At 33.7% G+C, this 72089-nt stretch overlaps 3 protein-coding genes and 1 pseudogene across 5 annotated transcripts; 2 read left to right on the top strand and 2 right to left on the bottom strand.

The window, feature by feature from the left end:
- Nucleotides 1-29148: 29148 nt before the first annotated feature.
- Nucleotides 29149-36196, top strand: LOC142627451 (uncharacterized). Its single transcript, XM_075801316.1, has 3 exons — nucleotides 29149-29606; nucleotides 30005-31950; nucleotides 35377-36196. The coding sequence occupies exons 2-3, from the start codon at nucleotides 30379-30381 to the stop codon at nucleotides 35761-35763; spliced, it is 1959 nt and encodes a 652-aa protein (XP_075657431.1). The 5' UTR covers nucleotides 29149-29606; nucleotides 30005-30378; the 3' UTR covers nucleotides 35764-36196.
- Nucleotides 36197-37014: 818 nt separating this feature from the next.
- LOC142629408 (uncharacterized) lies at nucleotides 37015-43526 on the bottom strand. 3 transcript variants are annotated; one of them, XM_075803385.1, is made up of 9 exons: nucleotides 43354-43526; nucleotides 42163-42683; nucleotides 41149-41543; nucleotides 39354-39603; nucleotides 38513-38678; nucleotides 38315-38417; nucleotides 38028-38156; nucleotides 37558-37773; nucleotides 37015-37463 (listed from the first exon to the last, which is right to left on the bottom strand). In XM_075803385.1, exons 2-9 carry the CDS (start codon nucleotides 42392-42394, stop codon nucleotides 37185-37187), a joined length of 1770 nt encoding a protein of 589 aa, XP_075659500.1. In that variant the 5' UTR covers nucleotides 42395-42683; nucleotides 43354-43526; the 3' UTR covers nucleotides 37015-37184. The 3 variants fall into 3 exon arrangements, with proteins under 3 accessions (XP_075659500.1, XP_075659501.1, XP_075659502.1); XM_075803386.1 differs by lacking the exon at nucleotides 43354-43526 and adding an exon at nucleotides 43064-43333; XM_075803387.1 differs by lacking the exon at nucleotides 43354-43526 and adding an exon at nucleotides 42920-42999.
- A 16081-nt stretch (nucleotides 43527-59607) lies between these two features.
- Nucleotides 59608-61636, top strand: LOC142627660 (uncharacterized). Its single transcript, XM_075801534.1, has 4 exons — nucleotides 59608-59819; nucleotides 59926-60002; nucleotides 60170-61313; nucleotides 61393-61636. The coding sequence occupies exons 1-4, from the start codon at nucleotides 59736-59738 to the stop codon at nucleotides 61459-61461; spliced, it is 1374 nt and encodes a 457-aa protein (XP_075657649.1). The 5' UTR covers nucleotides 59608-59735; the 3' UTR covers nucleotides 61462-61636.
- A 1059-nt stretch (nucleotides 61637-62695) lies between these two features.
- Nucleotides 62696-65130, bottom strand: LOC142627092 (G-type lectin S-receptor-like serine/threonine-protein kinase LECRK1; annotated as a pseudogene).
- Between the last annotated feature and the right edge of the window lie 6959 nt (nucleotides 65131-72089).

Here is a 72089-nt window from a genome sequence, read left to right as displayed (position 1 = left end):
GTACACACATTAAACCATAGATGGCTTAATCTTAAGCTAGATTCAATGATAACGGTTTTCTAAACGAAAATTAGGAAATATGAGACGTGCATAAGCCTAACAAACTTTCTTAATGAAATATTCTTCAATTTCATGCTTCTGATAGAAACAAATGAGACGATGATTTTTGATCTGTTCATGCACTGTGCCTGCAGATAAATTGTTAGAAGTATTTTGGGATATATTAGAAAGTCATTTGAGAAGGTAGAAAACATCTACTCAAAACAACACAAGTTTACACAAAAGCTCTCAAACTCTAAAACTAGAAAACAACTACTCAAAACAAAATTCAAACTTTGACTCCAAGCTGCTGTAGCAGCAACATAATTACAACTCGCTCTTTTCTTTTTCAACAGACTCAGGGAAGCAACCAAACCGACATACTCTCTCTACCCCTAAAACTACCAGTGTTGTGTAGTTAAATAAATGTACTCCACATAGAAAAGAAATGAAAATGAAACAAAATAACAACAACTCTGTACCCGTGCCCTCCTTAGGAGTTAGGACATAGCAGGAAATTTTCTTTCTTTATAAAAAGCCTTTCACCTTAAATACCCAGGTGTGGCCTTCTCCTCTGCTAACCAGTGAAATCCCAAACATAAATAAACAAACAAAATCAAATTTCAGCACCACCCTAACAAGAACACACATGACACACCCCCCTAATCATCATAACACAAAGACACAACCAAATCCCTATGAAGCATTTGCACAAACACTTTCTGTGCCACTAGGAAAAGAGAATAAAATTGGTTCCACACCAGAACAAATGTGTTGCCAACGTTGTAGTGAATGAAGATGAATAACGAAATTCAAAATTGTCTCAAAAAAATCAACAAAAAAAAAAGGAGAACAAAACAATGGCAGAGAATTAGGGATGCCGATCGGAGGAATGGCAGTGAGATTGACAGATACGGCAACCCATTTGAGAAGAAATTTTTTTTTTTTTGTGACTTTTATCTATAATCTGTTCTACCGGTAGCTAGTTTCAACCAAAATTAAACTAACGGTCACGATTAAAATAATACTATTTTAATGGTTGAGATTTGCGAGGGTACCATGCCCAAAAAAAAAAAAGTATAGGATACCGTAGAGTGAAAAGTTTTGAAATGAGATGCCCTTGCAAAGTGTGATAAATAAGTGTGAGAGGATTTTGTTTCCATTTACCATTCAATATCTAACATTTTCGTTAGTTGTCACTGTTCAAAAGAATGTTGGAAACTAGCAACTCGAGTTTCTAAAACTCGAGATCCAGTAAAAACTCGAGTTTTTAAAACTTGATTTGCAATGTTTGTCAATACCATTACGTGGACAAATTTTCCACGTGTAGCCATGTAGAAATCGAGTTTATAAGACTCGAAATCTACACTGCATCCACAACCCAACTTTCAAACGCCTCACTCAAACAATCACACTCTCTCAACCTCACTCAAACACTCACACTCTCTCAATCTCTCAAACGCTCTCTCTGAAACACTCTCACTCAAAATTCAAACACTCTCACTCAAACCAGTCACCCTCAACCCCTCGGCGTGCAACAAAAATCGCCCTCACCCTCAAACGGTCTCCTCTTTCCTCACAATCGACTTCAGGCGATCCTTCAGGCGATCCTTCAAAATCCCTTTTGTCCCTACCAATGGAAGTTTGAAGGTATGTTTTTCTTATAAAAATTTGAGCTTTTTAAATAATTATTCCATCTGGGTTTTGCCAAGTGTTTGTGTTTGATAATTTCTGTTGTTAGTGATTTAGTTTTTCTTGTTAGTGTAAGATTTAAGTTAGACGAATTTGGTTTGTTACTTGTTGTATGATTTGGTTGCTGGCATATTCTGTTTTTGTCTCTGTTTTTGTTGGTTTCTGGGTAATAATGCTTGATATGTGTTTAGTTGTTGGTATTAATGTTAGTAAAATCTTTGTTATGGGGTGGTTGCAAATGTTGCACAACTCTTCCAAAGTGTAATACTTATAAAATGCGTAGGAATGATGCAAATTTCTTCATTGGGCTCAAAATTAGAGAAATTTGTGCTTTTATTTTTGTTCTTGGGTTATAATTACGAATTTTTAAAAAAAAAAAAATTGGGGTTTTTGAGTTTTGATACCTTATTTTGTTCTATGGAAAATTTAAAGAAAAAAAAAATTGTGATTTTTTTACACTTGAAGTTGTTTGCAACAATATCTTGGGTTCAAAGTGACATTACTTTCATGGGTCTATGAAGATACGTTGTTAGGTGTTCCATTTTTTTTTTTTTTGAATATATCAGGGTGATCACTTGTAGTGTCTGCTGACCTTTCAGTCAAAAGCTAAATAATGGTGGCTGGTAAAATGAGTGAAAAGAACATTTGGATTCATACCTTTTATTATTTTTATTGCTAAGAAAATGTATAACATTTAACAGATTAAAAGCTGCAGCTTGGGTGATTGTTAGATATTTAACTTTTTATCATGGAAAAATGACAGATATATGCTTAGGTGAATGTTAGAAATCCTCAAAGATACGTCTAAATATATATGTCTGAATATATTGCAGTGTGTCACTAATAGGGTTTTTGTAATTTTTAGATGCTGAGCTTCCCCCTCTTTATCATCCTCTGGTTTCTCTAAGTAAGGAGAAACTTCAGCATCCCCTATAAGGACATCGCTTTGTTTTGCATCAATATCAGAGTGACTACCCTGCAAGCAAATAAGAGATGCTATAAGCCATGTAGAACATGTTTTAGGAAGCACCAATTTATATGAAACTTATGGGGAAAAAATCATCGAAAATGCACATATGGCAGCTTGATTTTCAAGTCTAGCACTATGCTCTGAAAACATTTCATTTCAGAAATGTGACTGTGATGATCTTAGGCTAATTACATCTTGGGCATCTAGAAACAAATGGTAAGACGACCATTCTTGGTCAACTTATTTCCAAGATATGATAGTGATACTATAAGCATTGTCTATAATTTTATAACACATTTAGCATATAAAAAGGCCAAAATTAATCATAATAGGCCATCTGAAATGGCATAAGGAATATCGCCAAAAACAGAATTATGACCTGGCCACTTCTAAGAAAACCCAAAATTACAGAATTCCATGATATAGCATTTGGTGGCACGCCCTCCAGCTGCATCTAATAAAACAATTTCAAGGCCTTACCACTTTGACCCAACTCTACATAAGCGGCCAACATAGTGTTCCACAATATAATATCTCTCTTAACTGTGGAGTTAAAAACTTGTCTTGCATAATCAATTCTATCACATTTGACATACATATCTACAATGTTACTCACAACAACCACATCAGATTCTAGGTTGTTTCTAATACAATAACAATGCCCCTCCTTACCAGGTTTCATATTGCTTATATTTGCCGACGCAGACAACAAGGATGCAAGAGTCACAGTGTCAAACCTCAAGTTTTCTGATCTCATCAGTTGGCATATATTAAGTGCCTTGTCAACCCGCCCAAATTGACATTAAAAATATTAAAATGACATTAAAACTCAACTTCCCCCTATCCACAAAATCAAATTGGTGTATTTGTATCAATTATATGAAAATTTCTTAGTATACTAGGCAAGATAATTCTAACTACTCTTTAAGTTTAACAGACAACATCTGTTAGACTGTCACACTGCTGTCTTCAGAAGATTAAACAAATCTCTTTGGATTTAAACTTTACCTTAACAGTTTGACAATCACCTTAATCTGTTCAGTTCATCATGTTGAGCTTAGTTTTCCGGTATACAGATGGGTGCATTGGTGTCATAAAACAGAGTTTGAGTTTCAAGGGCATCATAACATCAAAACACATTTCAATTATAAGTATCCAAAAACTCTTTTTTAGCATTCCCATTTAAACTTGCTGCCAAGAATAGTTTCTCACTATGCCAATGCTTATAGATTGCCCACTATTAAATCATTCCTCTTTTTAGAGGTTGAACCAATTAAAAAAATAACCTACAGAACCGTTGCCATTAACTTCTTATGCTTTGATTTAAGAATTGTGTTTCTTAGTAGTGACACAATTCCTACTGCAGTAGGAAGTTGTTGTTGAAGAGTGTGAAATGAATATAGAAGACGTAATAATTGCAGCCACATCTTAAGATTGGTAAAGTTAAGCACTTCTCTACAAACTCATTCTCAATCTAGCATATGACTAACTAAATAGCTTCATACAAATTGTTTAAAATTTATGATGCACTGTTCCTTGTCTCTAGCTTCATACAAAAACTCATTTTCACTGGGAATTTTTTTTTCCCCCCAAACAGAAGCATGCTCTGTTTCAGGCAGAGAGCAATGCTCTGTTCCCCCCCGCCAAACATGCAGCAAACCAAAAACTGAAATGTGTGCACACACCTGCTGGGAAACATAGATAGAGAAGCTAAGAATGTAATCCACAAATACTTATTGAGAGGTAGACAAGTTGAGAATGTAAATGCACTTAAATTACATCAAAAGTCATTAGGCACCAAACTATAGAAATTGTTACGCTCTTTGCATAACCATAGTTTTACAATGTAAATGCACTCAAATCACAACAAAAGTCATTCTCAATATATCAACATTCTAAACATGTCCAACCACGCTTAATTTGCAGTTCTAACCATACTACTCAAATCACAATCTTCATAGAGATACATTGGATAGCGAATTACAAGTACATTCAACAAAAACCAAAAAGTTCACATAGAGCCAATAGAACATAGTCACTTTTCCTAAGATCGGTAGTCCGCATGACAAAAACGTCGTCCATGGAAGCATGCCTGAAAAACGTAGAGTAATTACGTTAGGAGACAAGATAGTAAACATTAGGTAAACATCGAATGAACAACAATTATTTAACTGATGCATAACTTTTTGCCATCTACCTACCTAGTGTGGAATATGGCCACTTGTGGAAGCGCCACGGGACTGCGGACATTTTCTGCGGTTATGCCCGGAAGCATGACACAGTCCACATGTCTGCTTGGGTTGACTCTCTATCAAATCTGCGTCCTCCCTCCGCCATCCCGGTTCTCGATCCTTATTCCTCACTCCATCCATCTCATTCCTTATTCTTGACTTCACCGGTCGACCTTTGGCCCGCAACAATGCCGGATTAGGCAACCACTTTGGCCCCATGGGATCCCTCCACAATGACTGTGACTTAGGAACCACAAATGCATGCTCATAAGTGTTAAGGGCATGGTTCAAACCATAACATGGGTGAATATATGTGGTCGAATCAATATGTAAATAGTCACATACTTTAATTGCATGTGAACACGGGATCCCTATGTTTTGCCATTTCCCACAACTGCATGTTTTTTTCCTGTAACCGAACTTCGTAACTATGGTTTCCCCCTCCTGTGCTACACGTGTTAAGTTGGGTAACTACTTGAAATATCAGCTCTTCATTGCTAAATGGCTTGAGATAGTGTTTTTCAGATTTACGCTTATTTCCATCCCACGTGGATAAAGCATATTCACTCCATTTCTTGCCCTCTGACAACTCATAATGGTATTCTTTGTGCCGGTCGTGGAAATATTGAACAAGTTTGTTCCAAGTGAACTCAACCAACGCGGCAATAGGAAGGCCCCGTGCACCTTTCAGTACACCATTGAAGCACTCTGATATATTGGTTGTCATTGCCCCAAAACGTCTCCCACCATCGTGTGACTGGGTCCACATATCCATAGACTCGCTCATTAGGTATGTGTATGGAAGATAATCTTGATTCTTTTCCTTACCATCCCTCCCCGTCACCTTCTTCTTCTTCCTAATGGCCTCAATTTCCACCTGCTTAATGGACTCCATTATGGTAGCAAATTTAACTACTTGATTAGCATATCTCGCTTTCAACGCCGTTGACTTTAGAGTCGAGTTCTGAAAATGGGTGTTGAAGTTGCTAGCAACATGTCGAAGGCAATATCTATGAAACACCCATGTTTTTCCATCATCCCTTCTAGGCCAGTTTGCAATGGCATTTTTGATACCGAGATGTCGGTTAGAAATTATGCAAATGCCTTTGTCAGGTATCAGGTGACCAATCGTTTCTCTGAGGCATCGTAAAAACCACCTCCAACTGGACCCTGACTCACAATCCACAACAGCAAAGGCGAGAGGGAATACCTTGTTGTTAGCATCGGTTGCCATTGCGACCAACAACTTTCCCTGATATTTACCATACAGATGGGTCACATCAATACTGATAACCGGCTTGCAGTATTTGAATCCTGATATGTATGGACCGAAAGACCAAAACACATAATGCAACAATACGGTGTGATCTTCATCGATGGGTGTGACACAATAGCAAAATTGGGTAGTCGGGTCCTGATCAATATATGCCATTAGCAACTTTTACAGCCTTTGGTAAGACTCTTCCCAATCTCCAAACATAAATGCAATCGCCTTTTGTTTCGCATCCCATACCTTTTAGTAAGAAGGCTTATGGCCATTATATTTCGACTCTATCAGAGATTTGAGATGCTTAATTTGAGTAGTGTGATCCTCACGTAACTTGTTATGGATTTTTACTGCAATAAAATTACAACTCATCATTCTACCATCATTTCGCACCCTACTCGGTATACACGTGTGAGGACCCACATACACGGTGACCATCCATAGTCCGTGGAGCTCGGGCTTCATAACTGCGTAGACATACCACTTGCATGACTCATGCACGCATTTCGCACAAAGATTTTTCGTCATCGACCTAGTGATCTTAAAATGTTTTTTTTCCTTGAAGGCACAAATTGTTAATACACGCTTCACCTCCACTTTATTGGGAAAAGTCAACCCTTTGCACAAATTCATCCCTTCTCTCCAAGTAGACACAAATGGCATCTCAATATGTGAAGGATCAACCATATTTTCCCAAGTATTTGCAGAGAATGACAACGCAGGAGGTGTGTAGGCAGGGATTGTGTTCGTAATGTTTTGGACACTAATAACATTGTCTACATCAAGTTCACTACCCTCCAATGTCTCATCGTCATCAATGTCCCTCTCAAAGTCCTCAAAGTCCCGAAAGTCCCCTCTGTCAATCATGTCTTCATACTCATCTTTATCGGCAAAATCTTCACCGTTAATGGCAAGATTCTCATCAATATAGTCGTCATCATCTCATCAACGTAGTCGTCGTCGTCGTCATCATCATCGTCATCATCATTGTTAACGACAGTAGTCTCATCAACATAGTCATCGTCGTCGTCATCATCATCATCATCACCATTGGCATGAACATCATCATCCTCTACATGTGTAGAATACTCATATTGAGCATCTGGAATCGCAACCTGTAAGCTTGTAGTTGTTTGTTGGATATCCTCTTGCCATACTGCACGCGGCTCCAACTATATGTACAACTCAATGTTACTTACTTCAGCTATACTCTCCATTGTCAAACATGATCTTTACATGTTTGTCTGTTTCTATCACCATATACTTGTAATTAATCCGGTGCTTCAAGATTTCATTTGGCATACGATAAGTAACTTGTATGTTGTGCACATCAGGATTCTCACACAACTCTTCCATGACAAACATCTTCAATTCGTCAACGGTCTTCAACCTACGATCAATTTGGGTATAATAGGTCTTCATACCCGGCCCTTCAAATGGCAATCCCTTGTTCGCATTGGGATTCTTAAGCGGACCACCGTGGTACATGATTATAACAATATCAGGCATTGTGAACCTGTTCAAGTCAAGTACTATGTTAGTTAAATCACACAGTCGTAAAGTGGAGGAAAAAAGTAATGCAATCTCAAGGTTGAACATATTCAAGCCCAATTATAGAGTGTCCCATTGCCCATTAATATCTAAAGGCCAAGACGTAAACCTTCATATCCTAGTGGATGGAGAGACGGAATTATCTATTTCTCCATTGTGTGGTGACCTATAATGCCTAAAAGGGTTCTGAAAGAACTAGGTGGGTAGAGGAGCATGATTACATACTCATTCATTACATTCATTCACTACCCATTTCATACCCAAACCAATGATAAATAAAGTCAAAAAAACTTGTAAGATCATGATAAAAATAAAAGCCTAGAAATGATGAATAAAATTTTGATAACAAAAACTATGCAAATAAATACTCAAAAAATTAACACTAACAAAACAAAGTTCTATAATTCACAACATTGGTAAATTAACTAAGTTATGTTAACTATCTACAAAATAAATGGTCAAACTCTTTAACCCACACCCATAGACAACATACCCAACTACAATGACAATCAAATTATGCAAACTCTTACCTGAGATATGAATTTGCTGAGAGGGAAGAGCAGTGAGAGTGGACAATGTGGTTTTGTGAGAGTGAGAGGGAATGTGGTGTGAGAGTTATGGGTGAGTGAGAGTTATGGGTGAGTGAGAGGTAGTGAGGCTGAGAGGAGGATGCTCTGTTTTTAGGTTTTCTCTGTGAGAGTTAATATGAGTGTGAGTACATACGGGCTGAGTGTTGTGTTGTTAATATATCGTCCAGTGGAACTCGAGTCTATAAGACTCGAGTTCTATGCGTTATTTTTGTCCGGTACAACTCGAGTCTTATAGACTCGAGTTTTATGAGTTTTTTTTGCCCAGTAGAACTCGACTCTATAAGACTCGAGATCCAGGTGGCATTTTTTGTCCACCTCAGCGAGCGTAAAGCGAGCTCAAAGCGAGTCTTTGAGACTCGAGTTTTAATGTGAATCTCGAGTTTCAAAAACTCGAGTTGTTAGTTTCCTTTATACTTTCAAACAATGTCTAACTTACTACATTGATGCCATCCACACTGCTAATCTACACATTCCTCCAAGTGTGAGATAGTCTGTCCTTTGTTTTTCCTTTTTGTACACTATTTCCTATTAACCAAAAAAAAAAGTGTGATAAATAAGAAATATTTGAGTAGAAGGAATGCAAATAAATCATGCAACATTTCTACAATGAAAAGGCAACATATTAATGTAGAAGCTATTATCCTAAACCTCAAGTTAGTAGAGAAAAAATAAATATATAAAAAGGATGCATCAAATTATGATGAAATATTTAAGGGTAAAATGCAAAACTAATCCTCTAAGTTTTTTCGGATTTCATTTCAGTCTTCTAACTTTGTTTTTGTTCATTTCAATCCTTTAATTTTCAAATTTATTCAATTAAGGCTTTTTTATCAAATTTTTTTGTATGGGCTTTTCCATCAACTTTTGTTATATGTTATGTTTAATTTTTCAATTTTATAAATTTTTCTTCAAATTTTTTAAATTAAAAAAATTAAATTAATGATTGAAATATATTTTTCAGATTTTTTTTTTCAAAATTTTTTAATAAAAGTTAACGAAAGGGACTTAATTGAATAAATCTAAAACTTAGAGAACTGAAATGAACGAAAATAAAGTTAAAGGATTGAAATGGAATCTGAATAAAGTTAAAAGGTCAATTTTGTATTTTAGCCAATATTTAATTTTAGACCAATAAAATAAATGACCTTGATGATGTTGCATTATGTCACCTTGTAGGAAAGTAAAGGCAATAAATGCAATGGTTTGGTGCTTGAGGGTCCGTTTGGTTTGAGGAGTAGAAAAGTGGGAGGATAGAAAATGATGGGATGGTAGAAAAATGAGAGAATAAAAAAGATTTTAATTTCCCTCTTTTTTGTTAGGTTGGGGGTGGAAAAGCTATCGATACCTCTATTCCCTAGTTTACTACGCAATTCAGATGAACACATATTGTAGTTACACTGGAGCTCATTTCTGGTGTATTACATGTTCCTAGGGTAACTCATCTTGACTATCCTAGCTCTCCTTGTCTCTGTTCTCTCTCTCTCTCGACACACTTACTTCACACTTCTGTGAGCGTTCCATGTCTCGGGGTGATACTCTTAACTTCACCACTCATGACTTTGCTAAGGGTCCAAGGATCCTTAATATGGTGATGACCTTTATTTTCATGCCACGGTCACAATAACACTATCACTAAGCCTCCTCCTCATTTTCTTTTCTTTTTCTTAAAGGGTCTCTCTATAGGCTTTCCTTCACATATGATAGTATCCATGATAGTTATCTATCGAGACATTGCTACATGTAATAAGCTAATTTTTCCTTCAGCTATCATACACATTCTCACGCATGCATATGTTTCCATTCCTTCTTCACATCTCTTCTAGATTATGGGTGCTATTGGTAACGAATCTTTGGTTAGGAGCGCTGCACATCTTGTGTCCAAGGCCAGGCAACCTCGTCAAGAGTCTACTCCCGCTCAATGAGAAGAGGCTGAGTTTCGTACTGCTAAGGATGTTACCTATGCCTCTCAACCCTCTTCTTCATCTACTCCACCTTCTTCTTCTAGAGTAGAGGCATCTCTTGCTGCCATCTTAGATCAACTTCAGCTCATGTGAGCTGATTTTGGTCGTCATCTTGACCATCTTTTTGATGAGATGTGTCATATGAACACTAGAATTAGCCGGATAGCTCGCTGACAATCTCGCCTTAGTGGCTTCATCTCGTCTCCAGAGTGTGGTCCCTCTGAGGAGTCGTCTGTTAGTAGAGATGATGATGATGATGATGATGATGATGATGCTTATGGCTTTGAGTATGATGATGAAATGACACCCTTTTAGTAATTCACCCTTTGTCACTCGTGACAAAAAGGGGGAGTAGTTTTGGTTATGAGAGAATAGTCTTGTTGTTAGGGGGAGAGTTAGACTAGTGATAAGGGAGAGTGTTTTTCGATATGTAGTGAGGTTTTGATGTATAGTTCTCATTACATGTACCTTGGTTTTACATACATTGTACTTCTTTTCAATATATGATGATGATGTATGTTTTTAACTCTTTATCTCACATGTGTTGTTTCTTTTCTCTCTTTATACACATGTTTCTTGGTTTATATAACTTGTCTATATTTCACACTTGATGCCTTGATGAATCTTGTTTAGTTTTTCAGATAAGACAGGTTGCAAGTCTTTCATACCGTGATCTTTCTTCTTGCAAAGTTTTTCAAGAGGTCATAGTATTAGTTGGACTTATGTATTTTCTGTGTAATAATTAGGGAGATTGTTGTTTTATACTTCTCTCGTAATTATGCATGTGGTTTTGTCACGGATTGCCAAATGGAGAGATTGTTTGGATTATATTTTCTATGTATTGGCTTATTCTTTGACAAAACGCACTTTACTTGTAATTGGGTAAATTTAAGTTGGGCTTAATGTATCAACAAGTGTGTCTATTTTACTTTATAAGTACTATCATTAAAGACATGAAGATTGATCCAAGAAACAAATGAAGAAAAGTTGTTTCATTAAAACTCAACACCAGTCTCGACACTAGCATTTGTCAAGGTTTAATGAGGGAGCTCAACACAAGCTCAATCTATCGAGACTTACGAATTCAGAATTCTCAAATCTGAATTTTATCCCATGAGGTTTTGAATAATTAGGGTTTCTCTCTCTACATCCCTAATTATATAAAAGGCTTATATTAAAAATCATCAAGTATGGAAACAAAGACCTAGAACTCATATACTCTGTAAGAAGCTACTGTGTTTGTGAGCCTTAGGATTTTGTAACCAAGTGCTTCTCAATCTTCAACATCTTTGAAGTGAAGAACTTTGTAGTCAACAACAGTCAATTAAGTTGCTAGAGTTGTCACGTACTGGGATTCGTGAATGCGAAGAAGTCTACTACAAGATCAAGTCCAATTGTGTATTGGAGCGAAGGTTCAACTGTAGGTTGGTATTTTGGGATAAGTCAAGGTAGTGGTAAGATTTATCATAGTTGTAACCGCTTAATTGTTTAGTGGATTCTTGGGAGTGGTGACTTAAAATTCACCCGGTGGGATTTTTTGCCGCGCGAGAGATTTTCCTCATTTATTAATAAATTACCGTGTCAATTTAATTTCCACTGTACTTAGTTTATTTAGTGATTTGTTGGTGCCTCCACGATTTGTATGTAATTTAATCTAACTAATTAACTTGGTTAATTGAATTAATCAACGGGAGTCAATGTATAACTCAACACATAGAATTATGTCCCTTAATTACTATTATAACATACAAACTTTCGATCAGTTGTTTATGTAATCAATGGACATTTCTTTTTAGTAAAAAGTCATTTGAACTCGTAAAGTTTGTCTGCAATATGGCTTTAATTTAAGTAATGTATTTTTGCAACAATCGCAAGTTTTTATTAATTGATAAAATAGATCATTTCTTAAGTAAGGCAATTTCTTATCATAAAATGATAAAATAGATCTTGTTCTTCATGATTGATACGTATTGCAACATTAAGTAGTCTTTCTATTTAATATAAAATTAATAATTAAAAAAAAATTGTTGTTTTACATGTGGCATTGTCTTAATAGTAGTTTGTTATAATAGAACTTTAATTATTTACTTTAGTTGTTGTCGTTAGTATTATTCCTATTATTATACATGAGCAATTCCAATATCATTAACTGTATTTGTATTATACTCCTGTTATTAAGTTATTAAATGAAAGTAACTATAGGATTGGAAGAAAACATTTTTTTGAAAAAGAGATGATTCAATTAGCGGTGACAATATTTGACACAACCCATAAACACGGAATGGAATAACAAGTTAGTGTTTAGCACTAACGAGTTTCGTGTCAAATATATGTCAATCCAAAATTGATCCAATAAATAAACAGGTCCAATTCTGGTTTACACACAAAACACACAATAACTCATCGTCTAACCCGAATTGCTAGTGACCACTTTGCCAATATATCCTTTCTAACCCTACTATATAATCCTCTCTTTCTCCCTCTCTTCTATTTGGGGGAGGAATGATACAAGTCTTAGCAGACTATGCTGATTATTTAGTGGACTGGGCCATCAATATTGTACGGAACAAAAACTTGGGATATACTAAGCCGCAGTTCGGCCCAGTTAGAAAGGGCCCAGCACAAACAATTTTTTCATTGTAATTTCACTTTCTGGTTTTTTTTCTTTTTTTTTTTTTTTTTCTTTTCCCTACTGTCTGTGAACATAGAAAATGACTTGCATGTATTCCTTTGTTAATTTTCTTCACACATATGGCAATGGCATATATGTTTTGCATTGTCACCCTACAACCCTACCAATGTGACCGCTAAATATCTCATCATTCATAATAAATCCTTGACTCAGAAGAGTGATGTTCTTATGAAAATCTTATTAAAGTCACATCCTTTCAATGCCTTTAGGCTTCTAAAGCAGTTAATTGCAGTTATATGTAATTTTCATTGCATCAGTGTCATTGAAAGAGACGACACTGTTTTCCTTGCCGACAACAACTACGTATATAAAGATGAATTTTGAATAACTCTTTTTTTTTTCTTTTTTCTTTTTTAGTTTAGGTTATTTATTTATATATTGTGCGATTGGTTTATCTTTTTGTTAAGAACTTATTTGTTTAATTGTTGAAAATTAATAGAATTACTATAGTTCAATTTAGAAGAAGTAAGGTTTTGAAAACTTTTATATAGCCAAATAACTTAGAAAGCTAATAATCCTATCAGGATGTTTAGCAAACAAAATATGGGATACATCTTAATAAAATTTTGGATAACCAATTATTTATTTTCTTTTATTTTTTTGGCCAAAATAATCCTTCTTTTATTTCCTATATTTTCAAAGAAATTGAATCATTTTTTTTTTAATAAGAAGTAATGAAATCATCTAGTAGCTTAATTCGCTATAGTCCTTTCTAATATTTATTATCTTGTTTTGTTTTGTTTTTTGTTTTTTGTTTTTTTATTTTATGGTCTATGACATGAATTAAGGGATTTCAACTATTTAAAAATATAAAATTGGTAAATGTACAGCTTTTTTTGGTAAACAAAATGTACAGCTTTTTATTGATTTAACAAAATGACATCAAATATTTACCATCATATATGATCCACATTAAAAGCTATTTTGAATTATGTTTTCTTCAATTTTTTTCATAAAAATAATCTCTATGCCCTCAGTAAGAAGAACCTAGATTTGAATCTTCACTAATTGTAAGAAAAAAGAAAGGTTTGGCTTACCTTCAATATTTTTTAACTTAACATGTCATTTTGTTTAAATATACAATAACATGTGATAGTGAGTTTTAATCTTTCACTTTTTATTTAATTAATGGATAATGTTACAATTTCTCATTAAAACAAAAAAATATTTCAATTAAAAAAGTATTGGAAGTAAGCCAATTAAAAAAGTACTGAAAGTAAGCCAAACCTAAAAAAGAATATGAAACAAATGAGTTATTCCAATGACTCCATATCTATATTATTTTGAAGATTTGCAATTACCCATTGTTCCCCACCTACAAAAATTGTCGTCACTTTGTGTGAATCACAATATTATGATAAATGGTGACAGTTTCCATGTACCTAGCTCCATAGATGCAATTGGTTAGAGAAATATTTGATAGTGACTTTGTACTGAAATTATATTACAAGAAAAATGTGAACCACCAGCACCACCAAAGATCTTTGTGGAGGAGATACAGAGCAAAATGCCATTTTATAAGTGTTGGGGTTTTCATTCTGAGAAAAGCAAAAACAAAAGGTTGTGACTTTTGTGAGCCATAGCCACATGGGGCGAGGGGACCATGGAAAGATCAAGAGTTCAATGCGTGCGTTAGCCACGCAAAAAGGGTCAGCCCATATAGGTATAGTAAGCATAAAGGGACAGAATATCAGCATATACTGATCACCTCCAATCAAATCATATGGGCCTCAATACATGGTCCACTGAGTCCTTACAAAATCCAGTAAATGTAAAGAAACAACGAAGAATTTGAAAAATATGGCATTAACCATGTATGTATGTAGCCATGGCCCTACTTTACAATTGCATCAATACCAAAAATAAATTGGTACAAACACATACCTAGTGGATTTCCTTAGTCCTTAAACAACCAAGGGAGAAATTTGGAGATACTATTTTTTTTTTTTTTTTTAGAGATAGTTTTAACTTATAGCGTCCGCTTCTGATAATATCTTTTTTTTTCATCCGATCAAGATACCAATCGGTTTTTAGTGTAAGCGAGGATTAAACTCCAAATCTTTTATTTATTCAACCATCAGAGACAGAGTTACTATTTTAGTTGCAAATGAAATTGAGATAAGGTCTGAGAATTTATATTGGATTAGGACATATGCGATCTCTGTCCCTGCAATTTAAAGTCATCCTGAAGATGTTCCACGTATTAAGCTAACAATATGAAATTTAAAGAAAAAATTAAAGTAATCAAACTCAAAAAAATTTGAAAACAAAAATAATTAAGATAGGGAGAGAGGTAAACCGCAAACTGTAAACCAGTCTTCCCAACAAATTCCTAACCCAAGGCATTTTATAATTAAAACCTCCAATCTAAATTCAGCCTATTTGGTAAGAGTTTTTAAATATAATTTTTTATTTTGCAATTCATAAAATGGTGAGTCTCACACTTAAATTTATTGCTTGGTTAATATTTTCAAAAAATTGTATCATATTTTCCTCGTTTAGAACAAAATTTTGAAAACAGCTAAGATGTGTTTTCTGGATACAAAAAACGTTTTTAATGACATAGTTGTAAATAAATTGAAAATAGTGGACCCCACATATTTATCGAAACTCTTCTTTATCTCTTAAATTAAGAAGCTTATCTTTATCACACAAAAAAATTCACACTTCAAATTTGAAACTTATCATTAAAAAAAAGTACATGATGAGCTTTATTCCCTTCATTATCCAAAAAAAAATCTATAGATTCTACACATCACTTTTTGTAAATATTTTTTATAAAAATCTCAAAAATAGAAATGGTCTCCCAAACAATTATTTTTTTGTTTTTTAGTATTTTGAAAATTATTCTTAAAAGTGAGAGCCAAACACATACTGTATAATATAAAAATTATTATCTAAAAACTATTTTTAAGTTTAATTTTCTGAAAATTGTTTTTATACAGTTTTGAAAATAAAAACAAAAATCCTCTTACCATTCAAGCCCTAAAATTCCAAACAAAAATAAAATTTAAATCCATCCTATATAAAAGGGGGGGGGGGGGGTGGTGTGAATGACACTTTTACAATCCTTGATGCTAAGTTGGTAGTTCTTTCTCTTCCGGTAGAAAAATGGAGAAAAAAAAAAAAAACAGATTTCAAATATTTCTTCCTCACTTGTAAATAATAAATAAATAAATAAAATCCAAGTTTAGAACTTACTAATTAATAGATGATATTCAAGTAATTGTGTGATGAGGAAATTATTGATAGAGAAAAAAAGAATGATATCTATATATATATAGACATAATTTTTACTAACACATTGATAAGGGTATTTTCGACCATAGACATGTCACACATATTCACTGGCTACACCCACGGGCCCGTAAGTCCCCCATTAGCTGAAGAACCCAAAGGCAAAAAGAGACGAGACCGCATAGAACACAAGGAAGCCGACGTTACCCATATATAAGCACCTGACTCCCACTATATAAGCACCTGACTCCCACCTTTTTCAAGGACGCATATATTCTCCAGCTCTAGCACTCTAGAGTTGTAGAGATTCTCTTTCTAACTTAACCTTCGGAGAGTCTTTGGCCGGTACCATACCGGTACTCTCTGTAAAGTCTTCTCTGTGTTTGTGTTTTGCAGGTTTCGTCAATAGCACGTGAGGACCGTTCGACTCACTGATGAATTTCCGCATCATCACACATAATTATTTTTTACAATTTTTGTTGTATGTTGACATGGATTGTAATTGGAGAAATATTACTTTCATTAGATCTTGTACTAACACTAATCTATATATATATATATATATATAAGGAGAGACCTCATTTGAGAGAACATGAGGTTTCGCCTAGTGGCTCTCTCCTTGAGGATTCTTTGCAATAAAAGATAAGGACTTTTTGTTTTCTTTGATTCATCATTTCAAGATTATTCAATAAAAGATAAGTACTATTTATTTACTAAATAAACACCAATTAAAAGATAATGACTCTTTATTTACTTAGGTACATCGTTTCAATACTATTTTTTCCTCTTTAGGTTTTCACCTATTGCACTTCTACTCCTTTATATACCCCTGCCCATAGTCTTTCACATTATCCTAACTCAAATGTACATATGAGATTCTCCAAACTAGGAAGGATGTAAACGACTTGTGGTTTTGATGCAGAAGTCAGAGGTCATGTTGATTTTGTAAGGGTTGTCATTGGATATGAGCCTTTGGTTGTTTGAGATTTTTGGAGTTGGAGCTTTTGTGTTGGGTTTACGATGATGTGTGACTATATTTTTGCCAACAGGCTGAAGCCATAATGAACCTTTTATGGGCTTTGAGACTTTTGATTTGATAAATATATATCACTGTATACTATTTTGTCAACCTTCAACCCTTATTTCACTTTTTTTTTTTTTTTTTTTTACTTATTCTCTACATTAGTCTTTTTGTATTTTTTTACTTATTCTCTACAATAGTCTTTTTGTATTTTTTTTTTACTTTTACTTTGATACTAATGTATTGAATTGCACACGCATAAATGAAATAATTTTTTTCCCTTATTAGTGTGAACTATTAGAATTGTATTCAAAATTATGAATGAGGTTTATAATTTAATTGATTTGAGAAAATTTGTCAATAGTTAACACGAAGTTATTTTATATGAATTTAAAAAATCGTATGAAGACTTTTAGATTTTTTTTTTTTTTTTTTTTTGCGATTTTCCTTATACTATATATATTGCTGAATTTCCTTATACTATATTTGAATGCTTGGGAGCTTGCTTCACAAATATATTAAATACTAAAAATGTTTTGAATATGAATATTGAGGAAAATTGCACGGATACTCTAACAAAGCTAATTAATGAAAAAAGCATACCATCAGTTTGGAAAGCAAGTATTTTCATTATTCCTTATTCTGTATACTATAACTGCAATTTAGTACCAATTTTTCTATATATTATTTTAATATTAAATTTATAATATGATATGGTCTCTTAGGAATGCCTAATAACTATACAATTTCAATCTCATATACCAATATTAGTAAACAAAAGCCAATTAATAGTTTGGAACTACCTTCTCAACAACAACAAAAAAAATAGTTTGGAACTACTTCTAGAATAATAAAAAAATTATAAATATGAATTAAGAAAAGGGAGCTAAAGCATTCGACAATAGTTTGGGAAAACATAAATACTATATACAATAGAAAACATAAAAATTATTTCTAAATAAAATTGCAGAGTGTCTGTGCATCGCACGGGAAATTATCTAGTTTTATCAAATACCAATCATATTAGATAATATTGGTGGTTGTGAAAAAAATGTTATAAAAAAATAATGTATCACTAAATTTATTGATAAAGTATTGAAAAAAGAAATATCCTAAAAATAGATTGACATTTAAGCTTAATTAGCAAACATATTGTGTGATGAGAAAATTATAAATAGAGGAAAAAAGAATGAGATATATATGAAGTTATACTAACACATAATTTTTTTTACAATTTTTGTTATGTTGACATGGCTTGTAATTGGAGAAATATTACTTGAGAGGTGCTACGTCCACAACATTTTTACAACATTTTCACAACAAATCATAGGTGGTTAGTTATTATTGGTTCAAATTTGAACTTAACACTAAGATTACTTTTTTGCCCCAACAATAACAACCAGTAACAACCTGCCACTTAAGATTTGTTGTAAAAATGTTGTAAAAATGTTGTGGACATATCATTTCTCATATTACTTTCATTAGATCATGTACTAACACTACTTTTATCAAATATCAATCATATTAAACAATATCAGCGGTTGTGAAAAAAAAAGTTTAAAAAAAAAAATTATCTCTAGACTTATTGATAAGTATTGAAAAAGAAATATCTTTATTTTTAGAATAAAAAAAATCCTAATAGGTTGACATTTAAGCTTAATTAGCAAACATAATGTTTGCAATGAATTAGAAATAGTCTTACCTACCCCAGTTGTTTTTTTAAGAAGAAGATGAAGAAAACCTAGTACTTACCCCAGTTTTTAAACTTTTAAATGAGTTGTCACCTTTCATTCTCTCTCTCAGAGGGAGAAAAAAAAAAAGAAAAAGGAAAAGAAAGTATGCCACTATTTACTCATTTTGGGAGATACAATTATTTGGTATGTATAATTCCAAACAATTACTATTTGAGAAAACCATTGCACAGGTGATCCCTTTCTTTTTCTGTGTTATGCAAAGTTCTCATATAACATTACAACCCCTTATGTGAACTCAAACTTTCAGCAAATCACATCACACAGCCAGAAAAATTGACTTTCCAGAGCAAACCTCCATGGACATAGGATGGCATCTTCTATAGCTAATTCTGGTCAACCAAATAGAAATTTCTACATGAGAAGAGAGACTAGCTAGCACACATTTTGACTGTTGAAAAACAAAATAAATGAGCAGTGATCTCTCTTTGTCATTGACCCTCAAATTGCAATCAAAGAAATTGGAAAACCATGATTGTTGATTGCTTATTGTCATAAGTAGACTAGACCACCAACTTCCCTTTTCCAATTTGTTTTTTTAAGTAATAAAAAGACATCATCCTAACTACTCAACTGTAGAAAAAGTGCTGGGCATATATTAGAAATTTAGAACCAGTCAACCAGACTAGTACACAGCATTATAACAAGAAAAAAACAAATACAATGATCCTTTCTTAGAATACAGATATCTAACAAACTACACTTTTAGCAGTAGCTTGAAGCAACAGGCTAATGCTTTCATGGGATAATTAAAAACCCAACAAAATCATTGTATAAAGCGCAACCTACTTAATCGTTTAATATTAAACTCTTCTTTCTTCTTTTTTTTTGGGGGGGGGGAAGAGTGAGAACAGGGTAGATGGAAAAATTGACAATTTACTAAACAAGTACGGTGTTACCATGTTTTGAACCCTAACTAGACTACTTAATTTTAGGTTCATCTAACAATTAGGTCCAATTATTAATGTGATTAAATAATTCATTTAAGCATGAATAATAGCATGTAAAACCAACTCACACACAATCAAAGCAAAACCATAATAAACGTGTTAGGAACCTATGGGTAAAACTCACTCTTGAAATCCAATTTGGAAGGAGAGGGTGTCCAAGAGTTTATAAAGTTATGGTTAAGCTTATACGTAATCCATGTGGGACACTAGGATCATAACATATCACCATGCTCTGCAGTTGGCGTCCACAACGGCTCACTCTGGCGTCCACAACGGCTCACTCTCGCGACACTGACTCGATGGTGGCACTTTCTCTTTGGCTGCTCCACTTACTTATCAGTTATTTTAATCTAGCTTCTAAGTCGACCCTTTGGGATCTGACCACAAAATCGCTACTCATTTGATCTCATACTCAATGAGCTACACACGATTACCTAGGGTGGTGGCTGGCTTTGATACCAAATGTTAGGAATCCATGGGTAGAACTCACTCTTAAAAATTAACTTGCAAGAAAAGGGTGCCCAAAACGTTATCAAGCTATGGTTAAGCTCATATTTAATCCATGTAGAACACTAGGATCATAACATAATATTACAAACTCATGGATAGAACTCACCCTTGAAAACCGGCTTGCAAGGGGAGGGTGTCCAAGAGTTTATAAATATATGATTAAGCTCATACTTAATCCATGTGGGACACTAGGATCATAACATACCACCACGTTCCGTAGCTAACATCGACGATGGCTCACTCTAGCGACACTGATCTGATGGTAGCCCTTTTTCTTTTGATAGCTTTACTCACCTATCAATTATTTTAATCTAGCCTTTAAGTCACTCCTTCTAGGATTCGACCACAAATCTACAACTCATTTAATCTCATACTCAATGAGTTACGTTTGATTACTCGACGTGGTGGTTAGTTCTGATACCAAATGTTATAAACCTATGGGTAGAACTCACCCTTAAAAACTGGCTTGCAAAGAGAGGGTGCCCAAAAGCTTATAAACATATGGTTAAATTTACTCTTATCCATATGAGAAATTAGGATCATAACAAAACAAACATGTTATCAAAGAAGAAACCTGAGAATTGAGCAAAAAAAACTTATTTGCAACCTCACCGCTGATAACGATTCACTATAATAAATATTTACAGTACACTTTATCACTTTTGTAAATCTTGATTGAGCCAATGTCCTTAACAACTTTTCAAAATGCTGACTTGTACAATAGCCAATTTAGCTTGACCAAAATACTGACCTGTACAACTTTAATTTTAGCTCTTGAAAGTTGAAACCTCAACCTAATTAAAATTAGACTCATAAAATACAAATTAAAAAAATAATTTAATGTTTTAATTACAAGAAAAAAAAAAGTGAACACACTAAGATCCTAACATATATGTTTATCTTTCCATTAAAAAAAAAAAAAAAAAAAAAAAGCCCTTCTCATTTTGAAGTTGAAAACTGAAGCTACACAGTTATAATAAACAAGGAATTGGTTCTGCAAAACCACTTCTTTTCTTTGGAATATAAGTTAACCCCAATGAGTAAGGATCTACTTGGTTAGCTGAAAAAAGTGGTGCTTTATGTTTTTATTTTTAGTTTTAGTGGGACCCACTACAAAAAAAAAAAAAAACTTGTTTGGTAGAAGAATTTCTACTCAGTTTTCGATTTCAGCATCCTAAAAGTTGGATTTGAATATAAAAGATGGAAACACATTTTTAATATTTTCATTTTCATAGAAAATTAATACAATGACAATTCTGTAAATATTGTGAAATTGCAAAGGGCCCTACCTCATTGATGTAAGTCAGTAAGTGTGTGTAAATGAAAAAAGTAATTTCTTAAAAAAAAAAAAGAAAAAGAAAACGTTACCAAACTGTGATGAATTTTATACCAAATTATGTATTTAAAATAACCTACCAAACGCCCTCAAATATAAAAATAGATCATTTTTTTATATTCAATTTTAGAATTTGAATACAGAAAAGAGAAAATGAAAAGTAAGTATGCGTTTAGATACCACTTATTTAGCTGAAAACTAAAAAAAAATTTAAAAATAATAAAAAGTTACTATAGAGGCGCAAGTTACTGTTTATTGACTTAGATGCACTGTCCCATAAACATGCACTGAGCTAAAAAAAAAACATAAAAACTCAAAGATAGCAGACGTGACACGTATCCAAACGGAGCTTTAAATATACCACTTTTTAAAACTAAACAGGGATTAAACTTTTTTTTTTTTTTTTCTTCGCTGAGATCCAATGACTAACTTACACTTACTAGTGAAAGTCAACTTAATTCTATTCTACCCTTCCATATATATATATATATATATATATATATATATGAGCCAATGAGATTAAGGCTTGAGATAAGGGAATATTTACATGCCCCAAGATACGAGCTTACAAGCCATTCTGGATTTCACGTGGGGCTTCGGTGGCTCCTACTAGATGGGTGTAATTGGGCGATGTAAACTACATATCAACTTAGCAAACGTAACTCGTTCCAAAAATACTGTATTATATAAATAAAAAGATAGCAACTTAGTGAACTGTCGGTGGTGGTTTAGTGCCCCATTTTAGCAAAACATATACGAGCAAACAGAACAAAACTGACCAAAAATAAAAAATAAAAAAATAAAAAAATGATTTGCTATCGAACATAGGAGGAAAAGATGGGGTAAAGCTTCAAAGAATTGGATAAGGCCACTCGCTTAAGCTTTTTCATCTTCTTTCTTTTTATATACTAGCCTCAAAGTGCCTACAATAAAGTTCGTTTTTATTTTTATTTTGAGTTTAGTATTATAATATTTAAAAGTGAGATAGAGATAGTGTCTTAATTTTTAAAATTTTTTTTAAGTGAGTGTTTTTTTTTTTTTGTACTTTCAAATTAGATATTCGTACTTGAGTTAGTGACTGATATAAATGAGATAAACTATTTGAAACTAAAACTCTTTATTCAAATAGGAGAAGTCTTCTATCTAAAATTATTTATAAAATAACTTGGAGTATTTTTTTTATTTAAGAAAGAGGTAAGGTAACCTGGTATAATGTTTAAAAGTGAGATAAAGATAATGTCTTAATTTTTAGGATTTGTCTGAGTTGATAAAAGTTTGAAATTTTGAATTTAAAATAAAAAATGGTAATTCAGATTGGAGAAGAAAAAAGAAAAAGCCTAAAACTTAAAAACTTTTTAAAAATTTGTAAATTACTCTTTTAATTAGTTTGTATTATTAAATTAAAACTTATTTAATTAAAAGATAGAGGTATTTTAGAAAATTTAAGAATTTGTGTGAAGATATTTTAGTACGCAAAACGATGAAACCAAACAGAGAATTATGTTATTAGTAGTAGATGTTTGGGCTTGAAAAAAAACCATTCACCACCAGTTTTAAAAGAAGTGTTATGTCTACAATATTTTCACAACAAATCATAGGTGGTTAGTTGTTATTGGTTCAAATTTGAACCTATCACTAAGATTATTTTTTTGCTCCAACAATAACAACCAATAACAACTTGTCACTTAGGATTTGGTATGAAAATGTTGTAGACATAACATTTTTGCCAATTTTAAAGATTCCGACAAAAAATAATCATTTTGATTATAGAAGGTTAAAATGAGGGGGGGGGGGGAATTAGAATATTCAAATTTACTGTATAATTCTCCAATACCATAAAATTGAATCGGTATTCTATCCTAGAGAGGTTATAGGACTTCAAACAATTCTACAAATTTTTTTTTTTTTTGAGAAGAACAATTCCACAAATTTTGATGTGACAAATTGTGAATAATTGTTGTAAGGACTGGGATTAAAACCTCAACCCACCAAGAGGAGTGAATGATGGTCCAACAAACCCAAAACAATATATTTGTGAGAGAGTGGGCTTTACAAGAAAAAGTCTTAGCAAATTAAGTGGGCCATAGTTGATAGGATTCAAGTTAAAAAGATTGATAGCACAAAAATAACGCTCCTTGGTCAAGTCCGAGGATGTGATGTTCTTATATTAGCTTAAGTTTTTCTAAGTACCGTGTGTTTTTCTTTTTTTCTTTATTCTCAGATTACACGCCCTATTTTTTACGGTGGCCTTTTCCTTGTATAGTCCTTCGCCCCTCCATTCCAGCCTTCCACCTGTTGATTTCGTAGGTGATTTCTTAGATACTTGTCCCATCAGGACCTCTTGGAAGCTTTGTGAATAGCTATGAGCTGAGATGACACTGTTTAGGTGTCATTTCTCCATAAATGCGGCCAGTTCATTTGGTGCAGTGTATTTAATATGGTGGTAATAGCCTTCTTCCCAGATATTTCTTCTTTTGCTGTTGGCTTAGCTTCTGTTACCTTCCTTGAAGCTTATCCTTCCAAAATGGTTACTTCCCTAAAGCTCTCTTGAGGTGGCTCGACTCCTCGAGCACCACGACTAACCCGTCACTCTCTACATTTATCCTTGGCCTTTTGACTCAGGCTTAACAATCCCTTTGACCATCCTTGGGCTTTTGTTCATCCTCGGGTACGGTCCATAGCCCAATATACTTGCTCGGTCCTCCTAACCTCACAATTGCTTATCACTTATACATGGATCGCCACTTATTTTCACCATTCACACACTACCACATCACAGCGGTGGCAAAAAAATTTGTGTAATAATTTATAGTACTAGATTTTTTTTCCTTTTGCATGAATAAAGCCACAAACTCCAAGAACTTTGAAGATACTAATGATACCATCAATTGATCAGGCTCAAAAAAATTTTGAATTTTTTTTCATTTCTAGGAGAAATTACACTTGAGCCCCTAAACTATACTCCATTTTACATTTACCCTCATAAACTATCAAAATACACACTTACACCCCTAAATTATACACCTTTTACACTTACCTCTTAAACTATGAGAATACACACTTTAACCCCTTAAACTATACCATTTTTACACTTACCCCTTAAACGAGGCCAACATAACATAATTTGGGGCCTAAGGCAAAAAATTTATGCAGGGCTTTTTATATATAAATATTAACTAAATAAAATTATTTAATTCTAATCAAATCAAGGTTAATTTGATGCATTAAATACATCATTGAATGAATAATTCTAACTAAAACTAAGGTTAAATTCATATAGATAATTGAATATCATAGTTGAAGCATAAATTTTAACAAAAAGAAAAGAATATAATTACTTTATCTTGGATATATGACGATGCATAGTTAAGTAAATTTGTAATCTAATTTTTAAGAGAAAAAAATAGATATTATTTGGTGTGTGGCTTTGTAGAAGATTAATTTGCAAAAATTAAAGTCTCAAATTATTAGGGGAGATTAATTAATTAATGATCTAACACATTTGCAACTTTTTTTTTGAAGCATTTTAGGGTTTTAATTGGGTTAGTTTTCTATTGGTCTCATATTTTGAAAGCCTTGTTAGAAAGAAAACAAAAATTGCTAAAGATACCACAAAATGTTCAAAATATAATGTGACAATAATTGAGATTAATGAACTTCAATAAAGTAAATAATGAAAAATTGAACTATTTTTCAGTGATTAGTGATATGTCAATTTGTAAGGCTATAGTAATATTTGTGGTATTTCTAGCATCTCTAATAAAAAAATGCACAACCATTTGAAAAAAAAAAATTCACATTTTTTATAAAATTTTGAGTCTTTTACAATGGGGACAGAGCATTTTTCTAGGAGTTTTTTTTTTTTTTTGGGTTGTGGTGGGAGCCTTAGGCCTAAGCCTTGAGCCCGCCCTGCCCCTAAAGTATGATAATACATACGTTAGCCCCTTACACTATACCACTTTTACATTTACCCCCTAAACAATGATAACGATACTTACTTCCCTAAATTTTATTATTATTATGAGACGCAAAGTGTTACATACAATATTAGTTTAGGGGGAATATATGTAAAAGGGGTATAGTTCAGGGATGTAAAATGTAATTTTCCCAAACCGTAATACTAGTGAGGATTGTAAATTTTTAAAATTTTTGTATAATGAATAATCAAATATTAAATGAAAAAAAAAGATGCTTGAAAAGTGATAATTTCCATTTCTAATTCTTATGAAATGAACGTACACTTTAAGGGTCTGTTTGGATACCGCTTATTGCTAAAAACTGGAAGCTGAAAACTAAAAACACTGTAGCAAAATAATTTTTAAATGTGTGAATAGTGCTGTGGGACCCAGTTTTAACTTAAAATTTGTTGAATTATGTATTTGTGGGTCTCGTGAACAGTGCACGAGACCCACAGAAAAAACACCAAATGCACTAACTTTCAGTTTTCAACAACATCCAAACTCACACTAAGAATTTATACAAAAAAAGAGTGTTTCACCTACACTCTCCTTTTTACATAGTTTAATAAGGTTGTTTTTCCTGACAAACTTGCATTGAAGTGCCAAGGTTGGTTTCCCAAAATTTTGTACATTGTTTAAATGGATTAGACAAATCACAGAGTCGGTTATCTTAGGTTTTATGTGATCAATTTTTGGGTTTGAGATAATTAGAGCATCCACATCTGTGGATGCAAACTTTCTATCTATTTTGCACAAAAAAACTACTTTTTCTATTTTACACACTCATTTTTACAAAACACACACATCATTCTATCTATTCTACACATTTATTTAATAAATTATTCATTTTTTTTTATAGTTTTTTATTATTTTCTCACTCACTACCCCTCTCTCTCACAGACCCAACCAACATCATCATCATCACTCGATCACTCCACACCCAGCCACCATTATCACCCACCCAACCAGCATCATCAAGGAAAAACAACTCATTCAATCCGAAACCCATTCAATATGAAACCCACTCAATCCGAAACCCATTGATCAAACAACAAGAAATCAATGGCGATCGGCGATTTGAACAGGCTTCGTGCTAGTCTGATGATTTGATCAGGCGATTGGTGATCGGTAGTGGTTTCATGATTTGATCAGCGGCAATGGTTTGATGATTTGATCAAATAAGAAAAATGGAGAGTGAGGTGAGAGTGAGAGAAACCAGAGACAAGGAGAGAGAAAAAATTACTAAAATATTAAATGCACAAGTGCTACAGTAACTGTGTACTCGTGCATTTATACACAATTTTACACCTACTGATGTGGGTGTTTTTTTGGTCAAAATGTGTAAAATGAAGGGTTTTTTTTTATATATTTTGCAAGACTTTGCAAAATACAAAAAAAAAAAAAAAACCCTTCTTGCAAAATATAAAAAACCCTTCATTTTACACATTCTAACAAAAAAAAAAAACCACATGTGAATCAAGAACAATCTACACAAAGATTAAGCGTCAATTCTAAAATTACAAACTCAAGTTATATGGTTAATGATTTTCGAGGGGTAGAGATCTGAGATAGAAATATAGAATGAGTAATAGAGAAAACGAAGTGAACAATATAAAATAATATAACAATTTGAAGCATTTCAAAATTTTATTCTCTCTCACTTTGTCTAAAACTATTCATTTTTCTCTTTGGAGAAATTGCTAATACTAGGGTTTTAAAAGAATGTAGAAATATTAGAGATAAATTTGAATTGAGTTGTAGAGAAAATGATGCGAACAATATAAGAATGATTTATTGAATTTCAATTTTTCATTCGACCCTCTCTCTCATTACAATTTGCACAACTAACCAGAATGTTCTACATGACCCAAAACAAATAAAAAAAATAACAAATCTAAAACAATTGTATTTTTAATTTATTAATAGCATGACATATGTTTGAAAATTGTCCCCGCCCAAATTAGATAGGGTCCGTTATGGATACTCAATAGATTATATTAGGTTAGTCATATGAATTCTCTCTCCATTCTATCCTATCTAAAATTTTGCTCTTTATTATCCTCCCTAGTTAACATTTATTTATTTATTTTTGACCTTCCTCTTCCTCTTCCTCTTTTTTGTTCCCTCAATTTAGATCAACTCATTTTTTCTTACCGATTCAGTTCTTGCTCTCCTTAGTCTCCTATGAACACGAACAAATTAATAAGATCTACCCAAATAAAGTTTTATTTTTTCAAAAACATATCAACTTGCAACGATAAGAATTTTATAATTTAATCACATTGTCAACCTATCAAGGAATGAAAATATTCCTTTTTCCACACTCATTGTAAGCATTTGCATCAATTTATACAAAAAATGGTCTAAATGCAAAATTTTGAACAATCAACCTCAAAAAATAACCTATATCAATCCATGTAAAGTTATGCATTCTTAAGAATGAAGAAAGAGAGTGAAAAGTGGTTGTGAAATAATATACATATAATAAAATAGATAATATAAAGTGGGTATTTTTGAAAAGTAGTTATATAAAAAAATTTAAATTTTTTTATATTAAAATAGACATCTATTTTTTCACAAATCGGTACAAATGTCAAAATCCTTAAACTTTGGCAAACAAATAATTTCCAAAAAAGAAGAAAAAAGTAGTAGAAAGTAGAAAGTAAAGTTAGTTAACTAGTGGTAATGTTTACTCCTAGTTAAATTTTTTATATTAAAATAGACATCTATTTTTTTCACAAATCGGTACAAATGTCAAAATCCTTAAACTTTGGCAAACAAATAATTTCCAAAAAAGAAGAAAAAAGTAGTAAAAAGTAGAAAGTAAAGTTAGTTTTTTTTTTTTTTTTTGAGAAATAAAAAAGGGGACTCGCGTGTAGTAATCATTGTCTCACGCCCCATGGTACACGTGGGTAAGCCCATGGGTACTACCAGCTCGAACTGAAGCTTGGAGACCCCGAACTCACATACATCCCGAGCTCTATTGGTTTATGAGATTTCCAAAAATTACAATTACAGTCTTCGTGAGAACTCGAACCTGAAATGTAATGAAGCCACAGCAGTCACCTACAAGTTGTAATGTTTACCCAAGTAACTAGTGGTAATGTTTACTCCTAGTCCTAGGCCTCTAAAAATTCTAACACTGCACCAGAAAAGTAATAAACAACCGTCGACTCACTCAACTCATTGAGCAACATTCAACAATGAACAAACAAAAACAAAACCAAAAAAAAAAAACCGCAACAACATTATTTTTTTTTAATCTTTTTCACCGATACAGTAAAAAACATTTTCATTAACTGCAAGCCATGGCATTTTAGGTAATATCCTCCAAAAGCGGAGGGTAAATAATATTTCTCTCTCTATAACAGAAGCAGAGAAAAAGCAAAAGTGACGAGACTCGACCTGGAAGAAAAATTACAGAGACAGAGAGAGAGAAATATCTGAGTTGGCTGAGACCGAGTTAAAAGAGAGACGGAGTTGGAGAGACCGAGTTAGAGAGAGAGAGCTCTGTGTTTTGGTGTCAGAAATTAATGGTTTGCTGTTGAAGAAAGTTCGTACAATACAGCAAACAAAAAGGACGCGAAGAGAAGAGAAGAGAAGAGAAGGGAGAGTTACAGAGCGATAGAGAGAAGATCCTAACCGTTGGATTGGATCCCAATCTCTGATACTCAACACCAACCGTCCGATTTAGCCCCTCTCTCTGTCTCTGTCTCTTTCTCTTTTTCTCTCTCTAGCTTTAGCTCAGATTTTTTTGGAGGTCAAGTGGAGAGAGAAAGAAAGCTTCACTGAAAACCACCGATCGCTCTCAAAATTCAAACTCTCTCTATCTCTCTAGCTCTCTCTAAGGTACTTTCTTGCATTCTTGTTCTACTTTTTCAATTTTAATAAGTGAAATTTTTTGCTTGGTTGCTCGGATAATGGAGGAAAAGGAAATAAAGTGATGCTTTTTTGGGATCCTTTCTTTTTCTTTGCTTTTATTATCAGAAAAATGAAAAATCGGCTATTTTTGGGCGTAGTTTAATGGAAAAGTTTCCGATTTTCTTTAAACAATCTTATTAGGTTCAGAATTTCTATTTCTGTCGTTTTCCGCTACTTTCTTAGTAACCAAACAGGGAGAGATTTGGACTTTTTTTTTGTTGTTGGTGAAAGTAATTTTTGTAATCTTTAGTTTAGCTTCTCAAGGTTGATTTGAGCTGATTTTTTTGTTTGTTTGAATATTGGTTTTTTTTTTTGTTTTGGTATAGGTTCTAGTTCCGTGACAGCTTTACTGTACTGTGATGGAGCTCAAGATCAGGCCGTGTAAATTGGTTTTTGAGTTTGAGTTACAAAATCGGTGGAGATTTTCGCTATGCTAAAGAAATTTTGGGTAAGATTTGAATTTTCTACAGTTTATTTAGCCATTTGAGGAATCTCTGCAAATATGAGATAATTTGAAACTAAAAAGGGGCTAAGATAGTAAAAGAACCCTAGAACTTGTTGGGTGTTCTTAAAACCCTGGAATTTTAGCTCTGTAGCTTGAGTTTTTCAGCAGAAATGGAAAGAACCATATAGTTGAAGAATTATTAAGAGAGGGAGAGAAAGTGTGTCAGAGAGATAGGAAAAAAAAAAAAAAGAATCAATGGAAGACTTTTCGAAATATGCTCATAGTTCAGCTCATTTGGCTGTGGCACGCCGTGACTATGCTGCCTTAAGGAACATTGTTTCTACCCTTCCTCGTGTTGCCAAGGCTGGGGAAGTTAATACTGAGGAGGAGTCTCTGGCTGCTGAGATCCAGGCTGATGCCATTTCGGCTGTTATTGATCGCCGTGATGTTCCGGGTCGTGAGACTCCTTTGCACCTTGCGGTGCGCCTCCGGGACGCTGTATCAGCAGAGATTTTGATGGCAGCTGGTGCGGATTGGAGTCTCCAGAATGAGAATGGTTGGAGTGCTCTTCAAGAGGCGGTGTGCAATAGAGAGGAGTCAATTGCGATGATTATAGCAAGGCATTACCAGCCTCTTGCTTGGGCAAAATGGTGTCGGAGATTGCCACGTATTGTTGCCTCAGCGGCTCGTATTCGTGATTTTTATATGGAGATAACTTTCCATTTTGAGAGCACGGTCATTCCATTTATTGGCCGAATTGCCCCTTCTGATACTTACCGCATTTGGAAGCGTGGTTCTAATCTCCGTGCTGATATGACTCTTGCTGGTTTTGATGGGTTTCGGATTCAAAGATCTGATCAAACATTTTTGTTTCTTGGAGAAGGTTACTCTTCAGAGGATGGTAATGTAAATTTGCAACCAGGTTCTTTGATTGTTCTTGCCCATAAGGAGAAGGAAATCACCAATGCTTTGGAAGGAGCTGGTGCTCAGCCAACAGAAGCCGAAGTTGCCCATGAAGTGGCATTGATGTCTCAGACAAATATGTATAGGCCAGGCATTGATGTTACGCAGGCTGAGCTTATTTCCCATTTGAATTGGAGGCGACAGGAAAGAACTGAGATGGTTGGGAATTGGAAGGCCAAAGTTTATGATATGCTTCATGTGATGGTGAGTGTTAAGTCAAGGCGGGTTCCAGGTGCCATGACTGATGAGGAACTTTTCTCTGTGGATGATGAAGAAAGGATGGCAAATGGTGAAAACAATGAAGAGTACGATGATGTATTGACAGCTGAGGAAAGGATGCAACTGGATTCTGCACTTCGGATGGGGAACTCAGATGGTCTTTGTGAGGATGATGAACATGGGGTCGTTGAATACCAAGAAAATGGTGAAGCCAATGGTGTTAGTAAGGATAAGAAAAGTTGGTTTGGTTGGAACAAGAAAGGTTCAAAGAATGCTGGTGATGACCCTGAGGATTCAAAGATTTTAAAGAAGTTTTCAAAGTTGGCCCCAGAAGGTAGCAATCATAAAGCTGTGGATCATCAAAAATCAACATCTGAATTTCCTAAGGAGGATATAGGGGATAGTAAGAGGGGAAAGGATAAAAGTAGTAAAAAGAAAAAGAAGAAAGGGCCCACTAGTGAAACTAAGCATGAAAGCGAGTACAAAAAGGGTTTGAGACCTGTATTGTGGCTGACACCAGACTTCCCTTTGAAAACAGATGAGCTACTGCCTCTACTTGACATCTTAGCGAACAAGGTCAAGGCTGTTAGGAGACTTAGGGAGCTTCTGACTACTAAGCTTCCTCATGGCACATTTCCTGTCAAGGTAATCCAAGACATCTCCTTTATTCATGTTATTACTGATACACCATCTTTACCAAACAATTTTTTATCAGTAAGGTCGATTTTCCATTATAACCATTGTACATGCTTGAATCACTTTTCTGCTTTTATTATGATTAATCTCCTTAATGCACTTCTTTGCCTTCTTCCATTGGTTTTTTCCTTTTTATTGGGATTGATTAGAAAAGCCATTTTTTTGGTGGGAAAAAGAGGGGGGTGGGGGATATATCTCTTTTGCGGTTTTAAAAAAGGGTCATTGAGTCACAGTAAGTTGCAGTCCTTTTTGTTTCTAATGCAGTGTTTATGGCGAGAGAGAACTGTCCACACTTTTTGAGGGTCATGTATCATTTGTTCTAAATTTGAAGCTATTGTTTTAATGTTCACTTTTGGACTGGATGGCTGCTACTGGTTGCTTCAGTTTTATTCAAGCCCCATTGTTGACATGTTATAGTCAATTATTACCTTATGGAAAAGAAAAAAATGATGGAAAACATATTATGTCTCAAATGAACTTTGAAACTAGGAATTTCTGGCCTGAGAATTTTCTTTCCATTAGCTGAACCACCAAATCATAATTTGCTGAAAACATATTGGAATTTTAGTCCATTTCTCTAGAACTGCAATCCTTACAGGCATCATTAATGATAAATCCTGTTGAATTTGATCGTTTTCTCGTATGCCACTGGAGTGATCTTAAGTTTGTTTGGGCAAAAGTACATGTCAGGGAGAGACTGAAATGAAATAGGAAAAATAGGTTGGTCTTGTTGAAATACTTTTTGACTATGGCGATACAGCTTTCATACAAGTCTCTGTTGTTTTTTTTTTTTTTTTTTGGGGGGGGGGGGGGGGGTTGTTTGAAACTAAAAAGAGTTGGAGAAAATACGGAATATTGTTGCACTCTCAATGAAGATATAAGGTAGATTTTCAATGTAGTCAATCTATTTGGAAGTTTATCAAGGTGAGTTTCTTGTTTGATCTCTTTCTCAAAATTTGAAATATTTTTTACCCATTTTGTTGAGGATTTATTACTAAAGCATTGACTGAGCGAGGTCACAGCATTAAGATATCAACAAACTCATTTTCCAATTTTAATCAAAAAGAGAGGAAAAGAAAGGGGAAAGAGGGAAATAATGGACTTAGAGATATGTAATTAAGGAATTCCTTGTGAGTTTGCCTATATGGTGTGGATGTTATAGTTTCTTCTGAAAAATGGAGCAGTGAAACTCTGAGCATTCATATAACTTCGGTAACCTTTATGGCATCCTTAAAGGAATCATATGTAGCTACTTTCAACTGATTACATTTTTTTTTGGGGGGGGGGGGGGGTTGTGTAAGTACTAAATAATAACTACTATATTAGAAAAAGAGGAAATCTATACATATAAGCAATATACAAAAATTGAACGATAAGAATAGATTTTAGTATTGGTCCTCTAAATTTGAAGAACTGTGTTCTGGTTTAGATTTCATGTCATATGCTATTGTCTATTTAATTGTTTACCAGGAGGTTTATGTAGGATGTTTGAAGGACTATATAATTAATGGGTTTGGGTGCTTTTGCTAGCTACAATTTATTTCTAGTTTGGTGTGTAGTTTTGGGCTTACTTTTAGGTTGCTTTATGGCATGGCTTGGTAATACTCTTAATTGGTGTAGCTTATCCTGGGGCTTCTCTTGCTTGGCATCATGCTTAGAACTAGTTCTGAAATATCCAAGTTGGATTTGAACCTATATATATCATAGATGATGTGTGTCCAGTCCTGCCTCATGAACACCCTCCCCTCCGCCCCTCCACACTGCCCTTCCACATGGAAAAAGAAGAAAGCAGTCAGAACGAATCCTCAGTTTTTGAATGAGGAACAAGTAACTTATAGGTACCTAGGCTGAACACAAACACCGTTTCATGGAATTTTAGGCACACATATATATACACGTTGTGTGTGTAACCAGATTGTGGGATTTGTATGAATCTATCTTAATTTTACACCTCAAACATGCTCTCTAAAGTTTACTTAACAGTGTTTAGTTCATTAAATAATGCTACTCTGGCTGTCAATCTTGGTAACATCTTCTGGTTGTATAGTTCCTATTGTATGTGTGAATATAACACTGATAATTTAGTTGTACTGATGATTTCAATGCAAGGTGTTTTTTTTCTCTTTTTTTTTTCCAAGAAAAAAAATTTCCGTCTTCAATTACTGTAATTCAGAAACCTTCCTTATTATGATCCTAATTACTGTTGCAAATGATACCATCTAGGAGCAAGTATGGTAGCCCACTACTAAGCATAAAATTGATGTATAGTAAACCCGCCCACATAATAAGATAATGATGATGGCTTGGAAATGTACAGAAATTATAGTATGGCTTAATATATGGTATACCCTCTCTAATGCCTACCTTTTTTGTTATTCTTTTGTATTTATTTATTTATTTATTTTTTGTTGGGGTGGTTGGGGTGGGTGTAGGGGGTAGCTTGGAGGGTTGGGATGATACGAACAACATATTGTTAAGTCAATCAAGTGACCTAATAACCAATCAGATTTTGTCATCACACAATCAGTTTCTAGTTTATCAATGTTCACCATCATTCCTCATTATTTGTTGTAATCGTTGCTTCTTCTTTTTTCTTTTTCTTTTTTTCTAAATATTCACTTAGTTAATGCAATTGGGATGATTTGATCAATTTCTTTTTGAGCTTAGAATTTAAAAATTACCCTGAAAGCGATAAAATAAGGAAAAGAAAATTTTGAGGGATCACAACTCGAGCAAACACATTCAGAGAGAGAGAGAGGGGGGGGGGGGGGGGAAGGTTGGGGGTGGATAAAAAGACAAGAAAAGTTATCAAATTCAAAAGTTTTCCTTTTAGGAAATGGGCCTGACAGTGGAATTAAACATCAATGAAACCCATTTCCATAAAGACGAGTCATATGGTTTAAGGATTGAGTTTGTATCTAAGCAATAAATGATTCTTATTGAAGTCTCTACCTCTATTTGTGTATGACTTTTACCTTCTTGTGTTGACCCAAGGTTGCCTATTCTATACTTCGGCTTTAACTTTGCTGCATTTTACACAAACTCATTTATTTTACAAGCAACTCTAGATGACATTATGGGCCAACACTTTTCAGGTTATAATCCACCCATTCATAACTTATAATCAGTGTAGCGAATGATGACCGAGGTTTCTATGTAGATTTTAGCAAGGATAAATTGCTCTCCATTACTAAGGCTATTGATCCCATTCCTCATAGTTATATCCAAATTTTGTTTTTCGCTTCTTATTTGATATTGTGTTGATCATTCATTGCTCTAAAACAGAAAATTATATGTAATAATTATGTCTAGACTATTTTGCATTCTAGCTTCTGCTTATGGATATAATTGTAATATCTTGTATCTCTTCTGCAGGTTGCAATACCAATTGTCCCCACTATTAGAGTCCTTGTTACTTTCACAAAATTTGAAGAGCTTCAGCCATCAGAGGAATTTTCAACCCCTCTCTCCAGCCCCGCTCATTTCCAGGATGCCAAATCCAAGGACTCAGAAGGTTCCGTGTCATGGATTGCATGGATGAGAGGGAGTCGTGGTGGGCAATCTAGTGACAGTGACAGTCACCGGTATAAGGATGAGGTTGACCCTTTCCTCATACCATCAGACTACACTTGGGTTGATGCAAATGAGAAGAAGCGCCGCTTGAAAGCAAAGAAAGCCAAGAGCAAGAAACATAGGAAACAGGCAGCAGCAAGAAACGGGGAAGGGACAACAAATCAGGCCAGTGAAGAAGTTGAAGAATAATTATGTTAAAATCTCTCTGGCACTTCCCCACTTTCAGGTCCATTGCGACGGAGAGGGAGGTTTATAACTCCTGTGCGCACCCAGACCTTCAATTTTCCCTCTGGATAATTTGGTTGGTGGATGATTGGTAGGCAATCAATTTGTTGTTCTTTAAGAAGAGCCTTGTCTTCTTCATCAGTTGTTGTATTGTTATGGGAAGTGAGATTATAGAGAAGCAGGATCTTCTCGTTTCTCCGATAGTTTGTTTCATTCTAATTTTTCGTAGACACCAATCTTTGTATCTAAGTCATTAACAGTTTCCCTTTTTTTTTTTCTTTTTTGTGATTGGTCTTTTTCTCTCTCAATTCTAGCTCAAAGTAATAACTATTCGTTCCAGCTCACTTTATTTTGTAAGGAAAATTTAATGGAAATATTTTCACTCTTTAAGGAGTAATTGTATGATTTTGTTACAAGTAGAATCAATTAGCAGTTAGATCACCCATCACGATATGGTGTCTGTTATTGAGAGTATACTGCATCAGTTGAATGGCAATGGACAAAATCAAAAGGATGCAATCGGAATCTGGTTGTCCTTGCCAATGAATTATAAAGCTTGAATTCCTCCATCCCTAGTAAAATAATATATGTTCATTTAAAATAATATGAATGTGTTCTTTATGTGCATGCGGTATATTTAGGATTGCAGAGTGGGGATAGGGATGTCAAAAAGATCATGCGAAGGCTCATCAAAAAGGGCATCAAGCGTAACTCTTGGGCCTCTATTTATTTATAGGCAACGAGATTCTCTATGTTAAAAGTAGAGCCAATGCCATAATTAGGTGAAATGTCTTCGGTAAATCCATGTCAAATCAAAATTTGTTTGTCAGCCAAAGAACCAAAAAGCTCTGAATTACTCCTTTTCTGGTACTGGTAGGAACAATATGCTCATCTAAATTATTGGAATAGCATTTTTGGGATTAACTTTCTAAAATTTGGAGAGAAAAAGGCCAGGAGATGTAATTCTAATTCCATGACAAGAAATAAAAAAATAACATTTTTTTCAGAAAAATAATGGCACATGGTTGAGGTGGACTAGATAATATAATGGTGACCATTCAGTTTTGGTTGGAAAGCTCATGAGGCTTCTGTGTACAATTTGTACTTTTGACAATTCAATTGCAAAAAGTAGAGAGGAAGCCCACCCTGGCTAATTTGTTGGTGTGTATTAACTGCACAAAAAATAGTAACAATAATAACTAAAGACCATAACAATTGTATATGATATATATGTACTCATTTTATTTAGAACCTTCGTGTACATCAAGAGTATATACAAACACATCATCATGCCAAAAAATGACTGCCCATATACAGACAACAAAAACTGTTCAACCATTGCCCAAATTTACATACCAATCTAACTGACAGGATTAGCTATATCTCTACCAGAATCGATCTTTGTTCACACTTAAGTATCCAGCCATTACTTTTCCCCCAGTATTCCTCATTCCATCTATAAGGTAACACCAAGTGGAACCTAAAGCTCCAATGAAAAAGTCAGCTTCTGTTGCCATTAAGAAATTGACAAGGGGATAATTTGTGCTAGTCTCCCTACCAAGGCTCGATTCATAACTGGCCATTGTCATGTTTCCCACTTGCCGTGTCACATTTGTGTAGTAAAAGTTCCAAGTAGAATAGCTTTTGGATTTGTCAATGACTTCCTGGATTGAAGCTCGAGCGTTAAAATATGATTTAGAGCACAAACTCTCAGTCCTAGAGTTAAGATAAAGAAAAGTAGATGCAACAATTGTTAACCTGCATTTCAGTTGAAAGCCAAATGCCATTGAGGTGTGGGAAGCGCTTCCTAATGCGGTCAGCAAGATGCATGTACTCTTCAAATTCAACTACCTTCATTTCGCATGCTTTGTCTCCCATTCTTACATGCATGCTTAGCAGTGGCCTAGGGATCCATGGTTTATGACTTGACCATACGTAATCTTCAATATCGGAATTTGGCTTGTTGGTAAATTCCTGCAACAAGAGTGATCTCATAAGGCTTAAGTGCTTAATTATTTGATTTAAACTTATATATCTATTGATGGAACTCCACCAGTAGAAAGGTTAAAAAGCTCATTCTACCACCAAGATAAGATGAGAGAGAGAGAGAGAGAGAGAGAGAGCTTTTGAATTCCACTACAATTTGAAATTGGAGAATGATGCCTAAATTTCTGCCCTTCTTTCCTCTAAACAGATAAGTAATGCACAAGGGCTTAAGATCAACAAACCTTTGGCCATTCCTTGCCAAGACTTTTCAGAACTATTTTTGCAGCTTCCTTTCCAAATGCAGCATGGTGGGCAACATTTAATAAGCCACACATGTACTCTGATTGAAATCTCATCAAGTAGCGCACTGCCTGCCAACAATGTTGACAGAATTAGTCATTAGGTTTCACAATGTTAATTCCTTTTACAACTATAATAAGTCCATGAGTATAGGAGATTCCATGGTTCATCCTGGCAAACCATAAAAACTGAAAATACCAATCCTTTCCAGAAGAAATTTAAGATGTACCTGTGACCTCCACCACCTGAGATCCATCTTGCGATGATAAGCAATCAAGCTCCCATTTATTTCTGTTGTTGGTTGCAAATAAGCCCAAGGATCACCCCATAACCTGCACTAACAATTGACATTAATGAAATGAGACATGAAAGGCAAGAAATCTCTGAGAGCAGGTTAAGTCAAATGCTTAGATATGCAGTAGCTTGCCTAGGAGTCCGTCCAGTCCATATTGCCTTTGAACTGTAATTTTCTTTTGCAGTTATGATTCCTCTTTTCCATGCCTCATCACTCCCCAAAAGATCAAATGCACGGTCTCGGCATTCTTGAGATGTTTCTGGAAAGAAATAGCAAGACCAGCTGGCGTGGGAGGAACCTACAGAGAACACTTGGTATGTATTAGTATCAAGGGTTAAATGTTACATCATCCACTTGTATTCTCACACTAACTAGACAAAGCTTTGTCTACCAAACTTTCACAAATTACAAAAGCATACTATGACTCTTATTTACAAGAACTTCACACCTCCCTACTTTTCTTCTTCCTAAAGTGCAATTACCTTTCTTATATAAGAACTATTGCACCTCCTTACTATTTCACTTATTAATGTAGATTAAAAAAACAATGAAAGAGCCTCCAAACCTACCACCTCATAGACAAGACCGTACAGTGCAAATATCATGTTGATGCATTACTTGAAACCGGCTAGAATATATAACATGATATAAATGGCAGGATATTTTCATGATTAGATGATTATTATCTCCTTAGTTGAACACTAATTTTAAAAATTTCCCAAAAATTTTAATACTGTAAATCTAATCATCCAAAGCTATAAACACTTAGTTCTTCTAAGAGGAAAACAATTATCATTAGATTTCAACTTTTTATACATGGATCTTCTAAGATGAAAGTAATGACCATAAGATTTTCAACCATCCACCCAAAACATGAACAAAAAACCATAAAATCAACTTGGATGTCATTCTTAATAAAGATGGTTGCCTAGAAAGGTATATGATTAATTATATGAATCACTACTGTTTATACCTTTACAACCATCATGGTCAGCCCGATTATAGTAGTTGGTAACAAGGACCCTTTTCTCATTAATTGCAATAGCAAGAAGACCACACATTCCAGCAAGCTGTGCTCCAATACCAAATCCGGGTAATCTCTCCCAGTCAGCTACAAGAAATTTTACATTTGGATCCCTGCAGTTCAATGGATGCTGATGCAGCCATATGTCCCGTTGCACCTTTCTAGTATAGGGATAGTTTTCTTCATCTGACCCTGTAATCTGCAAATTTAAGTCATAAATTAAAAGGTCATCATTGCCTTTTTGCTTATGGGCCATAAACTGACTGATCAGACATGTTTATTTTATGGTTATATGAGAAGTTTGGAACTAAGAGATGATCAAAGGGTGATTAATTTTCATTTTGCAAAGCCCTTTAATGAACGTATTAGTCGAAAATCGGCATTGAGAATATTTACCTAGGGGAAAAGATTTTGATGTGAACTCATTTCAGATAAATAAAATGATTTAACTAATAGTGTTTCCACAACATTCGGTAAATAATATATATGTATACTTCAACAACATCATGTGTTTTATGATTACAAGGATTTTATTGGAACTTGTGTATGTGATCAAGAACCCAATTAAAGTTTAATTGATTCTGTCTATTGTGAGGTAGAAACTAAAATGGAACCAAACGGATCACCTACATCTTCAACTACTAAGAAACGAAAGACACATGATTTTGCGTGTTTTATTAAATCAGAAAAAACAATATGCACATTTTGTATATCCATATGATAAATGGCTTAGAACTGTGTATTAGTTGTGAAAAAGGTGCATGGATTATGAACATTAATCTACAGGGTCAATTTCAGAGATATTACCTAATCACTATCCATTTTGGCATGGGACTTTTGTTGTAATCTCAATTATGCAGGCCATGCATATCTAATAATGAGCTTTGTAGAAAATGTATATTGAATATTATACCTCTTTATGTTTACATGTGAGATTCAATGCAAGTACAGATATTACTTCAATCAATATTATTACTTGTTTAGTCGATAAAAATGTGCTTGACTATGATATAAAATTGAAGTCAAACAAGTATTTTGGTCCCTAAACTATCCGTTTCAATTTCATTCTTTAACTATCAATTGCATCAATTTAATATCCCAACTCCCAAGTTATCAAAACGACTTCACATTACCCTTTCCTCCATTTTCCATCAATTGTTAAAATGGTACAAATGATGACTTCAAAGTCTTTTGTCTCATATTGGTGAGGATTAAAGTTAACTACAAGTCAAATTACTCTATTTATTAAGAAATTTTGTAGAAATTACTCTATTTCTAAGAGAATTGAGGACAAGGATAACATTTAACTATTTTCAAAACTTCAAAGACAAAAGTGACACAATTAACAATCCAGGTATGAAAATGAACTCTGATGCATAGTTTAGGAACTAAAATTGTAGTTTACCCTAGATTTTAGTTTTTTTTTTTTAAATAATAAAAATAGTAAGAAAAGGTTTATCATTTAAATTTAGCATTTTTGCTCAGTAAAAACAGGGTTATTGTTAAAAACAAGAATTGATTGTTTAAATTTCTGGTGCTTCTTCTTGTCATGAATTGCTTGATTACAAAAATAAATCAAATACATATACAACATTTGAAAATTCATAAGTTCACACATATTAGAAAAAAAAAATCATATATTACAAATGCATGCTTAAATGTACGAATGTAGAAGATTTCTAAAGTAATATTATAAGTTAAAACTTTGTTATGAAATTGTTTATCATAGTTCATGGAAACATACCCAAGGAGGGTAAGCACCTTCAGATATAACCCGATGCCTAAAGTACGTCATCTGCTCATTAGTTGTAGCTGCTGGGTTCATGTCCAACACTCCCTTCCAACCAGTCCAAGGAGGGAAACTCTCATTCGCAGGACGCCTATCGAGATGCTCAGTTACTTGTGTTCTCAACTTGCAGTTTTCCAAATGAGGGGCATTTGGCACATTGGATCTGCTTAGTCTCAACTGCTTCAAGTATTCATTTTCTTCATCTACTGATTTAGTCAGTTTGGCACTCCAAGCTGAATATAACAGGGAGACTTTCTCATCATCTGTCCTTTCTTTAACACTTTGTGAATCCACCTCTAGTCTCTCTGTTTCCTTTGGTTTAAAATTGCAATCTGTACTCGTAGCAATATCTTTAACCCCAAAAATGAAAAAAGAAAAGTTGTAAGTACGACATTAGTGTAAATTATTAGTAATCAAGAATGAGCATTCTTCAAAGCAAATTAATTACCAAACTCATTAAATTAATTCCATATAGTTTGCTTCTTCATTATTACTTATCTAGAAACCAAAAGTATGATTTAGATTAAATTATTAATTACTACATCAAAAAGTAGGTACTGCTGGCTTCTATTGGAAGTATATAAAGGAAAGTTAGTGGGTGGGCTTTATTAAACTAGAGTCTAGACTATGATCTAGCAACTTCAGTCAAAGTCAATTATGGAAGTGAAAACCAAATGTATTTAACAAGCTAATTCTACCTTTAGCTTGCGTCTAATACACCCTTTAATCATTCTCATTCATGAACTTCCACCTGAATACCGACTTTCCTAATTGCCAACTACTGACCAAACTTTTTGCAAACAGCAAGAATTGAAATTTAATTATCAAAATAAATTCAGAAAAATAATATTTTCCTAAATCTTTATTGCTACTGAAAATTTGTTATTAAAGAGGCAGCCCAAAAAAATTTATTTAAAAAAAGAAAGGAAGAACAAGAATTATCAAAGAAACCAAGAAGATTCCACTTACTGAAAATTTCTGAACCTGAATTCCTTGGTGAGGCACCCAGGGACCTGGTTGATAATGAAAACCCACCAAACTCAAAGGAACCAAATGAAGTGAGAGCGGCCAGGAACAAAGAGATGAGGCAGACTCCACAGAGAAAACCCACCACACAAATTTGGCATGGAAATGAACTCCCCATCTGCAAAGCCCTTTGTGAAAGAACTTTCTCAAGAGACTTCTGGCTTGATATCTCCATACTTTCCTCTGACCTTTTTCCCAAGTAATACTAAATTTGGGAACAGAGAACCCCAAACAGCTTTGGTGTTCTTCTAAACTTTTATGGAATGCCAACTAACTCATAACTACACTCACATGAAACCATCCTCAACTTTTTCTGCTTATGCAAATGAGATCATTGATAACCAACAATTCTTGAGAATGGGCTTATCTCCAACTATTACAAGAACCAACCAAAATCACAGAATTGCCAATCTCAACCATCAACTCATCTTAAACTTTGTGGTCCACCCCTATCTTCCTTTCAACTGCAAAATAAATTATAATCCTAATTAAATATCACAAATCACAAGAACATGTTTACTTCAAAACTAAATAAATAAGAAGAAGAGAGAAACCAGCAGTAAGGGGGAAAAAAGCAACAAAATTTAAATTTTAAGGAGACAGTTAAAAAAAAATTTAACAAGTCAATTAACTTTCAAGAAAAATAATTTATAGAAAACTCTGCAGAATGAGAAGAAAATAAAAAAGTCGACAGACATACACAGACCCATTACAATTGTTATAAACAATTATGCAAAAAAAATTGTTCTTTACTGAATTAAAAGAAGCATGAGTACAACCATGTCAAGCATAAAATTGGGTTTGCAATAACTTTTAAAGGAGGGAAAAGGACAAATAAGCTTACACATGCACTTTCTATTTTTTTCCTACTCTGAAAATCATAGAGAGAAAGTGGAGCCAACAAACTATTATCAAACATTAAGGATTGCATGAAGACACTTGTTAAAGAGGACAACCATGCAGTCTAAGAGAAGATAAGAATCCACAAAAGCAGTCACCCAAAAGCAAAAAAAACAGTAAAAAAAAAAAATTACAATCAAACAAAACCAATAAGAAACACAGTACAATCACTGTAATAAAAAGAGAGAGAGAGAGAGAGAGAGAGATGGGCATTGGGAAGGTGACCATACTTACTTTCTCAAGAAACAAGTAGACATATCAACCTCTGAAGATTTACAGTATGAAACATCATTAGATTGGGGTTTGGGTTTTAGATATTTGTGCATGTGGTGCAGTCTCTACTTGTGTTGTGTCAAAGTAGAATTAGGTTTGATGATCATACAATACAAGTTGCCGTGCACAACTACTCACTAAAAAAAAATAGAGAAATGGAATACTTGGTGCAGGTAGAATATGGTGCTTTACCATTGGACCCCAGTGTTCTTAATTTTTAGTTACTGGACCCCACCTATCACTACTATTAGAAGTAATAATTAACAGCTGTTCATTCCAAAATCTTATGTTGATTAATCTCGTATTTGAGTTGTGGATAGTCTTGTGACGACAAAAAAATAAGAATAAAAATTAAAAATTAAAACAAGAGATGAGTTGCTTCTACAATATTTTTACTACATTTACGCAATAAGTAATACGTTATTTTGGATTTATATTTCAACTCATTGTTGAAATTACTTTTTAACCTACTAGTAACAGTAAGTAATATCTTATCACTTAAAAGAATTTGATTTACTTCCCGTACTTTTTTAACTGAAATCTCTTTTTATTTTAATGAGAAACTGTCATATCACTTACTAACTAAATAAAAGGTGGAGATTAAAACTCATTACTATTTCTCATTGTATATTTAAAACAAAAATAAATTTTCAGTTAAAAAAATACTGAATATAAGTCAAATCTCACTTAAAATTTGTTGTAATAATATTACGAAAATAACATTTCTCAAAATAACTAAAAAGAAGGAACAAAATATTTGATTTTGATAAACACAAAGGATGATTTTAAATCAATTGATAGATTAGTAACAGCAAATAACGTCTTATCATTTAAATTTTGTTGTGAATTTTAATTTAGTAGATAGATTAGTAATAACAAGTAACATCTTATTCTTAAAATTTGTTGTAAAAGTATTAAAAAAATATTAGGGAGATAACATTTTTCAAAAAGCTAAAAAGAAGGAACAAAATGTTTGATTTTGATCGGAACAAATGAGGATTTTAAATGATGAGTTGAAAGATTAGTTGATAAGAATAAAAGTGGGGATTGGATGGGGTATTAAACTTTACATGTGTTCTACATAACATTTTGCTTTTGGTGTGCGTTAATGGTCACTCGCTTTCAGTGATTGACATGTTGACATGTGTAAATGAGACATTCAACATGCAGTAGCGTCTTGCTTTCAGTGATTGACTAGTGTAAATTACGACATTCCACACTCGTTATGGTAGTAAAGTCCTTTTGGGATTGGAAGGGGGAATAAAATAAGGATAGAAAATAAAAATTAGGAAAGGTGGAAAAACGTGGGAAGGATAAATAAATAGATAAGAAAAAATTTTATAATTTTTTTTTATCACCATTATTGTTTAAGTAAACTTTGGCTCCGTTTGGATAGAACTTATTGTTGAAAATTAAAAACTGAAACTGAAAATATTGTAGCAAAATAATTTTTAAAGGGGTAAAAATCACTGTTCATTCCAAAAAGTTACTGTTCATTGGCCTAAAATCACTGTTCATGGCCAATGAACAGTAACAAACACGCGTTGAAAAAAAAAAAAGCAAAACTTGGACGTGGACGGACTATCCAAACGTCCTCTTTAGCTTCTATTTGGAGTATTGCTAAAGAGGAAACAAATTTTATACCCTAATATTTTTCATAACAGTTGAATTTCTAAGCTTTTACTACTTTTTATATGGACGTATTATTAACATTATTTTTTCTATCAATCAATACATCAACTTGTCATCTAAACAGTTATGAAATTTTCAATATATCTAAGCTTATTGTTTCTTTTTTTAAGACTTATTGTTTTATTAATATCAAACTTCGTACATTTTTTTAAGTGTTGCTATATAGATGCATTGATCAATGAAATCAAAAGTTGACTTTAATTGATCTTAGATTTAATTAATAAATGAATATCACAACACCTAACACATTTGAACCTCACTTTTGCATTTTATTTTGATAAAAAAAAATCCGGTTAAGCCATTCATTTTTGGTAAAATTTTCTTGAAAATTAAACAAGTTGTCAATACTTTTTCAATTCCCGAGAAATTTTTTTTCAAAAATAATTAATTATTGTATGCCTTTAAGACACACATTAGCAAAATCCAAAAAAATATACACTTTACCATCTTAATTTTACCTCATTATATCTCACTTTTGCATTTATTGTTTAAGTAAACTTCAGCTTCTATTTGGAGTATTGCTACAAAGGCAACAAATTTTATACTATAATATTTTTCATAACAGTTGAGTTTATAAGCTTTTATTATTTCTCATATGGACATATTATTTACATTATTTTTCTATAAATCAATTCGCCAACTTGTCATCTAGATAGCTATGAAATTTTCAATATATCTAAACTTATTGTTTCTTTTTTTAAGACTTATTTTTTTATTAATATCAAACTTCGTACATTTTTTTTAAGTGTTGCTATATAGATGCATTGATCAATCAAGTCAAAAGTTGACTTTAATTGGATCTTAGATTTAATTAACAAATGCATATCACAACACCTATCACATTTGAACCTCACTTTTGCATTTTATTTAGATGAAAAAATTACACTTTACCGTCTTAATTATAACTCACATTACACTTTGTATCTTAAACTATACCTCATATTATACTTTGTACTCTAAACTATGATATTTGTTACACTTTGCACCATGACATCAAGTTTGCTGTTAACTTGGATGAAAATTTAAAATTTATGGTGCAAAGTGTAATAGGAAGTATAATATAAGGTGGTAAAGTATAATTTCTTACTTGTTTTTAAGGGATTAAGAAAAGAGACAATTGAGTCTTTTCATGTAATGTCATACTTTTCCATTTAAGTTAACAACAATTTTGACGCCAAGGTGCAAAGTGTAATAAAAGTTATAGTTTAAGATGTAAAACTTGTATTCAAAAAGTTTAAGATGAAAAATGTAATCAAGAGTATAGTTTAGGATGACAAAGTATAATTTCCCCTTGTTTTATCTCATTGGACAAAGAAAAAAAGTAAGATGAAGTTTACATTACTTTTTGCTGTTGTATTTAAAAGTTTACATATTAGTTTTAAAGATCTATATAAGAAAATTTATATGAAATTCACTATTTTCTAATAGTTTAAGCTTTTGAGATAATTGTTATATTATTATGGTACAATAATAGGAGATCTTGAGTTTGATCACCATCTCTGCTATACCTCTCATTTAAATTCTTAAAAATTTCATATGTTGAGCCTTACTTATTTAAGGAGAGTTTAAGCTCATACATGAGGAGAGTATTCAAATTATGATTAAATAATTAAATTTATTATTTCGTAATATTTTTAACATTTTAAAACAATTAGTATTTATCATAGTGGTTATCTTATTATTCAACAATGAAATATCAACTTGAGTTTTAATTAAAATTCTACCCTCGAATAAAAAAATATTTATTTATTTTGGTTTATTAATCATATATATCTCTAGTAAGTAAAAATTGATGAATGAGTATTGCTAAAAATTTATAACAAAACCTAAGATTTTAAAAAGTAACAATTTAGACCTTATATTTAAGTGAACGCCATTGTGTTTGAGGTTTTAAATTTTAATATATGCTAAAAATTTAATTTGTTAAATTTTCAAATTTCAAGTTCTAATTTGTTACTGTTAAAAAGTATATGGTTTGATTTTACTCTTTTTTTTTATAGGAGTTTTATTTTACTTTTGAAAATATGGTTTGATTTTACTTCTGAAATTATATGATCTGATTTGTTAAACCTTCTAAACTATAAAGTTTAAAATATTATTATTGTTCTTCTCAAAAAAGTTAAAAAAAAAAAATATTTTAAAAATAATTAACTATCCAATTTTTGTATTAAAACACTAGTCCACCTACCCAACGTCACAGTTCCATTTTTTTTTTCTAGTATTTTTCTTCAGTTTATCCAAGTATGCGCCTCCCATCCTCCCTTCTTTGTTTCTTTGATAGAGAAAAAAAGTTACCTCTCTCTCTTGTTGTTGTTGTCGTTGTTGTTTTTAATTTAATTTTTTTTTTTTTTTTATCCAACCTGCAAACGCTCTTAAAAAAAAAAAAAAAATCTATTTTCATAAAGTATATTTATACTCAATAGATTTGTACCAACATATCATGTCATTTTTGACAGAAATGTTTAGTATCTAAATTTTTCATCTACAAACTACTGAATTATAAAAAAATAAATATTATGTTCATAATATTTTTTATAATATTTTTATAACGAATCTTAAGTGTCAGATTATTACCAACTATTATTAATAAATAAAAAAACAATTTCAGTAGTGAGTTCAAATTAAAACCAGTAACATCTTATAATTATATTAAAAAATTTTGTTTTTGATAACAGTACACATGTAACCACATTACCACATATAAGTATAGAGAATTTTTTATGTGAATTTGGTAAACTTTTTTTTTCTTTTTCTGAATAACCAAAAAAAAAAAAAAACTCAAGAACTAGAGAGAGACACTATCTCCAATTGAAGAGGTCAAAACATAATGCAAGATGTTGGAGATATAGATTAGAAAAAACAGCCCAACTGGCTATGGCATGAGCAGGGAAATTACCTAATCTCTTAAACTATATGTGTGAGTGACTGAGTGTGACCTTTCAGAAAGCAAAAAGAAAAAAAGAATACAACAAAAATAAAATATCTACTATAATAGTAGTTGTAAGGGTTTAAATTAATAATATTTTATGCAACCCCTATTAGAATAATAGCCATAAAAAAAAAAAAAAAAACCCCTTCTTTTACTTCAGACCTCTGTTGATTATTCCAAAGATTTATACCAAACAAAATGCGACTCCAGCTTTTGATAATTAATATAAACAGAAGCTAAAGTTTAGCAAAAAAATAAAAATAAATAAACAGAAGCTAAAGCTAAAGTAACCGAAGAGCTTGTCACAGGTACATCAAAAGTGGTCTTAACTAAGCCACAGGAGGACGCCACAGGAGTCCAACTTATGAACATCAGGGTAACATGACAGTCCAATTAGTGAACATCACATATTACATAGGAATTATGTAGGGTCATATCATTTTATAACATAAGCATTTAACAGTAATAAAAGATTTTAGTATTCTACTATTACTCTAAAAGTCTAAATACTTTTCTTGCAATTTCTCACCATTATTGAGTAGTGAGTGCTCAAATTTAGCTTGATGATAAATGCAAAATTTTCAAGTTTGGCTTGAGTTTGAATCAAGCTTATAAATGATGTTTAAGTCTGAATTTATCAAAAAGTTTAAAAGCTTGAACTCAATTTTATTCATTAGTCATGCCGAGTTCAAATTTAATATCAAATTTTTGAGTTTAAGATCCAAAACAAGTACATTATCAAATTCATATCAAGCTTATTATCAACCATATTTTGGTTTGGATAAGTAATCTCAAGTCTCAACTTTCAATTAATTAAAGATTTAGTAAGACGTGAATTTAATTGTCAGACTCATCAAACCTATTACAGAGTCAATAAATAAGTATAAACTCAATTTATTTTGTATTGAGCCATAATGTTTATAATCCTATTCATGAATTTCTTTTTTATTTTGGACTTGACTCATTTACTACTAAACAAACCAAAAATTAAAAGTTAAAGTTTATTAATTTATTTATAAACAAACAAATATAAATAAACTTATAATAAAAGGGAAAAGAAAAAAAAGTTTTTATTGAAAAAGAAAAAAAAGTAATTAATATTTTGATAACTTTTTTCATTTTCCATAAAAGTGATATAAAAAATTTCTTAAAATAAATTATTAACCAATACTCTAAGGACATTCATTAGCATGATTCATAATAAAATTAAGTCTAAACTATTTATAAATAAGTTGATTTATTTACTGTTCTGTTTGGAGGATAGAAGCCCCTAGAGAAAAAAGAAAAGATGTGGGATACCCCGGTTTTGTTATAGATAGAGTAGATGTCGACCTTGATGGTGATGGTGATGGTGATGGTGATGGTGAGTGCAATGACAATGTACTGGTTGGTCACAAGAAATGAATAATGGGATGTACTTTCTTGTAAGTTTGCGCAGGAGGCTTTCTTTTTATCTTTTGCTTTAACTGGCAAGGAAGGAACAAGGAATCACCATTGGACAATTTTTTTTTAATTTTTAATTTTGGCTAATAAATTAATAAAGGAAAGGAAATTAGCTTTGTTAAAAGTTGTGATGAAGGCGTTTCAAAATTTTTTTAAAAAAAAAAAGTTGTGACGAAGACCTTTCTGCATGTCATCTCATGTATCTATAAATCAGGACCCATAGTAAGAGAGTTGACCAATGAAAATCAATCGATTCAAAATGTATAAGCACAAAATTCGAGGCATAGATAGGGCTCCCAGCAAGCATTTCTCCTATACTCTAGGCTTTCTACGAGTGGAGTCGGCCGTCAGTTCGGATATGGGAAACAAAAAGTATATGATAAATATCCATCGATATACAATACTATATGACATGAGTGCACATACATCGATAATACACCGATTATTGCTTCACTACATTTATTCCTAAGTTTTTTTTTTTAGAGAGAATATTCGTAAGTTATTCTGCTAAAAAAATAGAGACAAGTTGTCCCTAAAAAAAAATAAAAAAAGAGATAGGTTATTTTAAATTCCCAACTCCCTTTCCCATGAGTGTCTTTAGTTTTGCCATGTGTCTAAATTTGGTTGGTCTTCCTCATTGACTAGGATTTAGTTTGAGGAACCAAATTCATCACTCTCGTCTTGCAGGAATGGTGAAGAAGGCTAGCAATGCGCCTTAGTATGACTTGGCACTTTTTTTTTTACATGACATAGCACTTCATAAGCCTACAAGAGAATCGAAAACACTATGGCTAGCTCACAATACTTAAGAAAAATCATGATATTAGTCTTAGAATATGTTAGGTATATATGTGTGTGTGAGAGAGAGTGAGTAAAGTCTCACATTGAATAAAATTGACAAAAATGAATAGTTAATATAATATAATTAAGTCCAAACTTATATATATATATATATATATATATATTTATATATTTAAGCTTAAGTGATGTCCTTATAAGGGGGTATTAGTGATTTTGAGGTCGTGTAACAAAAGTTGAGCTAATTTTATATAAAATAATATAGATTAAGAATTTTTATTTTGTTTACAATTACATAAGCTAGTTTATTGTTTCTTTTTCTTTTTTTCCTACTATATGCAAATTTCATATGAGTTCCTTACTTATTTTATTTGATTATTGCATTCTATTTATAGCACTTTCAACAAAAAATTAAATAAATTATTTCCAAATAGACACTAAATGTCATGAAATGATCCAACACCAAGAACCAAACAATAGGTTTAGTTGATAAAACCATGTAAATATTTATATTCTTTCACTTTATTTCTCTATTTTCTTATTTTCTTATTACCTAGACATTGCTAGAAGACCCATTCATCACCCTAAATACCGATAAGGCTACCGTAAGGAAATCCAGGTATGGTGGGGGGGGGGGGTGATATAAGACACTTAGGGATGTTAAATATAGAATACTCAATACACATTGGCACTTCCACTAATAACATTGTGGAAATATGGGTGGTAAGACATGGTTTCCATTTGGCTTTGGAATTAGGCTTAAATATATAAATCTAAAAATTAAATTATTAATTATGAACTTGTTATTAATTGGATAACAACATGCACTATAATGGCACTGGAAATTGCAATTTTGATATGTGATTGTAAGACTTTGTTCGTTTGAGAATAGACCATCTTTCCACATCACATATACCATAAAGTGACTGGAGTGACAGATGAGCTCGAAAAGAGGGGAAGAGAATAACAATGCAACATTGAAGAATATGACTGATGTCCTCCTTTTGTACACAATAACTATGTATAAGACATTTTGAAATAAAGAGCTCCAAGAGAGTGCCATATGGACTAAGTTGATGTACCGGTGCTTTTTAATATTGATAAATAAATCCCCTTTTTTCTACCCAAAAAAAAAAAAAAAAATCACCATACTACCAAAGCAAACTTTTCAAGAAAGCTTTTTTCATTAGTTTTGTAGTAATAAAATTAGCTAAACATACCAGAAGAGATGATAATGTACTCTAGAGTCTAGACTATAGAAAGGATAAGAATCACCAAAACAGCTTAGCGCAACACCCAAAAAAAAAAAAAGTGGGTTCTCCCTCTCTCTCAAGATGTGGGTTTTCTCTTGATCTTGGTAGAAATATATATAGTTAATTTGCTTTCAAAATCAAAAAATTTTTCTGGGTCGATTATATTTAAAACAAGTTTGACTTACCTCCAATATTTTTTAGCTGAAATCTTATTTTGTTTTAATAAGAAACTGTCACATCACTCACTAACTAAATAAAATGTAGAGATTAAAGTCTACATTTAAATACACTTGTCATTGTGTATTTAAAACAAAAAGAGGCTTTCAATTAAAAAAGTATTGAAGGTAAGCTAATCCCTTCCAAAAACAAATTTGATTTTGAGCAAAACTAATAGAGGAAAGATAAATTAGAGAATAACCATATTTATATGACATTTTTTTCTTCTTTTCTTTTAAAATTTTTATACTCAAAACATTAGTTTATAAATTAAATAGTAAATAAAATTCGATTAATGTGAAAATTTACATGCGCATGAAGAACAAAGAAAAGATATAATTCCACAATGTACTTACCAAACAAAATATCTAATAAAAAATTATTGAGCGGTAAAGGAGCATTTATAATGAACTTAAAAAATGTCCTTCGAACTTGTCTCAAAATTTTGGTTCTCCAAAAAAATTATTTATTTATTTATTTGGTCTCCAACAAAGCTGACCAACCTCTCAACGCAATATTGTATAATGTATACGTAGTTATTAGTACCTAGATATTTTCTGTTTGATGTTTACTCTCCCGCAGGCTTTATCTTTATCTCTTTATACCTACCAAAGAGAAATAATAATAAAAAAAAATAGAGAAAGAAAATATTAATTTAAACAAAATGGAGAAAGAAAATTGTGACCCATGCCAATAGGGAGCTATTCTTTATTTGCTTGGCACTTAGTACGCCCGAAGGGTCTACTATATCACTACTTGTATTATTATATCATTATCATTACAACTGTCTTTCCCAATATCGTTTATTTATTTATTTATTTTTTATAAGCTTCAATTAACTTTCCTTGTCTCTAGAGTTGGGAAAGAGAAAAAAGTACAGTGAGTAAAAAAGCTTCTTTTGGTGGACTACTAGAATATGTTAAAATAATAATTGAGGTATAATTGAAAGGCACGATTATGGAATTATTGGTACAACTCTCTGATGCGGGCTATAATTGTATAATGCAATGCTTTTTATTATCACAAAATTTTTTTAGTAGAAAAAAGGCAAAATTTATTCTCCAAAATTTAACTAGAATTAATTTTTATATAGTAAAATTATTATTTTATTTTTTATATAAAATTTTTAAAAAACAAAAATTCCATATCTATACAAATAAATTTGTTTTCTGTGCGAGGAACAATCTCATATAGGTTGGCCTCAAGGATTTGTTCAATAAATTTGGTGTCACACATGAATTGGTAACAATCGATCTCAAGGATGCACCCTCGTCATCTTCTCCAGCAGTGGCCTTGATGGTGTATGGGCCCTCATGCTCTCCATCCTCATTCACATCTTTAATCTCATGTTGATTTTCAGACTTCTCTACATCTCCAATCCCTTGTTGGGTGTTGTTGAGGTGAGACTTCTCCAAATATGAAGTTGCAAACGCATCAACCATCAAAGTTCTTCCAATTGTGTAGGCATTGTCCCTGTACAACTTAAAACCCCCTAATTGCATTATGACGCAAGATCATTAGTGCCCCTAATTGCATTATGACATAAGATTATTTGTGCACTCATGACGTTTGCTACTACTTGAACTAACGTGCTCCTGAACTTTTAAGTGTAATGGGTTAAAGATTTCCTATCACTGGGTTACCTTCTCATTTGGTCACTTTTTATTTTTTTTAATACATAAAAAATGAAATAATATTACATATAGATATTAGTTTGAAAAAAGGATCACTCCAATTCAACCCTCCAATTTCCTTCAATTTTTATGAATATAAAAAAAGTACCACTTTTTTTGTATGTCACATGTCTTTCATCTAAATAAAAATTGAAGAGAATTGAAAGATTCAATGAAAGGAAATCTTGTCCTAATTAACTTTCTAAAAGGGAAATACTTATTACACATAAACTGTTTTATACAGTTTTGTACTACTACAGTTTTTGTATAATATAGTTTGTCTATAATAAACACAACTCTTTAAAAAAATAGAAATTCAAGATGTCTCTAGTTATGGAAATGGTTGTACTCCTAGCCTGGTCAAACTTGAAAAAAGTCACTTTTAATCTTTGATAAATCGTAGGATGCAATTTTTAGTTTTTATAAATATTTTTATTACTCTTTCCCTCCAATAATTATATGTTTCAGCCTACTTTCAGGTTTGCTTTTGAAGTTTGATCATCAATGGTGGTAGTAGTGTTTGAGGCATTAAGGTGAGTAATAACCAGGTAATAATAAGAAATAAATAATTGTACTTGACTTAATTCTACACGTACAGCCTTAACTGGATAATGACACATGGGAGAGTCATTAAAGTGGTAGTATTGCCTTTAAGTTGAGAGGAAGAAACACAATCTCTGGATCAGGGCCTTTGAATAATTGATTAAATGGCTTTTGGTCAAATTATGAGGGCTTGAATCTAGCAGCAGGGTGGAGATCACTAGGGGAGGGGATAAGCATACTCCAGCGTTTACCTTGAACTCGAGGGCCTAGGCTTTACCCCAATGGTCAGGCAATAATTGAGATTGGTGGAAATAAAATAATTAATCTAAAATAATTTAATTTTGAAGTTAGGTAATAGGGTTTTACTTAGAATATGAATCTTAAATTAGATATAAGCAAAGTGTATGACGGGTAGAATGGTAAGAATTATTATGTCCTGAGAGGAGATTTGTACCCAAACATTACCCACACCCATTGAGAGGAGATTTGTACCTAAACCTACACCCACACTCATACCTATTGAGAGGCGATTTGTACCCAAATATTACCCACACCCATTTAGAGTGTTGAGTGTTTTTGGAGTTTGGGAAGCATTGGAAGATATCAAGGATGACGGATGCAATATAAGTTTATTGCGGGATCCGGTAAGCTAGAGAAGACAAGGTTCGACGTAACCCTATTGGAGCAAGAAGTTTGAAGGGCTTAGAGGGTCTATTACTATTCATATATCCCAACTTTATTCTTTAGTGGATCATTTGACCGCTTGGAGGGCGTCAGAGAGGTTTTTCGCCGAGTACTTCGTTGGTTTCCTCTTCGATAACACATCGCCGTATTATCTTTGTATTTACTGCTGTGTTTGTGACTAATTTTGGTTTAGAGTGTTTTACCAATTTGAGCTTGGCTTATATTTATCATTCCGCACATATATTATTTGTGTATAGGCTTGTGTTGATAATTTTAATATTGGAGTTCTAAACGTTAATTGGTGTTTTATAGGTTAATTGAACTTTCACAGCTTGGCATTTATGTAGAAGGAATGCGCTTCATTTTGAGCGATCTGTGCAACCTATATCAAATATTAGCTCTTTGGTGGGCAATTCGCTGTAGGAATTTCTGGCAGCCTAGGAAGAAGAGTCACATGAGTCTCAACCTACAAATCTGCATTAGTGGGGCCCTTCAGAATTAGGAATATATAAGGTGAATTTTGATGCTGCTATCTTCAAGGTCACCAACTCGGCTGGAATCAGTGTTATTGTTTGTGACTAGCATGGAGAGGCCATTGGAGCTCTGTTTATGCCAATCTCGCTGTCCATCTCTGTAGCTAATATGGAAGCTTTAGCATGTTGCCGGGCTGTACAATTTGCTGCTGAAATTGGTCTCCACAAAGTTATCTTCGAAGGGGATTTAGTTACAGTGATTAGCACCATCTCTCAGGGGGAGTGCTGCGTTGTCTTCTTATGGAAATATCGTGGAGGGTATTTGTTCTTTAGTTTCTAATTTCCAGTTTTTTTGGTTTTGATCATGTTCACTGTATTCGCAATGTTGTTGCTGATGCTTTAGCTAAAAAAGCAAAAAACTTGTTGGGGCTTCAGGTGTAGTTGGAAGAAATGCTTGAGGACATTGCCCTACTAGTTGTTTTTGACGTTCTTTAATTTTTGATCATCTATGCATTCCCAGACTCTTAGCCTGGTTTCTCAAAAAAAAAAAAAAAAACAGTTAAATTTCTTAATAATTAATAAGTTTTAAAAGACAATTAACAATAGTACTATAACCCCTTGTCACAAAAAGAAGATAGTGACTTGGCACAATTATATCTTTTAAAACCTAATTTTTATAATATAGTGTATGATATGATGGCAATTATATATATATTTGGATTGATTTTGTTTTTCTTTCATTTAATGTGTGAGATTAAGGGAATTTGTCACACCCTCCCTTAAAAGTTACCATGATTTTTTTAGTAAAGTTTATTATGAGCATTTGTGTTATAGCCACTGTGGGGGCTTGAACCCAGAAAATCAGTATCAATCTGTTTAGCTAAGGCCCAAGATCAGCCAGAGTAGCCAAAACCGGCCCATAAGAAGGAAGTGGACCTTGAACTTGGTTAGAATGAGCTCAACCCAGTAATGCATGTATTGGGACATAGAAATTATCATTCGGGGGAATCCTATAGTGCTCGACCTACTACCGATGGATGAGATGATGGGAAATCGACAAAGAATTGATTAAACTAAAGTCAGTTGCCAAGAGTTGTTAGTGCCTTTGGGGAGCTCACTGTCAAACACTATTTGGTGTCTAGAACAAGTTTCAAGAGAATCCTTAAAAGACATGATGGTTCCTTGGGATTATGGCTAAAGTGGAGATGCATGGAAATTGATGAAAGGATAATGATTAGTACTCCACCATAGAGAGACTATATAAGGGAGGAAAGGAAGACAAGAAAGAGGTTGGTTGGGAAAAAGATAGGGGAAGCACTTGGGAAAAATGGAGAAAACACTGGGAGAAGAGGAAAAATAGAAAGGGAGAGTTGAGTATAAGAAAAGAGGGAGGAAGAAAAATTGCCAGGGGGTAAAGTTCACAAGTTTGAAGGTCTGCAGAAAATACACAATTGGGCAGTGATAACTTGGAGCCTAATCCGTAGGATTGTTAGAAAACCCACAAATGAATTAATTGAGCACCCAAATCCTTTGTACAGTAACACAGTCCTTGTAGGTTTGGGGACCACAGCTACATTCCCTCTCCCTTGAACAATTTGATTTAGACTCCAAAATTGGTAAGGATGGAGGTGTAAAATCCTTGTTTTACATCATCTAATAAGAGATTGTCATATCGGCATTTTACTTAAAATTCAATGCATCTTACCATACCTAATAATATTTCAATAAACTCTTAATTTGGTTGGATTTATATATGGGTATTAGAATTGATTGAATATGGTTGCGCTTATTCTTAAATATGTAATAAGATGATGTGGCATGTTGGGACTGAAGGGGTAAAACATGAGTTTTACACCACATCCTTACAAAATTTAATTTCTAATAACATTGTTCTAAAGACATTATTTTTTTAAACAACTAAGAGTTTTTTCAACCAATATTCTTTCATACTTGATTTAGACTTTTGACTTTAACCCAATATTATTTCATAACTAGTAGTAAAATCGCGTGTTGTGCGTGATAATATTATTGTTTTAGTTATTATTGATTAAAAGTTGGTTTTTCATTTTATTTCAAGTTAATATATTGACTTTTAAAAAATATACAATCTAATATATTAATTCAACAACAACAACAACAATAATAATAATAATAATTATAATGTTGAAAAAAATTATATGAGAAGAAAAAAAGTAAAAATAAAAGATATAACAATAAACACTAAATTACCCAAATCATGTTATGTGATTGAATAATATATATTATATTCTTCTATATTATCTTTTTTAATTTTTTTATAACGCAATAGTATAATATTTAACAATCAATGAGAACAAAAAAAAAAAAAAAAACTTAAAACATAAAATTAAATCGTATCAACCCAACGTAGAGTTATAACAAACACATAAATTTATCAACTTAAGCAGAGATGCAGGAAAAAAAAAATACTCCAAAAATTATTGTGTGTGTGTGTGAGAGGGAGAGAGAGAGAGAGAGAGAGAGGGGGAGGGAGAAACAACCTTTCTGTAATGGAAAAACATGCAAAAAAATGGAAGAGAGAATAACAAATTTATAGAAGATGGAGTTAATATGATGAGACAAAATAAATGAAAATGAATGGAAAGATGAATAGTGACATTAATGTTGAGGGTAATGGGGAGATGAAAAGAAAAGGGAGGGAAAGATGAAGAGACAAAATAAAGAAAGATGAAAAGTGATATTAAGGTTGAATGTAGTGGGGAGATGAAAATGTAAAGGCATGAGAAAGTGCAATTATTAAAAAAAAGTAAATGTTAAAAAACAATTATAGGAAAATTAGAAAGACAAGGGATAATGATGTAGATGCTGATGTGACTTAACGTGAGCAAAGTAACATTAAACACTACACTTGAGATTTGAGAAAGTGTAAATGTTAAAAAAAGTGAGTACAATTTAATTTATTTAAATTTAAATAAAATGTTAGATGTTTAATTGAAAAAAGAAAATATAAATAATTTAATTATATGGAGGACGTGACTAAGTTTAAATATTGAATAAAATAAGATGAAAAGATTAAAAAGTAAAAATAATATATATATAACAATAAACACCAAATTGCCCAAATCATGTTATGTAATAGAATAATATATATTATATTCTTATATATTATCTTTTTAATTTTTTTTTATAACACAATAGTATAATATTTAACAATTAAAGAGAATAAAAAAAACTTAAAATACAAAACTAAATCGTACCAACCCAACGTAGAGTTATAACAAATACAAAAATTTATCAACCTAAGTAGAGATGCAGGAAAAAAAAAATACTCCAAAAATTATTGTGTGTGTGTGTGAGAGAGAGAGAGAGAGAGGGAGGGAGAAAAAACTTTTTTGTGATGGAAAACTATGCAAAGAATGGAAGAGAAACAAATTTATAAAAGATGGTGTGAATATGAAAAGACAAAATAATGGAAATATGCATAGTGACATTAAGGTTGAGGGTAGTGGGGAGATGAAAAGGTAAGAGAGAGAAAGATGAAGAGAAAAAATAAAGAAAGATGAAAAGTGATATTAAGGTTGAGGGTAGTGGGGAGATGAAAAGGTAAAGGCATGAGAAATGATGGAGAAAGTGTAATTATTTTTAAAAAAAGTAAATGTTAAAAAACAATTATAGGAAAATTGGAAAGAAAAAGGATAATGATGTGGATGTTGATGTGGCTCAATGGAGCACAATAACATTAAACACTACGCTTCAGTTTTTAGTAATATATAGATATATATATATATATATATATATATATATGTTTTTTTTTTTGGGTTGAAAACATCATACTTTGATTTCAAATTCTACACAATTCGATTATGAGAATTTATTGATAATACATCAAGGTTCTGATGAGTATAATAGTAAGAGTAATATTACAGTTACAAACTATTTTACAAAATTTTTACAAAATGTTGATGTTGTCAACCTCTTATTTGGTTTTATTTAGGTCCATCATTAGTATTACTTTTTCAATTACCAATAATTACTCACTAAATCAATAGTTTATAAAATAATTTGTATTTCTAGTATTATTTTAATAGTAACAACATTGTTGTGAAGTGAATGAAAGTGCATGTATCACCAATGCGATTCTAACACGATGGCACCCACTCATCCTTTGTCTTCTATGTCATGGGTTTGATCAAATTCTCACTCTTAATAATTTTTTGAAAGGTGATTATCTCGAATTCAATATAGTCAAAAGTTATAGTATAACGCTCTCCCTCCCCTCCAAAAAAACGAAAGAGAAAAGAGGTGTTCTAATTAGGCCATCTTCTCCCCTCCCTTGTTAAGGCCCAATTTACATTTTTTGTCAAATAAATTGGACCGAAGCAAAGTAGCATTCATTTTCTTGAACTCAGCAGCAGACCGGTCAAAGTAAAAATCCACACACTGACCCAACGACAAATCTTGTTGCTTAATAAATGAAGCCAAAAAAACGGTACTTTTTAGTTTTTAAATGAACTAAGTCTAAACGGTCATATTCTCATCCCTCAGAATCTTCAAATTTTCATGACCGTTTTCGTCCTTCCCCTTCTTTTCTCTCAATACCCTCTCTCTCACTTTCCAAACAAAGTCACTTTATGCAAGTCAATAGTATCAGTGGCTAATTATGGTGTGCTTTCTCGCTTGTTTTGGTACTTGTAAGCGTCAAAAGCATCGAAATTTGGCCAGCCTAACTCCCTCTACAGATCAAGTAAGCCCACATCCATGCTTCATCTTTCATGGCAATTTTCTATTTTTATCAATTTTACTGTTTCTGATACATTTTTTATGCTTTTACTTCTCTGAAACTTTCTTAGAGTACTCATGGGGTCGCTACTGAACCACAAAAACAAGACGACATTGAAGAACCCATTAGCCTAATCAGTGAGTCAAAGTATGTTTCCCATTTGATAGAATCTAGAATCAGGAAATTTTGTTTTAGTGGATTTTCTTAGTTCATTTGTAATTCTGGGTTCGTGTTATTTGTTTAACTTAGTTCCTTAATTGTTAGTTTATTTATTCATATTTATCTATATTTAATTCTTCTATAAATTCAATCAGAGTCCCACTTGAAGAGCCAACAAATTGCGGTGAAAGAAAGAAAGTTACCTTTGATCTGAATGTCAAAACCTGTGAGAAGTTATGTACCAAGGAAGTTATCAATACTTTGGTTGAAAGCAATGAGAAGAAAGAGGGAGAAAAGAAAGAAGAAAAAGCTGCAGAATTAAAAAGCAAATCATTCTCGGATTTGATTGCTACAGACATATTGTCCTATCCAACAAACTATAGATACCAAAATTGCCCAGATTGTGAAGATGAAGACTTAGTAAAAAGTGACTTTGCTGATGATGAGAAGGATGAGGGTGGTGATAATCAAACATCTGTGCAAGAAGAGTCCTCTGAGTCATTGTTTTCTTTATCCATTGATTCTAGAAAATATGTCAGTGCAAATGAAACAGGCGAAAAGGAGGTTAATAGTCCGATGCCAGTTCATGCTTCATCAGACAAGGCGCTCAAGACAATCGGGTTGAGCCCAATTGCTCGAGATAGGAGTCAATATGTTCATTCTGTGTTGAACCCAATTGAAAATCTTACTCAATGGAAGACGGTCCAAGCAACAGCACTTACTCCTATAAAGAATCTAGAGAAGGAGAGCATCAATTTAGAGCCATACTTCAATATAGCAACTAGTCCAGAGAAGGAGAACATCAATTTAGAGCCACATTTCAATATAGCAACTAGTCCAGAGAACGAGAACATCAATTTAGAGCCGCATTTCTATAGAGAAACTAGTCCAGAGCCTAGTTTCAAGCAGTCAAAGCGCAATTTGAAACCAAAGTTCAGAGACCTGAAGTCTGCAGAACATGAAGTTGCAGTTGACACCAGCCTTTCCAGCTGGTTGGTTGAATCCGAAACCACACCCAAGTCAAGCAATAGCACTAATTCTGTTCGGAATGCATCATCTGAGAAACTGAATTCACCAAGAAGTCATGAAGATAGGCCAATTCTAGGAGCATTAACCATTGAAGAGCTCAGACAGTATTCTGCATCTGCGTCTCCAAGACGGTCAAGAAGCCGAAGTCCTGATGATACACCAATCATAGGTACTGTTGGTAGTTACTGGAGTCATACTGGGCAGACCATGGATTCAGGCTCAGGCTCTTCTGGCAGAGGATTTACAAACACAGGAAGCAAGAAAAGAGAGGTACTTGTATAGTGAGGCACATAAGAAATGTGTACACTAATCAATTTTGATACTGATGGAATATTTTTTGGTTGTGCAGGATGAGAGAATGAAGTGGAATTCTATTCCATTTGAAGAAAGATTGGAGAGAGGTACTGCTGAAGTGTAGCATGTCTTTTAAAAGATGGTTTGGGAAAAAAGGTGCTTCTCTTTGGGTAGTTGGTTGATATTCTCTTGAATATGTATTGTTTATATGTATGTGGTCCTACTTATTTATATTGTCTTGCAAATGTGTACTTATGCGATGATTAATGAAAAATGCAAAAATCTTTTTATTATTATCATTAATCCTTTTATTTTCTCCATTTTGACCAGTTCAAGAGTCATACATATGTGGGGAAACAAATAAGTGGAGTACGCCAGGGACTTTGGAGACTAGCGATTTAACAAATTTACACTAGAGACAGATGCATTTTTTTTTTTTCACTTACTAATGACACCTTGATGACACACTCCACTCTGAGTCTCTGACTGACTGAAAACTCAAACCAAAGCTACACACACATAAGAAATATGCTCACAGAAACCTCACCACCACACACTTGTTCCCATCACACATTAAAAAGTGTCTTTTACTCACATAATATACTTGTGTCAGTTGTTTTACTGGCTTGGCTGCAATCCGATTAATGCTTTACTCTTCAATTTTTGTGTTTGCCATTTCCTGGAGGCAAGAGATCATGATTCTCATCACCTGTGAAGGGAGAAAAGAACTTCCTACGGATCACTGTTGATTCCAAACAATACCAATGAGGTGCTTCGCATAATCTTCATAGGCTTCAAAGAGAGCTTACTGATTTGTTCTCATACCAATTGCCCTTGTCATTGGCTTTTCCCTTTTCCTTCACCTAAGCCATAATAGACATCCCTGATTCTATGCTATGCCATGAGCTTTTCTAATTTGCTTCCAAGTTTACCGTGTCAAATAAGATACTTCATACAGTTGCAAGGAAAACAAATAGTGCGTTATTGATAACGTCCCCTATTCAATCGCGTGGGATACACCTAGGTCTTATTGGTTTGAGGTATGATGTTCAATCGACCACATTATTGATATATGGGTTTTTTGGGATGTCTCATGGGCAGGGGAGTAGAATATTTTAGCCAAAGGATGGGACACCCTTTTCTTATATCAAAAGAAAAAAAATGTCCTTAGAAAATATAAAGATTACCACTCCTTATATCAAACCATATGTTTTAATTTAATTGGGACGCTTAAGGAACTGTATTAACAAGGAAAACCATATGTTGGCATCAATTACAAGACTTATTTATTGCGAATTTCTTCCAAACCCTTATATTTTTGGGTTTAGAGATGGATACGCATACAAGTACAGACCCATTTATAGGGTGGTAACAAAGGAATTTGGACTTGGAGGAATTGGAACATGTATAATTCCTTCTAGCATATGCAGAACATTCTTCATGGAAGGACGGAGAGATGGCTCATAAAGAGTGCACCAGAGTCCCACTTTAACCATTCTTTCCAGTTGTTTTTTGTCAACCTCTTCATCAGTCACTAGTTGATCTAAGTCACCAGCTTCAAAGCAATGGTTTGCCCAATCTTCAAGAATAGCTTTCTCTTCAGGAAGATCCCAGTCCACACATTTTCTACCACAAATCAGCTCGAGCAGCACAATCCCAAAGCTGTAGACGTCTGCTTTGACTGTCACGGGCTGCTTCCGATGCCACTCTGGTGCAACGTACCCCTTTGTCCCTCGAATGCCAGTAAAGGTTTTGGTTTGGTTTGGCTTTAGAAGCTTTGCCAATCCAAAGTCAGAGATTTTTGCATGCCTATCTTCATCCATGAGAATGTTATGAGGTTTTATATCACAATGAATGATCTGTGGCTCACACTCTTCATGGAGATAAAGAATTCCTCTTGCTATGTCACGAGCAATTTCCATTCTATCATCCCAACAAGGTTGTTTTTCAGGTGTGAAAAGTATATTTGCAAGTGACCCATTGCTCATGTACTCATACACCAAAAGTCTTTTTTCTCCTTCATAGCAATACCCGAGTAGATGGAGAAGGTTTTTGTGGTGTGTTCTCCCTATAACTTTCATCTCAGTTTCAAACTCTCTTTCCCCTTCAGCCAACACTTTCTCTAGTCTTTTGACAGCTACAACCTTCTGACCATTCTGTGTTGTTCCTTTGAAAACAGTCCCGAATGCTCCTCTACCCAGCTCTTCCTTGAAATCATCAGTCATTGACTCAAGATCTGAATAGGTAAATGATTGTGGAGCAACATCCTCACTAAAGCCAATATGTCCATTATTGGAAGTCCCTGTATATACCCTGCCACGATTTTTGAAAATATGGTTTCTGTATATTGCAGTTCCAGAAATCACAAACATAAAGATTCCAAAAACAACAAATGAGATGCTGATAATAAGGATGTCCTTTCGAAGCTTTTTTTCGCTTCCCATTTGTGCAATTCTAAGTTGGGTGGATATATTGGTTGTAATTATACCCACCTTGACAAATGCTATGTTTGTATCCGTTAGCGACCTTCTTCCATATCTCAATGGCAAATTTTGCTTTTTGCACTCCCCGGCATTGAACATGGCAGCTTCACAGTTACAATCCTCCAAACATGCTGCTTTACAGTCCTCTTTGCTTATTGACGACAGATGGGAAAAATAATTTTCGTCCCATTCGGTATTAAGAACTTCTTCCATGGTGTATTTTAAACTTCCATCTTTGCTTTTGCAACTTTCTACAGAAAAATTCCTTCCGCAGCCTGAGCTCTGATTCCCCTGGTTGATAGCTGCAAATCCCGGAAGACATTTGCAATTAGCTTGTTGATCATTTATAACACAAAATGCGTTGAAGCCACATAATCCCTTAGGAAGACACATATCATTTGTAGATGACCATAAGACTGACAAGTTACCATTCTGATGTAAATTGTATGAGTATAGTCTTAGAATCCCATCGGCATCAAGTCTCATAAGGTAGACTATATCTTCGGTTGGAGATCCTCCTTGGGTCAGATTGGTAAGGTATGTGCCAGTGGAATTTAGTAGGTAGAGTTGGCCATCGACATCAAGACATAGTGTCACGTTATCTCCGTCTCCATCCGTATGAGAAGCCCAATAAGCATGTTGAGACACGTCTGTGGTTCCTACTGGATACTGCACAAGGTTTCCATCTTCTTGCATTGCAAGACGGAATAGTCCGGTTGACTTGTCATATTCTGAAATGCTAGAAAATAGTTCTTTTCCTGTTGAGAGATGCTGACCCTGTAAGATTGTATCGGTTGGATAATCAAAGGTTTGCCATACTATCTCTTTAGAATTAAAGAGAACAAAGTTTCCAGAATCGAGCAGCGATGCTGATGTTGCACCTCCTGGACTAGCAATGCTTGTCTCTTTGCCTTGTGCTGATTGCAGGACAAGCCTACCATCATTAGTGAAATTCAACGTGACATCACCGGGTGCTGGAGGATCGTCTCGATTGGCTGTCCACACTACTGTCTTTTGAGGAATCCCAGCAAGGAAAACTCCAACAGCATAGCCATTGGCTTGTTGGTAGAATCCAAAGGCATATAAACCTGAATGTGACAACCAAGAAGAGTTGGCCCTGGTGGGTGATAAAGAAGAGCCCAAATTTATAGTAGATTGCCTTTGTTGAGCTTCAGCGTTGCAAATTGTTAAGAGAAGAAGAAAGAATAAGATTGCAGCCATAAAAAGATGATTTTTTTTGGGGGGTCTGTTTGTGTTTTAAATTACTTAGGAGTGTTACGGAAGCACTCTGAAATATATTTAAAGCCCATGAAGCAACCCCTGCAACATGCTGCAATTTGAGAGTGCCCAATAAACATTTCAAATTGGAACTTCATTTGATTTTTGAAAAAGTTCATCCCACTTCAAAAGAAGATTATTTTATGTACTACTTTATTATTTGTGATATAAAAGAAATATCAATACATTCAAATCAATATTATTTGGATGTGTTTCACTTTATACTCCATTAATTATAACTTGTCATTTTTTTTTCTTGTAAAATAGCCAAGGTTTAGAATGGTAGGAAAAAATAAAAAAAAGCAGACACATGATATACTACAATTAATGGAGTATAAAGTGGAGTACAAAAAATGGAACAAATAATATCTATTAATCTTAGATCATTTTAAAATTTTAGAAGTATGTAAGATATAAGAAAAAAAATGTAATTTAACCCTAGAGGATATTTCAAAATTTGTATCTATTAAAAAAGAAGGATATAACATTATTTAGAATTATATTAGATGGAACTCGAACCCAATAATACACACGCACGCATCACTTGAAATATATTTTGGATTATGACTTAATTTGTTTAGATATTATATCCATAAAGGAATATTCCATCAGTAAAGTATTGGTGCGAGAGGAGATAGACCGACCACACCCACACACACCACTTGAAATATATTTTGGCTTATGACTTAATTTGTTTAGATATTATACCCATTGAGGAATATTCCGTTAGTAAAGTATTGGTGTGAGAGGAAATAGACTTATTTATTGCATTTATAAAATCTCAAAGGTGACTTAATTTGTTTAGATATTCAGTGAAGAGTTGCAGATTTGACTGCAGTCTCCCCATATTTAACCTCAATCTCTTTAGATTCGGTGAAGATCACATTGGATTTGTGAAAAAGCAAATTTGGAGTAGAAGAACGATAACATGAAGGGGAGTGTTAAATTACCGATTGTCCCAAAAACTTAAACTTTTGGGACAATCGGTAATTTAATATGGTATCAGAGCCACCTTTCTATGGCTATGGTTTTTTGTCCTTACGGTGTATTAAGAGCAATCTTTGTCTTCCTTAGTGTTTCTTCGCTGCATTCATCTTCTTTGGTTTCCCACTGCTGCCATCAAAACTCTTTGGTATAATCATGCCACCGATAAAAGTTGCATCAATATTGTAAGACCATTGCCTTCCTCAAACCACCGTCACAGAGCCAAACTTCATTCAAGGGATCTTCTCAACCTTATCAAATCTCAAGATTTCATCAAGCTTCCATCTTCAATTTGAGAGGGGGTGTTAGAGATATATTAGCCCATTAGCATAAGCCCAAGCCTAATTCTACTTTGCGTGCAAGCTAAATCTCCTACTTGTACTAGAAGTCTATTAGTCTTGGGCTTAGTCTACTATATATATACATGTTATTATAACACAGAATTTGTACTACACTCTAATATATTATTGATGTAGCCCTTTAGGGTTTCTTCCATGGATGTAGGCCATTAGGCTGAACCACGTAATCCTTGTGTGTTTGGGGACCTTATTCATTCTAATGTTTGTGGACCTTCCTTTATCTCTAGTATTGGTGGATTTCGATATTTTGTTGTCTTTGTTGATGATTACTCTTGCTATAGCTGGATTTTTAATATGAAACATCGTTCTGAATTATTGCAAATATATTCTAATTTTACAAAATGGTTGAAACTCAATTTTCCAAACGTATCAAAATTTTTCGATCTGATAATGCTCTTGAGTACACTCAATATGCTTTCCAAGCTTTTTTGCATTCCTATGACACTATTCATCAACTACCTTGTCCAGGTACCTCTCAGCAAAATGGTAGAGTCGAATGAAAATTTCGTCATATTCTTGACACTGTTCGTGCTCTCCTTCTCTTTGCCAAAGTTCCTGCTCCTTTTTGCAAAGCTGCTCTTCATGTTGTTCATGCTATTAATCTCATTCCCAGTCTTGTCATCCAAAATCAAACTCCATATGAGCGTCTTTTTGGGTCACCTCTAGACTATCACCACCTTCGCTCCTTCGGTTCTGCTTGTTTCGTTCTTCTTTAGCCATATGAGCATAACAAACTTGAGCCTAGGTCAAGATTTTATTGTTTTCTTCGCTATGGTGAAACTCAAAAGGGGTATCGGTGTTACAGTCCTATTTCTCATCGTCTTTGTATCTCCCGCAATGTTGTCTTTTGGGAACATCACCTCTTTGTCGAGCTCTTTCACTTCCGTGCTTCTCTATCTTCCTCTTTTGTCTTAGATCTATTTCTAAATAAGGCATATCTTCCTTCTGTAGCTACTCTTGACCCTCCTGTAGTTGCTCTTGATCCTCCTGTCGTTGATCCTGATTCTCCTATTGACTTCTTTGTCCAACCACCGGATACCCTTGATCCCTTTCCTAGTTCCCCCTTTAATGAACAAGTCGAAGACGAGCTACCCAACCCTGCTCTTAGGTCCCTTGCTCTTACTCCGCCTGAAGATCTTGCACAAGACATTCCACCTCGTCACTCAACTCGGGTAAGGTCCATTCCTGTACATTTACTTGACTATCATTGTTACACTACCCTTGCTACACTGCACGAGCCTTACACCTATCGCGAGGTTTCCACTGACCCTTTATGGAAGATTGCAATGAAAGAGGAACTTGATGTATTATCTAAAAACCATACTTGGGACTTTGTCACTCTCCCCCCTAGGAAATCTGTGGTTGGTTGTAAGTGGATCTACAAGATTAAGACTCACTCTGATGAGTCCATTGAGTGGTACAAAACTCGTCTTGTTGCAAAAGGTTTTATATAGGAGTATGAGATTGATTATGAAGAGACCTTTGCTCCGGTTGCTCGTATCTCATCTGTTTATGCTCTTTTAGCTGTTGTTGGTGCCAGTAAATGGGACCTTTTCCAGATAGATGTCAAAAATGCATTCCTTAATGGGGATTTAGGTGAAGAAGTTTATATACAACCTCCTTCTGGTCTCTCTGTTGAATCAAACAAGGTTTGTCACCTTCAACGTGCACTTTATGGCCTTAAACAAGTTCCACGAGCTTGGTTTACCAAATTCAGCTCTAACATCTCTTGCCTGGGTTACATGGCCAGTCATTATGATTCTGCCTTATTTCTTCGTCGCATTGACAAAAGCATTATTTTAATTCTCTTGTATGTGGATGATATGATCATAACTGCTGATGACCTTAGCGGCATTCAAGAACTCAAGGATTTTCTCAGTCAGCAGTTTGAGATGAAAGATCTTGGACATCTCAACTACTTGTTGGGTCTTGAAATCACTCATTCTACAGATGGACTTTACATTACTCAAGCCAAGTATGCCTTTGAACTCTTATCTAGAGCTGAACTTACTGATAGCAAGACTATTGACACTCCAGTTGAGCTTAATGTGCATCTGACTCCCTTAGGAGGGAAACCATTGTCTAATCCCTCTCTTTACAGACGCTTAGTTGGCAGCCTAGTTTATCTCATTGTTACTCGTCCAGACATTTCCTATGCTGTTCACTAGGTGAGCCAGTATTCGTTTGCTCCATGATCAACTTACTATGCTGCTATTCTGCACATTCTTCAGTACCTAAAGGACACTCTCTTCCATGGTCTTTTCTACTCTGCTCAGTCTCCTCTTATTCTCCGTGCATTTTTTGATGCTGATTGGGCAGGAGATCCCACTGATCGCATTTTTTGATGCATTTTCTTCTTGGTTCTTCTTTGATTTCTTGGCAAAGTAAGAAACAAACTCATGTGGCCCGTTCCAGTACTGAAGCAAAATATCGTGCCTTTGCTGATACCACATCTGAGCTTCTTTGGCTACGATGGCTTCTCAAAGACTTAGGTGTGTCTACATCCTTTGCTACTCCTCTTTATTGTGACAACAAGAGTGCCATTCATATTACTCCTAATGATGTCTTCCATGAATGGACTAAACACATCGAGATCGATTGTCATTTTATCCGTTATCATCTTGTCCATGGTGCTCTCAAGCTAATCTCAGTCTTTTCTATAGATTAGCTTGCAGATTTCTTCACCAAGTCACATCCCCCGCCCCCGTATGCATGATATTGTCCTCTTTGGGTGGCCCGAAGGCTCTCTTAGTCCCTTAAGGTTTTGTTCTTTCCCAAGTTACGCTGGGGAAAAGGCCCCTTACACAACAAGGGAGGGCATTCCTTATAAGCACATCCCCATGTGCTTCCCTAGGCAATGTGAGACTCCATAAAATGCAAGGCTCCTTTCTGGGTCACTACAAGCTTTTGGGACAATCGGTAATTTTAACATGGTATCAGAGCCACCTTCCTATGGCTATGATTTTTTGTCCTTACGGTGTATTAAGAGCAATCTTTGTCTTCCTTGGTGTTTCTTCGCTGCATTCATCTTCTTTGGTTTCCCACTGTTGCCGTCAAAACTCTCTGGTATAGTCATGCTACCGATAGAAGTCGCATCAACACTACAAGACCATTGTCTTCCTCAAACCACCATCACAGAGCCAAACTTCATTCTAGGGATCTTTTCAACCTCATCAAATCTCAAGATTTCATCAAGCTTCCATCTTGAATTTGAGAGCGGTGTTAGAGATATATTAGCCCATTAGCATAAGCCCAAGCCTAATTCTACTTTGTGTGCAAGCCAAGTTTCTGACTTGTACTAGAAGTTTATTAGTCTAGGGTTTAGTCTACTATATATACATATGTTATGGTTCATTATAACACATGATTTGTACTACACTCTAATATATTATCGATGTAGCCCTTTAGAGTTTCCTCCGTGGATGTAGGCCGTTAGGCTGAACCATGTAACCCTCGTGTGTTATTGTGTTCTATATTTTATGTTAGAAGTATTGGTTAAAAGATTAAATTTACCATATCCCAATAGGTTAAGCTTTTGGGACAATCGGTAATTTAACATGGTATCAGAGCATGAGACCTGACTTCGATCCTTATCTCCTCCACTCTACCTCCCATTTAAATTCCCACATGTTGGGCCTCACCTATTAAAAGGTAGTTTCGGCCCAGACATGAGGGGGAGTATTAGAAGTATTTGTTAAAAGATTAAATTTACCATATCCCAATAGTTTAAACTTTTGGGACAATCGGTAATTTAACATGGTATCAGAGTAGAGGATCTTGAGTTCGATCCCTAGCTTTACTTTACCTCCCATTTAAAATGTTAAATTCCCACTTGTTGAGCCTCCACTTATTAAGGGGAAGTTTAGGCTCACAAGTGAGGAGGAGTGTTAGACTTATAGTTAAGTGATTAAATTCATCATTTCCTAAAAGTTTAAACTTTTGAGACAATCGGTAATTTAATAGGGAGAACAACGACTTTGAAGGGTGTTTCGACCGAATTAATTAAAGTTGAGTTGTAGAAGAGTATAATTGCCACTCAAAAACTATTGTCAATTGAATTAGCGATTGGATCAGTTGATTCTTGGTTCTGTTCACTCCAGGTCAGATAGTTTTTTTGGGTCTAGGTTTTGGATGGATAGTATTAGGTGATGCTATTAGGAAATTGTAAAATTGTAAAATTTAATTAATGTTGTAACACCCCAACTCAAGTATTGATCCAACGTTTCTTTTAATAGATGGAACCCAATGGTGAGATATATAATTATAAGCTCAAAACCTAATGCTTGATACCATGTTAAAACTATTTTTTATTTTAGAAGTTTAAATCATTTAATTAATACTCTAATGAATCATTATTGGACTATGCAGTCACAGCTAATTTTCTTTTCCAACTAAACACTCCAACATAAATTTTTTTTTTCAACATGTCAATTATAGATGCAAGATGCACTCAAGATAGTCACTGACTTGCCGTCAATAGTCTTAACATTATGATTAGTCGTCCACTTCAAAAGTCTCCCAGCCTTTCAAGTCCTTTTTCTTTTAACTAACCCCCGCACTACGTTGCAATAATATTCGAGAGTGCCTGAAAAACATTTTAAATTCGAACATTTGACTTGATTTTGAAAATTTTTTCTGCACTTTGAGATCATTGAGCTTGTTTTAGGTACAACTACATAATCTCCACTATTGGTGATACAAGAGAAGAGATATCATTGCACCCAAATACATATTAACTTGTAACAAATAAACGTTTAGTCTCGTGGCCTCCCATGTTCCTTATAATATTTTGTTGTCCTATTTCTTCCTCCTATCGTATCCCTGTAGCAACCGAAAAATAAGACTGAAAGAGAGACATCTATCACACACTTGATGGAGATTATAACACGCTGTAAAACGAGGATTACTGTATTGGGTTGTCTAGCTATAATCTCATCTTGCATGAAAGAAAAAAAGAAGCTATAATCTTGTTTGATGATAAATTTTAGAGTACAAAATTTACGCTCGGTTTGTTTCGATGTAAAATATTTTCAAATGTAAAATATTTTACATGTAAAAAATTTTACTGTAAAATATTTGCCGTAAAATATTTTCAAGTGTTTGGAACCACAAAACACACGAAAATGCAACCCACCACCAGCCACTCCAAATGAGCAAAAACCACCAACAGCCACCCCAAAATGAGCATAAACCATTAAACCACCCCAAAAACCAGATCTGGAAGAGAGGAAAAAGACAGCCACCACCTAAAAATCTGACCATTAAACCACAAATCTGAGCACAAACCACCAGCAATCCACAATGAGCATTAAACCACAAATCCGATCAAACAACTCCATAACCACCCAAAAGAAAGCAAAAAAAAAAAAAAAAAAAAAAACACGAAATAAAAACCAATTTCGGTTCACAGTTTCATTTTATCTTTGCTCGCCACTGTAGCACCTTCCAGACGTTGATGGTAGATCACAACCGTAGCACCTTCCTTTGACCGCAGCTATCCAAATCATGCCGGAAAGCTTCCTTGACCACCACCGGCATCACAGCTCCCCACCAAGAAGCCTCCTCATGACTTTCTTTTTCTATGCGAGATGGGTATGAAAGAAGGGAGATAGATCTGACGATGGGGGCACCAACAGAAGCTAGAGTTG

The sequence above is a fragment of the Castanea sativa genome, chromosome 3 (genome assembly GCF_040712315.1).
Source record: "Castanea sativa cultivar Marrone di Chiusa Pesio chromosome 3, ASM4071231v1".
NCBI lineage: Eukaryota > Viridiplantae > Streptophyta > Magnoliopsida > Fagales > Fagaceae > Castanea > Castanea sativa.
The sequence above is the reverse complement of the archived record's forward strand: the minus strand, read 5'-3'. Positions and strand labels throughout refer to the sequence as shown.

Bases quoted from the DNA above. Each gene is read 5' to 3' on its own strand.
- LOC142627451 (XM_075801316.1), top strand. From the start codon at position 30,379: ATGGAAGACTTTTCGAAATATGCTCATAGTTCAGCTCATTTGGCTGTG. The intron at 31,951-35,376 runs GTAATCCAAGAC...TCTCTTCTGCAG, and splicing joins ATGGCACATTTCCTGTCAAG to GTTGCAATACCAATTGTCCC.
- LOC142629408 (XM_075803385.1), bottom strand. From the start codon at position 42,394: ATGGAGATATCAAGCCAGAAGTCTCTTGAGAAAGTTCTTTCACAAAGG. The intron at 38,157-38,314 runs GTACATCTTAAA...CATTGTTGGCAG, and splicing joins TCAGGTGGTGGAGGTCACAG to GCAGTGCGCTACTTGATGAG. The intron at 37,464-37,557 runs GTTAACAATTGT...GCTTCAATCCAG, and splicing joins GGCTTTCAACTGAAATGCAG to GAAGTCATTGACAAATCCAA.
- LOC142627660 (XM_075801534.1), top strand. From the start codon at position 59,736: ATGGTGTGCTTTCTCGCTTGTTTTGGTACTTGTAAGCGTCAAAAGCAT. The intron at 59,820-59,925 runs GTAAGCCCACAT...AAACTTTCTTAG, and splicing joins TAACTCCCTCTACAGATCAA to AGTACTCATGGGGTCGCTAC. The intron at 61,314-61,392 runs GTACTTGTATAG...TTGGTTGTGCAG, and splicing joins CAGGAAGCAAGAAAAGAGAG to GATGAGAGAATGAAGTGGAA.